At 49.3% G+C, this 69,658-nt stretch overlaps 16 non-coding genes across 16 annotated transcripts; all 16 read left to right on the forward strand.

The window, feature by feature from the left end:
• Positions 1-35,536: 35,536 nt before the first annotated feature.
• TRNAL-AAG (transfer RNA leucine (anticodon AAG)) lies at positions 35,537-35,619 on the forward strand. Its single transcript has one exon. It is a non-coding gene; the product is annotated as a tRNA-Leu (tRNA).
• Positions 35,620-36,028: 409 nt separating this feature from the next.
• TRNAL-CAG (transfer RNA leucine (anticodon CAG)) lies at positions 36,029-36,117 on the forward strand. The gene has a single exon. It is a non-coding gene; the product is annotated as a tRNA-Leu (tRNA).
• Positions 36,118-36,337: 220 nt separating this feature from the next.
• On the forward strand, positions 36,338-36,420 carry TRNAL-AAG (transfer RNA leucine (anticodon AAG)). Its single transcript has one exon. It is a non-coding gene; the product is annotated as a tRNA-Leu (tRNA).
• A 175-nt stretch (positions 36,421-36,595) lies between these two features.
• TRNAL-AAG (transfer RNA leucine (anticodon AAG)) lies at positions 36,596-36,678 on the forward strand. The gene has a single exon. It is a non-coding gene; the product is annotated as a tRNA-Leu (tRNA).
• A 463-nt stretch (positions 36,679-37,141) lies between these two features.
• TRNAL-CAG (transfer RNA leucine (anticodon CAG)) lies at positions 37,142-37,224 on the forward strand. Its single transcript has one exon. It is a non-coding gene; the product is annotated as a tRNA-Leu (tRNA).
• A 223-nt stretch (positions 37,225-37,447) lies between these two features.
• TRNAL-AAG (transfer RNA leucine (anticodon AAG)) lies at positions 37,448-37,530 on the forward strand. Its single transcript has one exon. It is a non-coding gene; the product is annotated as a tRNA-Leu (tRNA).
• A 175-nt stretch (positions 37,531-37,705) lies between these two features.
• TRNAL-AAG (transfer RNA leucine (anticodon AAG)) lies at positions 37,706-37,788 on the forward strand. Its single transcript has one exon. It is a non-coding gene; the product is annotated as a tRNA-Leu (tRNA).
• A 463-nt stretch (positions 37,789-38,251) lies between these two features.
• On the forward strand, positions 38,252-38,334 carry TRNAL-CAG (transfer RNA leucine (anticodon CAG)). The gene has a single exon. It is a non-coding gene; the product is annotated as a tRNA-Leu (tRNA).
• A 1,508-nt stretch (positions 38,335-39,842) lies between these two features.
• Positions 39,843-39,925, forward strand: TRNAL-CAG (transfer RNA leucine (anticodon CAG)). The gene has a single exon. It is a non-coding gene; the product is annotated as a tRNA-Leu (tRNA).
• A 480-nt stretch (positions 39,926-40,405) lies between these two features.
• TRNAL-CAG (transfer RNA leucine (anticodon CAG)) lies at positions 40,406-40,488 on the forward strand. The gene has a single exon. It is a non-coding gene; the product is annotated as a tRNA-Leu (tRNA).
• Positions 40,489-40,930: 442 nt separating this feature from the next.
• On the forward strand, positions 40,931-41,013 carry TRNAL-UAG (transfer RNA leucine (anticodon UAG)). The gene has a single exon. It is a non-coding gene; the product is annotated as a tRNA-Leu (tRNA).
• A 230-nt stretch (positions 41,014-41,243) lies between these two features.
• TRNAL-AAG (transfer RNA leucine (anticodon AAG)) lies at positions 41,244-41,326 on the forward strand. Its single transcript has one exon. It is a non-coding gene; the product is annotated as a tRNA-Leu (tRNA).
• Positions 41,327-42,759: 1,433 nt separating this feature from the next.
• On the forward strand, positions 42,760-42,842 carry TRNAL-CAG (transfer RNA leucine (anticodon CAG)). The gene has a single exon. It is a non-coding gene; the product is annotated as a tRNA-Leu (tRNA).
• Positions 42,843-44,502: 1,660 nt separating this feature from the next.
• Positions 44,503-44,585, forward strand: TRNAL-CAG (transfer RNA leucine (anticodon CAG)). Its single transcript has one exon. It is a non-coding gene; the product is annotated as a tRNA-Leu (tRNA).
• Positions 44,586-45,931: 1,346 nt separating this feature from the next.
• On the forward strand, positions 45,932-46,014 carry TRNAL-AAG (transfer RNA leucine (anticodon AAG)). The gene has a single exon. It is a non-coding gene; the product is annotated as a tRNA-Leu (tRNA).
• A 463-nt stretch (positions 46,015-46,477) lies between these two features.
• Positions 46,478-46,560, forward strand: TRNAL-AAG (transfer RNA leucine (anticodon AAG)). Its single transcript has one exon. It is a non-coding gene; the product is annotated as a tRNA-Leu (tRNA).
• Positions 46,561-69,658: the final 23,098 nt, after the last annotated feature.

The following is a 69,658-nucleotide window of genomic DNA, read 5'->3' on the forward strand; positions in this document are numbered from 1 at the left end:
AACTGTCCAAGGCACATGGCAGGTGTGACGTTACTGACATAACCTGTAACTGTATAGATCATTGGTGTAACCACTGTTATATATTTGCTACAAAGGTTGTCAGGTAGCTGTCTATGGAAAGGTTATGATTTGATGATTATGATTATGCTATCTGTATGGGTGTACCATTTTTGTAGTTGACGTTATGAATATTGGCTATGTACTTGTATATCAATGTGTTTTGATTCTAAGTAGCCTCAGTGAAGCATTTGATCAGCTTCTTGAGAAAGAACTATTCTCAGTAAGTGTCCAATCAAGAAACACTTAACTGACAATGGACTTTGGGAGATGCCAATCCACTTCTGAGCTTTCCTGGGAACGTTCAAACTAACATGTAAACAATGGTGTCTGTCTGTAAAGAACTGAGTCATACATGGACATGTGACTTGCCCATGTGACTCCAGGCTCCATCTTGCTGCTGTGATCTTCCATAGGGCAGAGAATGTAAAAGGCTGCTGCCTCTCCTCCATTTTGCCTTCAAACCTGCTTCTTACCTCTGGAGGGACTTTGCTACAAACTGAAGCTCTGAACAAAGGACTAAATGACCCATCCCAGCTGTGGATGTGTTCCAGAGACTTGATTTGTGCCTGCAGCTTATTCCATCACTGCTACAAGCCTGAACCAAGAACTTTGCCATTACTGTATGTAACTGATTCCATTTAACCAATTTTAGCTCTCATCTATCTTTCTTTTTATGAATAAACCTTTAGATTTTGGATTCTAAAGGACTGGCAACAATGTGATTTGTGGGTAAGATCTAACTTGTATATTGACCTGGGTCTGGGGCTTGGTCCTTTGGGATCAGGAGAATCTTTTTTCTTTTACTAGGGTTTTGGTTTTCATAACCATTTGTCCCCATAACAAGTGGCACTGGTTGTGATACTGGAAAACTGGAGTGTCTAAGAGAATTGCTTGTATGACTTCTGAATAGCCAGTGGGGTAAAATTGAAGTCTTCTCTCTTTAGCTGGTTTGGTTTGCCTTGGTGTGCAAAGGAACCTCAGCCTTGGGCTGTAACTGCCCTGCTCTAAGCAATTTGTTCTGAATTTGTCCCTTGGGCTGCCTGAAGTGTCCCACCAAAGGGAGGGAAAGGTCATTACAGCATGTCAGAGTTAAACTGTGTGGGCTGAAGAGTTTCCCTGATTGCAAATACTGGGGGTAAGATATTGGTTTTGTAACCTTTCTGTGCTAGGGGAAAAAAGCCAGGAGAGAGCCTTGAGAAGCAGTTGTGAGTATGACCGTGAAAGGAAGCAGATGGCAGTGCTTCTGGGGCACAGCACTTGCTGGAGTGGCAGACTTGGGGAATTTTGAGCCAGGAAACTGCCTGAAGTTCTTTGTTTCTACTGTGTTCAGGGGAACAGGAATTTGTATACACTTCTGTAAATAAACCAGATTACACTAAAAAATATCACGCAGCTCATATCATCAATTTCTTATCCTAATGGAAACAACCTGGTGAGGCCCTGAATACTGGCTAATTGCTCAGGCCATTGGGGGCAACACTGGTGTTTGGGGCAGGAGAGAGCTTCCAAAGAGAGACATTGTGAGCAGATATTCATGGTGACCCCAGTGGGAACAGATAATGAGGGTGCGCACAGAAATCAAAGCAAATCAATATCAAATTGGGATTTAACTGTGCCCAAAAGAAATGAAAACAAAAGCTGGAGATATCCCAGAAGGAACTAAAACAAGAGCTGGAGACATTTCAAAAGTATTGAAGTAATATCTGGAGGTTTCGTAGAAAGGACTAAGAAATTACCTGGAGTCAGAAATAGAAATTTTCTTGGAGTAGCAGCTAGAAAATCCCCAGTCTTGATGTAAGAAACCAAACTATAACCTAGAGAAGGAATTCAAAGTGTTGCAGACCACTGTGGACACATGGACACATTCCTCACATGGATGAGGAATCAGGCCAGTCAGAGAGCTTGGGTATTTTACAGTACTTTTCTACCCCATTTGTAACCAACAGAGGCCCAGAAAGGAGAAGTCAGTTTGTTCCAGCTCAAGTGATACAAAAGCCCTTCTCTCTGACAGAATAAATCCTTGTGAGTCTTATTTGCCCCAGTTGAATGTCATAGCCCAAATGAATGGTTGGAGAGACGAAGAGAGAGGGAGTTTTATGGCCACTAACTTGAGTGGCCAGCTCTGATGGTGCAGCAGAATTTACACTGGAAAACAGACTGTATTGTCTGTATTTGTTACAAGCTCTTGACAAGCAGTTTGGAGCCAGCCATCAGTCTGGTCAGGCACAGTTAAGGGCTAGAAGCGGGTGGGAAAGACCTCAGATGGGAGACCCAAGGAGATTTGTGTTCCTGGAATATCCAGGTACCAGTGAAGACTTCAGGACAAATTAATAATTGATTAGTTCATAAAAGCTCAGCTGAACTTCAGTTCGCAGCTGAAGATCAGATAAAGGAGACCTTTTAGATTCTGTGGAATTTGCCACAGACACTTTTAAGCAGTCCACCAGAAAAGAAAGTAGCCACTAATGGAGAAGACGGAAACTGATCACTAGATCTGTGTAATGTACACTGTGGAACAGAAATTCTAATTTGGTTCATGACATTTTTTTATGGGTTGAAAGCATTGTTAAATGTCGTTTGTAAAACAAGGGACATTGGCAATAAGGGAAAGATTAAGGAAAGCAGTTCTGCTAAATGCCAGTACTGAAAAAGTTGGGTAACAAAAATTATTGTTATACCTATGAATCTGGTGAGGACAGAGCATCACAAATGCCTAGTGAAAGTCCCAGTTTGACAAATGAGGGAACATCAGGCTGAAGAGCCAGAGCTTGAAGATATAAGAGTCAGGCAGGCCCCATAGTATTTGTTTAGATCTGGGCAGTTAAACAACAGTAAAAAGAATTTAACTACTGTATGTGTAATAGGAACCATGGAATTCACAGGAATGGTGAACATGGGCTCAAACGTAACAGTTATTAGAATCATAGAATATCAGGGTTGGAAGGGACCCCAGAAGGTCATCTAGTCCAACCCCCTGCTCAAAGCAGGACCAATTCCCAGTTAAATCATCCCAGCCAGGGCTTTGTCAAGCCTGACCTTAAAAACCTCTAAGGAAGGAGATTCTACCACCTCCCTAGGTAACGCATTCCAGTGTTTCACCACCCTCTTAGTGAAAAAGTTTTTCCTAATATCCAATCTAAACCTCCCCCACTGCAACTTGAGACCATTACTCCTCGTTCTGTCATCTGCTACCATTGAGAACAGTCTAGAGCCATCCTCTTTGGAACCCCCTTTCAGGTAGTTGAAAGCAGCTATCAAATCCCCCCTCATTCTTCTCTTCTGCAGGCTAAACAATCCCAGCTCCCTCAGCCTCTCCTCATAACTCATGTGTTCCAGTCCCCTAATCATTTTTGTTGCCCTTCGCTGGACTCTCTCCAATTTATCCACATCCTTCTTGAAGTGTGGGGCCCAAAACTGGACACAGTACTCCAGATGAGGCCTCACCAATGTCGAATAGAGGGGAACGATCACGTCCCTCGATCTGCTCGCTATGCCCCTACTTATACATCCCAAAATGCCATTGGCCTTCTGGGCAACAAGGGCACACTGCTGACTCATATCCAGCTTCTCGTCCACTGTCACCCCTAGGTCCTTTTCTGCAGAACTGCTGCCTAGCCATTCGGTCCCTAGTCTGTAGCTGTGCATTGGGTTCTTCCGTCCTAAGTGCAGGACCCTGCACTTATCCTTATTGAACCTCATCAGATTCCTTTTGGCCCAATCTTCCAATTGGTCTAGGTCCTTCTGTATCCTATCCCTCCCCTCCAGCGTATCTACCACTCCTCCCAGTTTAGTATCATCCGCAAATTTGCTGAGAGTGCAATCCACACCATCCTCCAGATCATTTATGAAGATATTGAATAAAACCGGCCCCAGGACCGACCCTTGGGGCACTCCACTTGATACCGGCTGCCAACTAGACATGGAGCCATTGATCACTACCCGTTGAGCCCGACAATTTAGCCAGCTTTCTACCCACCTTATAGTGCATTCATCCAGCCCATACTTCCTTAACTTGCTGACAAGAATACTATGGGAGACCGTGTCAAAAGCTTTGCTAAAGTCAAGAAACAATACATCCACTGCTTTCCCTTCATCCACAGAACCAGTAATCTCATCATAAAAGGCGATTAGATTAGTCAGGCATGACCTTCCCTTGGTGAATCCATGCTGGCTGTTCCTGATCACTTTCCTCTCATGCAAGTGCTTCAGGATTGATTCTTTGAGGACCTGCTCCATGATTTTTCCAGGGACTGAGGTGAGGCTGACTGGCCTGTAGTTCCCAGGATCTTCCTTCTTCCCTTTTTTAAAGATTGGCACTACATTAGCCTTTTTCCAGTCATCCGGGACTTCCCCGGTTCGCCACGAGTTTTCAAAGATAATGGCCAGTGGCTCTGCAATCACAGCCGCCAATTCCTTCAGCACTCTCGGATGCAACTCGTCCGGCCCCATGGACTTGTGCACGTCCAGCTTTTCTAAATAGTCCCTAACCGCCTCTATCTCCACAGAGGGCTGGCCATCTCTTCCGCATTTTGTGATGCCCAGCGCAGCAGTCTGGGAGCTGACCTTGTTAGTGAAAACAGAGGCAAAAAAAGCATTGAGTACATTAGCTTTTTCCACATCCTCTGTCACTAGGTTGCCTCCCTCATTCAGTAAGGGGCCCACACATTCCTTGGCTTTCTTCTTGTTGCCAACATACCTGAAGAAACCCTTCTTGTTACTCTTGACATCTCTGGCTAGCTGCAGCTCCAGGTGCGATTTGGCCCTCCTGATAACATTCCTACATGCCCGAGCAATATTTTTATACTCTTCCCTGGTCATATGTCCAACCTTCCACTTCTTGTAAGCTTCTTTTTTATGTTTAAGATCCGCTAGGATTTCACCATTAAGCCAAGTTGGTCGCCTGCCATATTTACTATTCTTTCGACTCATCGGGATGGTTTGTCCCTGTAACCTCCACAGGGATTCCTTGAAATACAGCCAGCTCTCCTGGACTCCTTTCCCCTTCAAGTTAGTCCCCCAGGGGATCCTGGCCACCCGTTCCCTGAGGGAGTCGAAGTCTGCTTTCCTGAAGTCCAGGGTCCGTATCCTGCTGCTTACCTTTGTTCCCTGCGTCAGGATCCTGAACTCAACCAACTCATGGTCACTGCCTCCCAGATTCCCATCCACTTTTGCTTTCCCCACTAATTCTACCCGGTTTGTGAGCAGCAGGTCAAGAAAAGCACCCCCCCCTAGTTGGCTCCTCTAGCACTTGCACCAGGAAATTGTCCCCTACGCTTTCCAAAAACTTCCTGGATTGTCTATGCACCGCTGTATTGCTCTCCCAGCAGATATCAGGAAAATTAAAGTCACCCATGAGAATCAGGGCATGCGATCTAGTAGCTTCCGTGAGCTGCCGGAAGAAAGCCTCATCCACCTCATCCCCCTGGTCCGGTGGTCTATAGCAGACTCCCACCACTACATCACTCTTGTTGCACACACTTCTAAACTTAATCCAGAGACACTCAGGTTTTTCTGCAGTTTCGTACCGGAGCTCTGAGCAGTCATACTGCTCCCTTACATACAGTGCTACTCCCCCACCTTTTCTGCCCTGCCTGTCCTTCCTGAACAGTTTATAACCATCCATGACAGTACTCCAGTCATATGAGTTATCCCACCAAGTCTCTGTTATTCCGATCACGTCATAGTTCCTTGACATCACCAGGACCTCCAGTTCTCCCTGCTTGTTTCCAAGGCTTTGTGCATTTGTATATAAGCACTTGAGATAACCTGTTGATCGCCCCTCATTGCCAGTATGAGGCAGGAGCCCTCCCCTCACAGACATTCCTGCCTGTGCTTCCTCCCGGTATCCCGCTTTCCCACTTACCTCAGGGCTTTGGTCTCCTTCCCCCGGTGAACCTAGTTTAAAGCCCTCCTCACTAGGTTAGCCAGCCTGCTGGCAAAGATGCTCTTCCCTCTCTTCGTAAGATGGAGCCCGTCTCCACCCAGCACTCCTCCTTCATGGAACACCATCCCATGGTCAAAGAAACCAAAGCCTTCTCTCCGACACCATCTGCGTAGCCATTCGTTGACTTCCACGATTCAACGCTCCCTACCTAGGCCTTTTCCTTCCACGGGGAGGATGGACGAGAACACCACTTGCGCCTCCAACTCCTTTATTCTTCTTCCTAGAGCCACATAGTCCGCAGTGATCCGCTCAAGGTCATTCTTGGCAGTATCATTGGTGCCCACGTGGAGAAGCAGGAAGGGGTAGCGATCCGAGGGCTTGATAAGTCTCGGCAGTCTCTCCGTCACATCACGAATCTTAGCCCCTGGCAAGCAGCAGACTTCTCGGTTTTCCCGGTCAGGGCGGCAGATAGATGACTCAGTCCCCCGGAGGACTCAGACATGCCAAAAAGGCTAGGAAATGGGGGATCCAAAACTCAGACCTGCCTGGTCTTAAATAAAGACCGGGACTGGGGAACAGGTACCTATCCAAAAGTGGGGAAAACTGGGTTTGAAAAGTTGGACTCTGGAATTAAGCAAGAAGAGTGGATTAGCTCATAATTTGTTTGGATTCAATTATGCCCAATACCTGAATAGAAATGCCAGCAAATTCAGGCTGTGGAAATTCCTTTTAAAGATGTGGTTCTGGTTTAACAAATTACTTGTATGTACATGGGTAGCAGGTATAATAGGCAAAGCCTTCCCTGGCGGTGCCGCTGACCCACCACCGGACAACTGGGCCGCGGTGACCCCCCCTTCCCCAAGACCCCCACCACCTCCTCCATTCCACCCCACCCATGAAGGTCCCCACTGTTCGCTGCACTGGGGGCGGGGGGTCTTCAGGGCAGGAGGAGCTGGCTCTTGGGGAGACTGCCAGCTCAGCCCGGCGCTTGGTGGGGCTGGCCTGACTCTGGCAGCGGTGGGGCTGGCTTGGCGCTTGGGGACCAACAGCTTGGTCTGGTGCTGGGGTGGGGGCTGGGTGAGGCACGCAGGCTGGGGCTCCTCTGGTCGGGGAGGCCCCTCAGGGCTTTTCCTTTTACAGGGCAGTTTCAGGGCTCCTGCATGCGGGGGTGCAGGGGCCATAGGCAGAAGGGGCAGGGCCCTCCCCAAAACGGGGTGCACCCAATGCCCATGTATATGTAGACAATTGATTTGCAGTGAACAAGTTGTCCTGCCACCATGGACCAGAAACAATAACAAAAGCTAACTGGTGTTTTAGCTTTCAAGCAAGGAAAAGATGGGGAGTGGTTGAAACCTGCTTTGAGACCCAGTGTCTCAGGGGAGCTTTCGTTTGTAACGTTTTTGTGATTTCTGTCTGTTCACTGAATGTTTCTAACAAACAGAAAATGGTAAAAGAAGGAATTTCAAGTGAAAAAAGGAAAACAGGCTGTGCAGAACTGGGCCTGTCTTCAGACACTCACAGATGTGCAGAGATTTGTGGGCTCTGCTGCTATTATAGAAAGTTTACTTGCGAGTTCACCAATATCAGGAAACATTGCATAGGCTGAGTGAAAAAGCAAAACTATTTCAGTGGTCGACAGTGTGTGATTTGGCATGTACAGAACTGAAAGGGATCCTTGTGACTGTTCCTCTCAGCCTGTTTGTGTTTCAAAACCTCTTTCATGTTGCACATGGATACTCGTGCTCACAGATTGGCAGTCGTATTGACACAAGAATAAAAGGACCATCTGAGAAAGTGCCAGGGAAACAGAATTTTAGTTTGGCTATGTCAGAGACTGAGTGCAGTTGTAGAAGCTCAGGCTGGAAGAATTGTGACATTTATGAATTCCCCATGAGGATAGAATGTGAGAAGTCTGTCGCAACTTACAACTCCACAGAAACTCTCCCAAAATGAAAAGGAGTACTTGTGGCACCTTAGAGACTAACCAATTTATTTGAGCATGAGCTTTCGTGAGCTACAGCTCACTTCATCAGATGCATGCCGTGCAGACTTTATATATACACAGAGAATATGAAAAAATACCTCCTCCCACCCCATTGTCCAGCTGGTAATAGCTTATCTAAACTGATCATCAGGTGGGCCATTTCCAGCACAAATCCAGGTTTTCTCACCCTCCACCCCCCCACACAAATTCACTCTCCTGCTGGTGATAGCCCATCCAAAGTGACAACTCTTTACACAATGTGCATGATAATAAAGTTGGGCCATTTCCTGCACAAATCCAGGTTCTCTCACCCCCTCACTCCCCTCCCAAAAACCACACACACAAACTCACTATCCTGCTGGTAATAGCTCATCCAAAGTGACCATTCTCCCTACAATGTGCATAATTAAGGTGGGCCATTTCCAGCACAAATCCAGGTTTTCTCACATCCCCCCCACCCCCATACACACACAAACTCACTCTCCTGCTGGTAATAGCTCATCCAAACTGACCACTCTCCAAGTTTAAATCCAAGTTAAACCAGAACATCTGGGGGGGGGGGTAGGAAAAAACAAGAGGAAATAGGCTACCTTGCATAATGACTTAGCCACTCCCAGTCTCTATTTAAGCCTAAATTAATAGTATCCAATTTGCAAATGAATTCCAATTCAGCAGTTTCTCGCTGGAGTCTGGATTTGAAGTTTTTTTGTTTTAAGATAGCGACCTTCATGTCTGTGATTGCGTGACCAGAGAGATTGAAGTGTTCTCCGACTGGTTTATGAATGTTATAATTCTTGACATCTGATTTGTGTCCATTTATTCTTTTACGTAGAGACTGTCCAGTTTGACCAATGTACATGGCAGAGGGGCATTGCTGGCACATGATGGCATATATCACATTGGTGGATGTGCAGGTATACGAGCCTCCGATAGTGTGGCTGATGTTATTAGGCCCTGTGATGGTGTCCCCTGAATAGATATGTGGGCACAATTGGCAGCGGGCTTTGTTGCAAGGATAAGTTCCTGGGTTAGTGGTTCTGTTGTGTGGTATGTGGTTGTTGGTGAGTATTTGCTTCAGGTTGCGGGGCTGTCTGTAGGCAAGGACTGGCCTGTCTCCCAAGATTTGTGAGAGTGTTGGGTCATCCTTTAGGATAGGTTGTAGATCCTTAATAATGCGTTGGAGGGGTTTTAGTTGGGGGCTGAAGGTGACGGCTAGTGGCGTTCTGTTATTTTCTTTGTTAGGCCTGTCCTGTAGTAGGTAACTTCTGGGAACTCTTCTGGCTCTATCAATCTGTTTCTTTACTTCTGCAGGTGGGTATTGTAGTTGTAAGAAAGCTTGACAGAGATCTTGTAGGTGTTTGTCCCCTTCTGAGGGGTTGGAGCAAATGCGGTTGTATCGCAGAGCTTGGCTGTAGACGATGGATCGTGTGGTGTGGTCAGGGTGAAAGCTGGAGGCATGCAGGTAGGAATAGCGGTCAGTAGGTTTCCGGTATAGGGTGGTGTTTATGTGACCATTGTTTATTAGCACTGTAGTGTCCAGGAAGTGGATCTCTTGTGTGGACTGGACCAGGCTGAGGTTGGTGGTGGGATGGAAATTGTTGAAATCATGGTGGAATTCCTCAAGGGCTTCTTTTCCATGGGTCCAGATGATGAAGATGTCATCAATATAGCACAAGTAGAGTAGGGGCTTTAGGGGACGAGAGCTGAGGAAGCGTTGTTCTAAATCAGCCATAAAAATGTTGGCATACTGTGGGGCCATGCGGGTACCCATAGCAGTGCCGCTGATCTGAAGGTATACATTGTCCCCAAATGTGAAATAGTTATGGGTAAGGAGAAAGTCACAAAGTTCAGCCACCAGGTTAGCCATGACATTATCGGGGATAGTGTTCCTGACGGCTTGTAGTCCATCTTTGTGTGGAATGTTGGTGTAGAGGGCTTCTACATCCATAGTGGCCAGGATGGTGTGATCAGGAAGATCACCGATGGATTGAAGTTTCCTCAGGAAGTCAGTGGTGTCTCGAAGGTAGCTGGGAGTGCTGGTAGCGTAGGGCCTGAGGAGGGAGTCTACATAGCCAGACAATCCTGCTGTCAGGGTGCCAATGCCTGAGATGATGGGGCGCCCAGGATTTCCAGGTTTATGGATCTTGGGTAGTAGATAGAATATCCCAGGTCGGGGTTCCAGGGGTGTCTCACGAAAGCTCATGCTCAAATAAATTGGTTAGTCTCTAAGGTGCCACAAGTACTCCTTTTCTTTTTGCGAATACAGACTAACACGGCTGTTACTCTGAAATCTCCCAAAATGCAGAGTCTCAGTCACGTAATCCATTTAATCTTGTTATTTGTAACCTGGAACTGCTTGTATCCATCTGCTTGTTAAACACTGGTCAGGGACTTAAGAAAAAACAGTTGATCTGAAACTCCCTTTCATGTTCAGAGTTGTTAGTTGAATTGCTGTGGTCACATAAGGCATGGCACCTCAACACAGTAGTAAGTTCTGATCACTTCATAATAGCGAGGAAAATAGCTTATCTTGCCACTTCCTGCAGTGTTTTGTTATTAAACTTTCACTAAAAGAACAGTGTTGTGGTTCTCTGAAGTGGTGTAGCATATCACACTGATTAGGATTTGCACACACAAGGTTGTTTTATATCTGACATCTCCACGGGATACGTGTGAATGATTTGCACAATATAATATTGAAGAACTTCAAGCACCTGCTCACTCTAGTGATCAATAGTAAAAATTGCAGGTTTCTCTGTATAGTGCAGTTATTACATTGCAGATGAAGCCAAATTTCTGCTCTGAATTACACCAGAGGGTATATGGAGTATTTTCACTGAAATCAGTGGAGTTTTCCCAGATTTACATTGATTACTGAAGCAGAATCTGTCTCAATGTCTTTAAATTTGGGAGACTATTGTGCTGGTCAAATGTATATGGTTAATGATTTTTCTATGCTTGAACACACACAAGCAGGGTAATTGGGCAGTGCTGGACAAGATGTCTGGCTGGGCTCCGCCCACCATGACAGAGCTCTGAGGGGCAGGAAGGAGGATAGGGGAAACACAGGGACATGCCCAGAGGCTGGAATCTCCTGGGATTCCCCAGGTTCTAGAGCCCAGACACAAAGAGCTAGCCAAACAACCCCATGGGCAGGGTGCAGGCTACGAAGGGCTGTGGGATGGGAGGAGGCAAGCAGCGGGTGGCAGAGTGTGGGTCTCCCCAACAGGCAGAATGTTACAGACCAAACACTTTTGGTCCAGCTCAGAGACAGAGCCAAAGGCCACTGAGAGCACCCCCAGCAAGGAGGAGGTATGCAGTATGGTGAGCATCTCCGCAGGTTATCGAAACTGGGGAAACTGAGGCAAGATCAGAGTGACTCTGGCCAAAATTCCATCCAATGCTGGGGAAACTGAGGCATGTCTCAGGGAGGCTGAAGCCAAGAATCCAGCTGAAATTGGGGAGCAAATTTAGGGAAACTGAGGCATGGGTCAGGGTTGCTGTGGCAAAGACTCCAGCCAAAATTGAGAAAACTGAGACAGAATCTGGGGTGGCTGGTGCATGATTGCATCTAATCTGTGAGGTAAAAATTGAGATGCATTTTGGGATGGCTGCAGCCAATATTCAATTAGAAATGGGGGATCAAAATTAGGGAAACAGTCACAGGTTGAGTTGGCTGCAACCAAACTTCCAGTGGATATTGAGAACCAAAATGGGGGAAACTGAGGCACAGCTCAGCATGGTTGCCTATAGAAACTGGAGACCAAATTTGGGAAAACTGAGGATTGCAGGGTTAGGTTCTGAGGAGTGTGCTGGCATGCTGTCTGCATTCCAGGCCCTGGCCTGTAAAATGGGGGTACCTATGAAAAAGGCAGAAAGGCTCTCTACTAAGCTGATCTGCCTTGGCATTGTTAGATGTGAGGGTTGGAGGAACTTCTGGGATTGGTTGTCGAGGCTAGAACAGCCAGGAAGTTGCAGTCCATTATTGCATTATTATCTTTGCATGCCGAGTGGTGGTCCTGGTGCAGGCACTTTGCACCTCACTGTCAAGTGCCGCCATGGGAATAGCAAAGTCCAGCCATTTTATGAGAGTTAATAAAGAGAGGAAAGCAGATTTGGGGGAGGCCCACCAACACCAAATCTGGACTCCAGGGGAGAACAGTCAATGGGCCCCCTAGAAAGGGATGGCTGAAGTTTACCACACTACTTTTTATTCTATTGATAACACATTAGAATCCACTAAATGTAAATTGTGATGTTGCTTGATGTAGTTAACTTTTTTTTCCAGTTACAGCAGCAGTATTAAACAAATGGTGAGCCTAAATATAAGATGTAGAATTTGTTATTTTGAATTAGATATTTAAATTAAGTAACTACATTATGGCAGGAAATTGGAGAGATTCCAGCGGGGGGCAACAAAAATGGTTAGGGGGCTGGGGCACATGACTTATGAGGAGAGGCTGAGGGAACTGGGCTTATTTAGTTTGCAGAAGGGAAGAATGAGGGGGGATGCAACTACCTGGTATGAAATTAATTCTTTATAAGCTATGAAGGATCGCATACGGTACATATGCTATGGAAGAGGAAGTTGAAATAAAACATACAACACAAATTTTCATTGCTAGGAAAAGCACTGGACTTTGTCTGATCTTGAGAGGAAAGGTCTTTTGTATGCATGTGCTGAATGTGGGGTTTTGTATCTTTGGACAGAGACCAATCCTATTTATAGTGATATACTGAACTGCCTGAAAACATCATAGCCAAAAATGCCTTCCTGAATATTGCTAGATATTTTTTTAAGATACAAATAAGTGAAGTGACAATGGCAGTCACTGAAGTGTGCGTGTGCATATGTGTGGTGCTGCACCTTTGCTGGCTGGTGCCCAGAGAGCTGCCGGCTGCACTGCTGGTCCCCAGGGAGCTTCTGAGTGCGCTCTTCCAGCACGGCCAGGGCTTCCACGTGCCAGCCCAGCAGCCTTTGCCACCACCGTTACTACCCCGTGTGCACAGGGCCGGCCTTCGGGAAAACGGCACCCTGGCTAAACTTGCATTTTGGTCCCCCTGGCCCCTGTGGGCATGGTGCCCCCCATTGTCTCTGGCCCCTGTGAGCTCCCCAGGCTCCCCGCCCTCCCTTTGCTTATTTGTAATGAGACCCAATGTTTGGCTTTCTATGCAACACACAACCCTTCGTGTGGAAAGACTGTGGTGTCATGGTCCATGCAACACTATCCTTTTCTGAGCAAGGACAAAATGGACTATTGTAGAATGGTCAGCTGACTATCTGCCTACGTATAGTAAATTACCCTTGCAACTCTGACTCTTATTTGGACAAATCGGATGTCATTCAAGCTGCATTTCTTTGTCAGCATGTCATAACAAAATTGAGTGCTGGTGGCGGGTTTGTGCTGTAAAAGGTGCATAGCACGCTTCTGATCCCACTTGTAAATGTGAACTGGGTGGCTGAGCTCAAAATAAGGGCCACACAGCCTTTCAGAGCTCACACTATAAAAAAAGAGCACCATGAGGAGAGTTGGAGGAAGGTTCTGTTTTGGCACATTTGGGGACTTTAATATCTTGGGAGGATGGAAGTATTTACGGTGAATTAGTGTTTGTGACCTATGATGATTCAAAGAAATGAGGACTGGTGATTAAAATGGTAAACATAGAGTTCAAAGTTGTTTACCTAAGAAATAAAATAAATGTGCAGTCCAAGTTCCATAAACCAAATAGGATTTGAATGAAGCAGTGTCTCATCCTGATAGTACAAGCATGTTACAGATCTTCAATATGCAAGTCGGATCTCTCCTTCAGCCCGGGACCACCTGCACTATACTATTTGTAATAGTACAAATATTTGTAAAGGTCATCCAGGTCAAGGCTCAAAACTTGTGGGCTAATATTGATACTACAGCTGCATCTGACTAGTTTAATTCAAACCCTTCAAGGATAACACTTTGAATTGGTAAACTGCAGCACAAGCCCTGCATATCTAACAGGATTGGCCCAATTTCAGTGGTGTTAATTACCTCCAGCACCTCTTAAAGTCAGTAGGAGTTGGGGGTGCTCAGCATCTCTGAAATGAGCCACTTTATAGCAAGTTTCTTTATATTCTTTGTCGAGAGTTTAGTGCTGGTGAAAGATGAGTGACTGATAACCCAGCAGAACGATCCTCTGTGTAGCCACCTAAAAGGAACAAGCAATGCAGTTGTCTGGCAACACTGGAAGAAAGACAGCAGGCAATGGATTGTGGTGTAATTGGGCTGCAACTTTATTCACTTAAAATATTTGGGACTACCCCAGAATAAATTGTACAGTGCATATCATCATAATTATTGCCACATACTTCCGTCCCTGGTCTAAGACAGCTCATTGTTGGGACCCCACTGTCCTCATCTTGTATGAGGTTAAAGGGAGTTATAAGAGTGGTACCAGATATAGGAGCCCCAAACCTTACTTCCCCTACTCCCTTAAAGGGGGGCTAGAAGAAAGAGGGGGTGGCTCCTTGCTGTGCCAAACATAGAAGCCCCAAATCTCCCTCCTCAGCTCTCTTAAGGGATGCCATCCTTGAAATCCTTTTCCATTCTTTTATCCAATAACCATATCCCTTCCATGCCACGTACCTGCACTGGACATCTGCCACAAGTTTCACATATGAAATTGCAATATTATAATTTAAACCCCTACCCCAGCCCATCAGGTCCCAGCCCAGCTGTTCAAAAAGTGAAAAAAATCCACCCTCACCTCAGCCAATCCAGCAGTGAGGAAAAAAATTCCTTCCCAGCCCCCAAGGAGAAAAGGGTGACTAGCATAATACCCACAGCAGATCATGAGGAAACCCAGTCCCTCCGCAAATTTCCTGGGTGGGTGGCTGGGTGCTGCCAGCCCAATACTGATAAAAGAGGGCTTCTCCAGGACACCTTAGTCCAACTGCTTCCTGCTCTTCCCAGTGCATCTCTATAAACTTCCCCCCTTCATCACCTGTTGTAAAGGAGACCTCTATAAGGGCAGGGACCCCTTTTCCTCCAGCCAGCTGAGCAGAACATCTTGAGCTGGGGTGACCACATTTTCTGGCTGCACCAGAAAAGCAGGAGGCAATGGATGAGGTTTCAATAAGTAGCAACTTTATTCACTTAAAATATCCGGGAGTCACACCCGAGCAATAAATTGTACAGTTCAGGTCATCATGATTTCCTTAATCATTTCCACATAATTTCCAACCAGTTCCCAGCCATACAGTTTGCTGGGAGTCCTTCACCCTTCCCTCCTATGAGGTTAAAAATGGCTATAAATTGTGTGTCTTGGAGCAGGGGGAGAAATCAGCTCTCTGTTGTACCAGACATAGGAGCCCTGAATCGCACTTCCTTAGGAAGGGCTAGAAAAAAAGGCAGGGGGTCAGCTCCTCACTTTACTAGACCCTCCTCCCCCTGCTTGCTTAAGGGATGCCGTCCTTAAAATTCTTCTTCAATCCCTTTTATCCAGTAACCATGTTCTTGCCATAGCCATGCATTAGGTATCTGCCACAAGGTGGCACAAGCAATTTAGCTTGGCTGACTCCCATCTCCCCTCCACTGTGTTCCTAGATATTTACTGATTCCTTCAGCCAAAAATATGTCTGCTTCCCTGTCAGATAGGTGTACCCCATCTTCCCTGAATAACTCAGGTGCCCAGTAAGAAATGTGCAGAAGAGGAATTTACCAAATCCTCTTGATTATGTATTTGTGATCAGGGCAGGGCACACTGAGATTGCTTAAATCAGGGCAAACAGCAAAGAATGGAGCAGACAATCCCCAAAGCTGGTGGTTATTCCACCATTAGATCCACCAAGCTAGCCACAAAACAGCTCCTATAATACCTTACTGGTTACACCGAAGCCAAAACCCAGCTCCCTTGAAAGCAACTCAGCCTTTGGGCTCTCCCCCAGATGGCCAAATCAAATATGAAAGTTCTACCAATCCCAAAGGATCAGACACATTACCTCCCAGGTTAATGAATATTTCAGATCTTATCCAAATACATGCTTACAGCAAATTCTTATTAATTAAACTAAAATTTTTTAAAAAGAAAAGAGAGTATTGGTTAGACGATCATTATACATACAGACACGAGTGCAGTTCTGAGATCAGTTTATTGTAGAGATGAGCAGCTTTGGTGTTGCAAAGAGTTCTTTCAGAATTAGTCCATAGATTATAGTCCAATGTTCATATCCAGGGTGATCCAGATGGGACTGGAAATCTCAGTCTTACGACTCATGCTTCCCCTGAATAAAGCTCAAGCAGATCTAAAGATGAAAAGATCAGGTCCCAAGAGTTTTTATACAGTTTTCTGGCAGACTATGATAGCATCTTTACAGCAGGGATTCCTTGGGCGAAGAATAGCAGCTTTGAAGAAGAACTGCCTATTGTGTATGCATACCCAAGTAACTAGTTGCATTCATCATCATCAGGTAATTATCCATTAAGCAGTTTATAGACTATTTACCAAGTCTTCCAAGTGAAATATAGATAATGACATTATCACACCCACATTTCATCTACATGTTAATATTTCCTTTTGATCTCTGAATCAATAGCTATAGTAATAGACAGGAATTTTCTGTTTACATGGCTAACATCTAACAAGATATAAGTAAACACATACACTGAGTATTACCTCTAATTCTCTAACAATACATGTTTGCATTTCAAAGCTCTAGTCCATTTAGCATGGTTATGTTAACTACTTCTAAGGAATAGCCCTAATTACCATTTACATACTTTTCTAACATGTCTCTAAAGGTTGAATTTGGGTCCCTGCTAGTTGCTTAACCCTTTCTGGCCCCACATCACAATATTAATTTAGCTATTTCCCTATTCACACCTCCTGATCATATTGACCCATGGAGGCTTCCCAGTCCCATGTCACACCCCAGGCTGCAACATCAGACCAAATAATTGTCATCCCAAGGAAAAATTATTGGATCTGCCCCAAATCCCTCCTAACTCTGATCATAAATTCAACCCATTATGCGTTCCTACACCATTTTCACCAAGGTGAACAATAATGCAGCTGGTACCCACTCCCAGATTACGAAAGAGCATTGTAACAGGGTTCACAACCCGCCTCTCTTCTTGGGGCCCACTTGCTCTTCCCAGTAAGGCTCAAGGAGGCTTCAGCATTGTGCAACACCCGTCTCTTTATTTACTTAAGGTTGTCCCACCACCAGTGTCCATCTATGTACAAGCTGTACAGGCAGTGTTGGCCTTCAGCTCTCTGAGTGACTTCTCCCTTGCTGGCCCCCTGCCTTCTGGCTCCCTTCCAGCCTTTATAGCCCTTGGCTTGTCAGGCCAGCAGGTGTTGCCAATCCTCAAACCGGCATCAGGCCTCTTCCATCAGCCCCAATCTGCTTCCCTTGATTGGAGCTGACCGGGCAGGGGATAAATAGGTGCTTCTGCACCAGTACCCTTCTACAAGTGTACAAGGGGCATCAGCTGGTCTCAGAGCATGGCTTTCTGTCCATGGCAGTTCATGATGGTCTCACCACATAGCACCAACTGTGAACCTCCAGAGTCACACCACTGCTCCCTTGGCCCATTTGCCCGGTTCTGAAATTGGACACAAAGGAAAATTAGCTCTGATTCTCTACCCAGGATCTCACATACATACGTCCTGTATACATTTGAATGCCATCGCCCAATTGCCTGAATTGCCCTAGCCCTGAGTCCTCATTGGCTGGTACAGCCCCGATCTGGAATGAATGGGAACAAAATTCATGCACCGGTAGCCTCCACTTTGTCAGTCCCTTTCTTAAAAGAGTAACAAACTGGTGTGTTGTGCAGGGCTTTCCGGCACCATGAATAAAGAAGCTGCCCTCCCCATGTGGTCTCATCACTATATAAATCCTCAATGCCCCTTCTGGGAAAATACCTGCCTCACCACCTTCCTGCTGCGTGGACTCATCTCAGCTCCCACCCCCCCTCCCGCCGAGCTGTTTCTGAGAGCCTGTGGGTCCAGATGTCCGATTGTCCGGCCCACTGTAAATCGCTCCACTGCAAAGCCCTTCCTGAAGTACACCGAGGTGACCCAGGCACTAGTTTGCTGATTCTAAAAGCTCCAAAAACCACGACCAGGAATGCTGTCTTTACCCGTGCTGCCTTCTGCATATGCCTTCTGCATATCTGGTTGAGAACTTGCCTCATTCCCCCTCAGGTGTCTAAACAGTGATGGGAGTTATTGCTACCAAAATGGGGAAGAATTCAAAGCATGCAATAAGCTTTACCTCTTTGTATCAAAGCTGAGGGCCATTCTGGGCCAAATCACCTGCCTGGGTAAGACATCCCAAAACCCATTGCTCCTGATGCAGTTGAATGAACCGTTAAACCTGCCTCTATCGTCCATTCCTCCCTCCAGAAAGCCATTCCATTAAAATGATTCAGAAACTGTTCCCACTCCCCCAAACAGGCCCGCCAACAGGGAGACAAAGACAGCAAATGCCCAGGAGCCTGGGCAATATAAAAGGGTGAGGGGGCCCCTGCTGCCGCCACCGCCATGGTGGCAGCCGGGAGCTCCGGGCCCTTTTAAATCACCCGCGTGAGCTGCAGCAGGCGCTGGTTCCTCTACACCCAGCCCAGCCCGTCCCCCGGCTCCTCTCGGCAAGCCGGCCACTTGGTGGAGCGAGGCTTGGTGGAAGGGGGAGGCTCGGTGGCAGGCCCGGGGGCTTCTGGCTGCCGCGCGCTGCGGACATCTGGGCTCCCCAGGTAGCGCGCGGCCCCTACCTCCTCCCTAGGCTCTCTGGCCCCTACCGGGCCTGGGGCAGCGCTGGTGGGAGGGTGCTGCTCATGCAGTTTCTCGCGCCCACCCTGGCCCCACCATTATTCGAATGCGGAGGCCGGGGAGCGTGGCGGGTCCCGGACCATGCTGGGCAGGAGGTGGCACTGCACCCAGTGGATACATACCCTGACCAGTGGGTGCTCCTTGCTCCAGGTAAGCCCCCTCGGCACAGGCCCCATGGAGCAACTGGAGTCCCTTTGTCCCATCCTCCCACCAGCACCCCTGGGGGAGACCCAGTGCCCCTGGGCCTGCCCCATCCCCCCATCAGCACCCTTGGGGGAGAGTGGACCTCCTGCATTTCCCCCTGTCCCATCCCCCCACCAGCACTCCTGGTCTAAGGAAGGATGTGTGTTGGGTCCAGTTCATGGGGTTCACTCTGGGGAGGGATACAGGTCAGGTCCAGTTTGGTCTAGGGAGGGATGTGGGTTGGATCCGACTTGGAGGATTAACCTGGTCATTTGGGGGGCACAGCTGGTCCTGATTCTAGTCTCTGTGTCTCTCTGTGCCTGCGGGGGAAGGACTAGAAAGACTAGTATAAATAATGACACTGTATATAAAATGTATTAAAGTTTTTTATATTTTTTATTTTTAAAATGTTGTAAACAGTTTTTAAATTTGTCCCAGTTTCATACAAAAAATAAATTCAAGCCCTGGTAGTTCATATGAGAAATGTGAAGGATGAGATAGTGTGATGGTTCCCTTTTTGTGGGAGGGGCACATGGCTGGTGCTTTGGCCAGCTTTGGCTTTTGTTAGCTGTTTTTACCCACACACTCTCTCTCTCACACACACAGTCTCCTCAACACACACACCAGGGCTTCCTACATCCAGATCACTTTCCCCAAGCTGGGCTGTGCTGTGGGACATCAGGAGCTGCTGATCGCTTGCCCTCTCCTTAAGCATCCCAGGCGGGGGCAGTGACCTGGATACAGGGAGCCCTGATGTTGCTCCTCGCTCCCCGCTCCCAGCCCCCTAGGGGCAGCAGTTTGGGGTGGGAGCGAGCAGCAATGCCAGTTCAGTTTGTGCATCCAGGTCAGTTTCCCCACGTGGGTGCAGGAGGGGGATGCAGGGACTAGTGGTGCAGGAGGAGGAGCAGGCCTCTAACATTCTGTGCCTATCATGATAGCTCTCATCTGTCTTCTGGACTCTTCCCAATGAGACTGAGGTTTAGTGACCTCCTGAGAAAATGTCTCGCTCTAACATGTTTGCTGTCTTTAAAACAAACTCTACATGAGAAGGCCTGATGAACTGACAGCCTATCACTGGTACAACGTGTTTACAGGCTGGTCCCCGACCTCTAAGGGCATATTGTCTATTGTGTTTCACCCGTTACTAGTTGTGTTAATATTGTCCTGTGTGTGCTTGCTAGGAATGTGTTGTATGTGCTGCTGGACAAAAAGAATGTTTGTTAAATTACAACCACAAGCTCAAATTGCCTCTCAGTTATATAAAATATGACCCACTCAAGAATTGTTTTTGAGGGGGTCAAAAGGGGGACATGTAGTAGTAGGATTTTATGTTTGTATTTTGTATAATGTAGCATGCATTAAATGTATTGATGTATGATTTAACCATATCCTGCCAGCCACCCTTTTTGAATAAGAGAAAGGAATGGCCTAATGGGCCATTGGTAGAGCGGCATCAGCCAGAATCTGTGTCTGGGCTGATTTCAAGGCAGTAACAGACCTTTTAGGGTCACCACTTTGTTGTAGGTTTAGCATTTTAAAATAAGTAAAAGAATGTAATGATTGTGGTTTTTTTATTTTCAACTTGATGTTTCTGTTCAAATGCTCTGTGTAAATCAATTCTGTTTTGTGTGTGAATGAGGAATGTGTGTGTTAAAAGATAAGTGTGAGGGCCATCACCGAACCAGATGTTCTAGGGAGGAACCGAGGACAGATGGAAGGGTGCCAGAAGATTACAACACACCCCTGTTGAAATGTCAGAAGAAGGCAGATTGACAACACTAAAGATGAGACAGGCACCTATCAATGGGGACAAGATAGCTGTGATCAAAACCAGCATGGGGTCACTCCCAGAGAGACCTGATGAAAGAACATGATAAAGGATGAGAAGGACAATTTAGGAAAACAAGCACTTGTCAAACAACAATTGATTACAGCATGACTGTGCAAAACTCATTGGTCCCAATGAAGGAAAATCACTATATAAACAGGGTGCCTTGCCATAAAACTTTGGGTTTGTCCTGTCAAGACTTCCCCGGAGTATCATGTCATGACTGACAGAACCCAGCTCCTACCTACCCGTGATCAACCTAGCTGGCCACTAGATTAATCCAGACTCAGGACTGGTGGGAGAGAGAGAGAGAGAGAATATATATATATGTGTGTGTGTGTGTGTGTGTGTGTGTGTGTGAGAGAGAGAGAGATTGAATGCATATGCTAATTGTTGTATCTTCAATAAACGCAGCATATTGCCTTTTCCCCTGAAAAAAAATCCCATGTGCTTCTTATAAGCATAACATCATAAGAGTAGAATTAGAGCACAGAAGAGACTGTAGTGTAATCAGTACACCGGGATGCATCTTATTAAAATGCTGAGCCTTTCAAGTACTGAGATGCAGTCTGAGCTTTTCTGACTGATGAACCTCACAGGAAACCATAACTTGAGTTGTGCCACTGCTTACAGCTAGCACAAAGTGGCAGCATAATCCACTGACTCAGTGGCTACACCTACATTTTCCTATAAAGCTGATCAGGAACTATACCCATAGCTAAAGTTATCTAGAACTTTCCATTATAAGCAAACAACCAGGGCTCAGATTCATACTGGAACTTGTCTTCTATCTTGTTCTCCAAAATCTCAGTCTCATTTAGGTTTCAGAGTAGCAGCCGTGTTAGTCTGTATCCGCAAAAAGAAAAGGAGTACTTGTGGCACCTTAGAGACGAACAATTTTATTTGAGCATAAGCTTTCGTGAGCTACAGCTCGCTTCATCGGATGCATTCAGTGGAAAATACTTCTTGTCAACTGCTGGAAATGGCCCACCTTGATTATCACTACAAAAAGTTTTCTCCGCCCCCCTCCCACCCCCACCCCCACCCTCACCCCCCCGCTCTCCTGCTGGTATTAGCTCATCTTAAGTGATCACTCTCCTTACAGTGTGTATGGTAACACCCATTGTTTCATGTTCTCTGTGTATATAAATCTCCCCACTGTATTTTCCACTGAATGCATCCAATGAAGTGAGCTGTAGCTCACGAAAGCTTATGCTCAAATAAATTGGTTAGTCTCTAAGGTGCCACAAGTACTCCTTTTCTTTTAGTCTTCATTTAGCAAACAAACAAACAAAACCCTCTAGCTGAGATATGAGTAACCAAATAGCTTCCTTAAAGTAAAATATTATTTATTTAGAGCAAAAGCATTGCAGAGAAAATATCCCAAGCACTAAACTAGCCTAAATGCAATGCCTTCCTTTCCCTAACTCTTACCATTCCCTGGATCTGGGAAGGCCCCTTTCCTAAATGCAGTTAGGAAAGCAGTGCAGTTTGTTCCTTCCCTCTTTGTTCTTCCCCCAGTCCCTATTAATGTACTGACACAGGAAAGCCTGCTAACCCAATACAGCATAACTTTGCCACATTGACCTGATCACAGTGCTAATAAAGTGGTTGCAGCTGCACTTCTGTTCACATACCCACAGCCCATCCTCCACCCCGACAATGTCGCCTCCTGCTGGGGCTTGGGTTCCCCTCAATGGTTTGTAAGTAGCCCCCTTGTGGTGGCAGTGGCTGTTTTTACTGGAGATCAGCTTAGTGCTTCACCAGCTCTCCTGTGGTGGACTATGAAGCTGAATGACACCGTACAGACACCGGGTGATGCTGTGCATATCAGATTTAAGGATCTCACAACAGCCATTCCTAGCAGTACATCGTAGGTAGGGCCTTACCAAATTCATGGCCATGAAAAAAGCTTCACAAACCATGAAATCTGGCTATTTTGGAGCAGGTTTGCGGTATTGCCACGCTTACTTTTGCACTGCCTTCAGAGCTGGGTGCCTGGCCAGCAGCCACCATTCTCTGACCACCCAGCTCTGAAAGCAGTGCAGCAGGAAGGGTGGCATCATATGGGGGCAGTTGTCACTTGGGGCAGGGGGAGCTGGGCTGGCCTTATACGTGGGTGACTTGCGTGACTGCCCAGGGTGCCGTGGTCAGGGGGCACTGTTGTCACCCCCACACACACAGGCAGCCCAAGGCCCCTTTAACCCACAAGCTCTGGGGAGGGGCAGGGCTGGGGGGGGGGTGCCCCGGCTGGGGACTCCTACCATGTACCAGGTTCCAGCTGCTAGTCCGGGCCAGGCTGAGGAGGGGTGGGACTTCCTCTTCTGCTGCACAGGCCACTTCCAGGGCCTGGTCAGATGCACCTCCACGAGCCGCACAGCAGTAATGGCAGCAATGCCATCCCATCCCATCCCATCCTCACTTCCGTGCTGCTTCTGGCTGAGGCTCTGCCTTCAGAGCGGGGCTCCCGGCCAGCAGCCGCCACTCTCCGGCTGCCCGGCTCTGAAGGCAGCGCTGCCAGAGGCAATATTACAACCCCCTCTCCCATGACCCCCGTGTGGGTCGGGACCTCCACGGTTACAACACCGTGACATTTCAGATTTAAATGTCTGAGGCCATGAAATTTAAGATTTTTAAAATCCTACGACCACGAAATTTATCAAAATGGACCGTGAATTTGGTAGGACCCAAATCCTAAGATCTTATGGAAGACACATCTCTGGTGTATCTCTGTGAGAATGGGGCTGTGTAGCTAGTCCAAACCTGGCACAAGCCTGACCGGCTAGTGGCAGTCCAGCAACCTACTGTGTACAAGGTGTACACAACACCTTCCACCACACCTGCCCGGGAAGCCAACTGAAGGGGGCTGTTGGCTCTTACTGAAACTAAGGCTATGTCTACACTAGAGAGTACAGCGGTACTGATGCAACTGCATCACTGTAAGATCATATAGCTGCTCTATGCCAATGGGAGAGACCTCTCCCCTCAACATAATTAATCAACTCCCAACATGCAGCGGCAGCTATGCTGGTGGGAGAAGCTCTCCTGTCGGCATTTCACTGTCCACACTGGCACTTAGGTCAGTATAACCTACCTTGCTCAGGGGGGTGATTTATTCACTCCCCTGTGTGACATAAGTTATACCAACATAAGTGGTAGCATAGACTGAGCCTTTGTGGTTTTTTTGGTTGTCCTTCTCCCAATACCAAGAGAAAGGGGAAGGGCCAAAGAGGAGTTCTGATGCTGGGAGTGATAGGTCAACAGGGCCAATCGGGAGAGGCCAGCACACTAAGGTTGATAGGGTGGGCAGGCCAATGAGGGAGCTGAGAGACTAGGGCCTGTCCTCTATGTGAGATGGGGCTGCCACAGCAGAGTAAGGTAGAGCCAGGGACAGAGCCACAGCTCAGAGCTGGGGGAGCCAGAGCAGCAGCCCAGAGCCGGGAGCTGAAACAGCAGAGACCAGCCATGTGTGTTGGATCAATCACCCATTGCTTTTTACATTGGCACATATGTGGTTAAAACCAATCTAATTAATTACAGGTGGTTCCAAAATCCACACTTCTATTCCTTTGGCTCTACGAGGTCCCAGAAGGGGCCATTTTCTTGTCATATTGAGCTGCATGTTAATAACCATTTTACCTTATGTACCATTTAACCACCCTCTTATCAAAACATCCTTTATCCCTGTTGTAAATTTCCTGAGAACCCAGGGCCTCCCAAGTGCAGGGCAAAAGATTTTCCCATTGCCCTCCTGGTGTCACTAACTTTAGTTTTGCTTCCCCAAAATCTTCTTGCCCAGCATATAGGAACAAAAGGGAGTGTTTCAGCCTAAAATGAATTGTCCCGCTTAGCCATGTCATTCCACAAGTGAATGCACTTGGGCTTACTACAACTAAATAGCAGGCTGTCTGTTCCCACCCAGCGATAACCGTCTTCTTCTGGGTAGACTTTTATTCCTCCAACTAATAAATTCACTCTCCCACCTCCCCCATGTATGCATAAGGATGGTGATGTTGCTGCCACAGTGCTAGAAATGCTGTAGTCACCAGTGTAAATCCTTTGCAATCTAAACCATGATACATTGCCAGTGCTTGCTCATTCCCACACTACTATTTACTTTGTCCAAGTCCATGCCTTTCAGTTTCAGTTTTATTGAAGTGGGATCATATCCATCCAAGGAGCCTAAAAGAGTGATTATTTCTCCTGGGATGGTGGGATCAGTGGTAATGTCGAGCATGTTGTTCACTTTATTTTCCACTGTCATCCACGGGAAGTCTCCCCAGCCTCGAATACAACAGGTTTTGGATTCACACCACCAAAGGAGGACGTCTGCTATCCAAATGCCAGCTAAAACAGCACACAGGACTGCATCGTCTCCAAAATCTTCCAGCATCCACGCAATTAGTAATCTGAAACACAAAGCAAAATAAAACTTTTGCCCTCCCTATATAGAAGGGCTATACATTAATATTTAAACTAAACTTATTAACTTGTACTCAGATATTGCTGGACCTGAGTTTCACCCCCTTCTCGGGAGTGGGTTCTTGAACAGCCCACTGTGCTCTGAGCACCCTCTTGGGCTTCAGCATGTGCAGTGATCTTAATTTGTTTGGAGTTGGTCAGGGCTATTCCCTGTCCAGCATTTCAGCTGTGAGGAGCCAAGCTCTACGATACAACTGCATTTGCTCCAACCCCTCAGACAGAGACAAACACCTACAAGATCTCTATCAAGCATTCTTACAACTACAGTGCCCACCTGCTGAAGTGAACAAACAGATTGACAGAGCCAGAAGAGTGCCCAGAAGTTACCTACTACAGGACAGGCCCAACGAAGAAAGTAACAGAACGCCACTAGCCGTCACCTTCAGCCCCCAACTAAAACCTCTCCTATGCATCATCAAAGATCTACAACCTATCCTGAAGGACAACCCATCACTCTCACAGATCTTGGGAGACAGGCCAGTCCTTGCTTACAGACAGCTCCCCAACCTGAAGCAAGTACTCACCAGCAACCACATACCACAAAACACAACCACTAACCCAGGAACTTATCCTTGCAACAAAGCCCGTTGCCAACTGTGTCCATATATCTATTCAGGGGACACCATCATAGGGCCTAATCACATCAGCCACACTATCAGAGGCTCATTCACCTGCGCATCTACCAATGTGATATATGCCATCATGTGCCAGCAATGCCTCTCTGCCATGTACATTGGCCAAACTGGACAGTCTCTACGTAAAATAATAAACAGACAAAAATCAGACGTCAAGAATTATAACATTCAAAAACCAGTCGGAGAACACTTCAATCTCTTTGGTCACTCGATTACAGACCTAAAAGTGGCAATTCTTCAACAAAAAAACTTCAGAAACAGACTCCAATGAGAGACTGCTGAATTGGAATTAATTTGCAAACTGGATACAATTAACTTAGGCTTGAATAAAGACTGGGAGTGGATGTGTCATTACACAAAGTAAAACTATTTCCCCTTGTTTATTTCCCCTCCTACTGTTCTTGTTAACTGCTGGAAATGGCCCATCTTGATTATCACTACAAAAGGTGTCCCTCCCCGCCCCCCGCTGGTAATAGCTCACCTTTCCTAATCACTCTTGTTACAGTGTGTATGGTAAAACCCATTGTTTCATATTCTCTGTGTATATAAAATCTCCCCACTGTATTTTCCACTGTATGCATCTGATGAAGTGAGCTGTCGCTCACGAAAGCTTATGCTCTAATGAATTTGTTAGTCTCTAAGGTGCCACAAGTACTCCTTTTCTTTTTACAGATGCAGACTAACACGGCTGCTACTCTGAAACATTTCAATGTGGTTTTCTTCCCCAATCAGATTTCTAGCTGATAAACAGTGGGACTTGCTTTCTCACAGGTCCTGCCTAGACTGGCCTTACAGCGTGGGCTCTCTCTTTAACCAGTTGGTACATAACCATATCCCCTCTCTGCCACTCCTGGGGATTCAACATTAGACCCATTCTCTGATCCATTTTTCAAACATTGGCTCCTAGGGCAACAGCAACCTGCCTATGAGTGCTAGCAACAACTTTTAACAGCTGTTGCATCCACTGGTCTGTAAGGACCTGTGGTTGCAGGTTATCAGGCAGTGTCCCATCTACCCACCATTGAAAAAATTGGAAAAACCCATTCCTTCCCCACCCATTAACACAGGACTAGACCTGTTTGGCATGGCTGATAAAGCAGTATTAGAAAGGCAGGTGAGTTCTGTCAAAAGCAGAGAAATTCTTGTTATACACTTTTCAATTTAGTGGTGGAATTTTAACACTGAATTCCTGGAAACCTGCCCAGGAGGGTTGGTAAATAGATAAATTGAACAGTAATAAGTCACCAGGACCAGATGGTATTCACCCAAGAGTTCTGAAGGAACTCAAATGTGAAATTGCTGAGCTAATAGCCGTGGTATGTAACCTAACATTTAAATCAGCTTCTGTGCCAGATGACTGGAGGATAGCTAATGTGACACCATTATTTTAAAAAAAAAAGACTCCAGAGGCGACCCTGGCAATTACAGGCCAATAAGCCTAACTTCAGTACTAGGCAAATTGGTTGAAACTATAATAAAGAACAGAATTATCAGGCACATGGATGCATACAATTTGTTGGGGAAGAGGCAACATGGTTTTTGTAAAAGGAAACCATGTCTCGCTAGAATTCTTTGAGGTGGGTTACCAAGCATGTGAACAAGGGAGATCCACTGGATATAGCGTACCTAGATTTTTCAGAAATCCTTTGACAAGGCCCTCACCAAAAGCTTTTAAGCAAAGTAAGCTATCATGGGATAAGAAGGAAGGTCCTTGCATGGATCAGTAAGTGGTTAAAAGATACGAGACAAAGGGTAAGAATAAATGTTCAGTTTTCAGAATGGAGAGAGGTAAATAGGGGTGTCCCACAGGGATCTGTACTGAGACCAGTCTTATTGAACATATTAACAAATGATCTAGAAAAAGGGGTAAACGGCGAAGTGCAAAATTTGCAGATGATACAAAACTACTCAAAATAATTAAGTCCAAAGGAGACTGTGAAGAGTTACAAAGGGATGTCACAAAACTGGGTGAGTGGGTAACAAAATGGCAGATGAAATTCAATGTTGATAAATGCAAAGTAATGCATAGTGGAAAACATAATCATAGAATCTCAGGGTTGGAAGGGACCTCAGGAGGTCATCTAGTCCAACCCCCTGCTCAAAGCAGGACCAATCCCCAATTAAATCATCCCAGCCAGGGCTTTGTCAAGCCTGACCTTAAAAACTTCTAAGGAAGGAGATTCTACCACCTCCCTAAGTAACACATTCCAGTGTTTCACCACCCTCCTAGTGAAAAAGTTTTTCCTAATATCCAACCTAAACCTCCCCCACTGCAACTTGAGACCATTACTCCTTGTCCTGTCATCTTCTACCACTGAGAATAGTCTAGAACCATCCTCTCTGGAACCACCTCTCAGGTAGTTGAAAGCAGCTATCAAATCCCCTCCCATTCTTCTCTTCTGCAGACTAAACAATCCCAGTTGCCTCAGCCTCTCCTCATAAGTCATGTGTTCCGGACCCCTAATCATTTTTGTTGCCCTTCGCTGGACTCTCTCCAATTTATCCACATCCTTCTTGTAGTGTGGGGCCCAAAACTGGACACAGTACTCCAGATTAGGCCTCACCAATGTCGAATAGAGGGGAATGATCACATCCCTCGATCTGCTCGCTATGCCCCTACTTATACATCTCAAAATGCCATTGGCCTTCTGGGCAACAAGGGCACACTGCTGACTCATATCCAGCTTCTCATCCACTGTCACTCCAGGTCCTTTTCCGCAGAACTGCTGCCTAGCCATTCGGTCCCTAGTCTGTAGCTGTGCATTGGGTTCTTCCGTCCAAAGTGCAGGACCCTGCACTTCTCCTTATTGAACCTCATCAGATTTCTTTTGGCCCAATCCTCCAATTTGTCTAGGTCCCTCTGTATCCTATCCCTGCCCTCCCGCATATCAACCACTCCTCCCAGTTTAGTATCATCCGCAACTAATATATAATCCCAACTATATATATAAAATGATGGGGTCTAAATTAACTGTTTGCGCTCAAAAAAGGCTCATTGCAGTCATTGTAGATAGTTCTCGTCTTAAAAACATCCACTCAATGTGCAGCAGCAGTCAAAAAAGCTAACAGTGTTGGGACTCATTAGAAAAGGGACAGATAATAAGACAGAAAATATTATACTGCCTCTCTGTAAATCCATGGTATGCCCACATCTTGAATACTGCCTGCAGATCTGGTCGCCCCATCTCAAAAAAGATATATTGGAATTGGAAAAGGTACAGAAAAGGGCAACAAACATGATTTGGGGTATCAAACAGCTTCCATATGAGGAGAGATTGATAAGACTGAGATTTTTCAGCTTGGAAAAGAGACGACTTGAGGGTGGTGGGGAGAGGAGAGATATGATAGATGTCTATAAAATCATGTATGATGTAGAGAAAATGGAAAAGGAAGTGCGATTTACTCCTTCTCATAACACAAGAACTAGGGGTCACCAAATGAAATTAATAGGCAGAAGGTTTAAAACAAACAAAAGGAAGTATTTCTTCACACAATGCACAGCCAACCTGTGGAACTCTTTGCCAGAGGATGTTGTGAAGGACAAGACTATATCAGGGTTCAAGAAAAAACTAGATAAATTCATGGAGGATAGGTCCATCAACAGCTATTAACCAGGATGGGCAGGGATGGTGTTCCTAGCCTTTGTTTGCCAGAAGCTGGGAATGGAAGTGAGGGGATGGATCACTTGATTACCGGTTCTGTTCATTCCCTCTGAAGCACCTCGCGTTGGCCACTGTTGGAATACTGGGCTAGATGGACCGTTGGTCTGATCCAGTATGGCCGTTCGTATGTAGGAGCCTCCTCCAGTATTTTACTGGAAGAAAGTCAGTTCATGTTAAGACTGATAGATTCTGCTTCAAACTGGATTCTTAAGCCATTGTAATTTGTCATTTTTGCCAATAGGTGGCACAACATACCTCGTGGTTTACTGTAAAATTGAGATGAACTCTTTCAACAGAAATGTCTAGAATAAAATGTTTTTTTATTAAACACCTGGCGTCTTAAGAAAAGGTTGACCTAGTTTTTGTTTTAATTCACATTCCAAATATCTGTGGCATGTATGTACTCCATAACACAACTGTATTTGAGCTTTATAATTTGTGTCACATTCCTTTACATGGAAAGCTTATGAAATATCAACCAGATGGGTTTCCTCGGTAATAGAAGGAGCAAAAAAAAAGTGAATCTGAGTGCTAAACATTTTGGGAATAGAGGGGAGAGAGCTCAGGGAGCTCTTACTTGGGCAATGTATTTGGACAATGACGATCATCAGTATTACTTATGTCACGCCTACAAAAGCAACACACATCAGGCAAATTAAATACCAAGAGTCATTAGTTACACACCAGTTTTCTAGTTTTCCTAAACACATAAAAATGAAATAATGGAGCAGCGCATACAACATAGCAGGCTACAGACCAAACCACATTGCTCTGCAATGAACCCATTAGCCTTATCTCTCTCTGTTCCCACACAGCCAGTATTCGTGGCCAAACAGATCAATTATATTGAAATACCCTTTCTTTTTCTGGGTGGCTTTTCATATTCCAGTTCCCCTGTCACTCACTAAAGCATAGGCAATAATTTTAAGAGCACAGGCCTAGGGACTGGCTGACCTGGTTCTACTCCTAACATACTCATTACATGACTGAAATCAAGTTTCTTAGCCCCTTCACACCTCAGTTTTCCTCTCTGAAACTTTATAAAGCACTTGGAGATCATGGGAAGAAAAGCCAGTTGTGATTCTTAGCACTGGGGTGTTCAAAGTTTGCCCAGCTGAAGGAAAACCATACCTAAATTGTATAAAATAGGCCAGCTCGCAGCAAGCTTAATTTTTACAATGGATGTGTAGCCTGGGGAGTATGCAAGCCCCATTAGATAATGCTCCATCTTCATCAGGACAGCCTGGCTGAAATATTCACTGGGAACTGTATGTTTTATGGGCTGCACTTCTGTACTAAAGATGCGGCAACTGCAGGCCACCTGGCAGACCTAAATTCCACCTAGGCCAGTAAGGGGTTCAGTCAGTGTCTGCCTTGTAACCCTGGGTGTCTTGTGGCTGTGCAACTTTGGTTCAGGACTCTGAACCCAACAGCTTAACAGCACCCAAAAGCCTGACCCTGGCTTTGCCCAACTTGGATACTCCTTGCAGGCTGATTTTAGAACACTTCCAGCTACTGATGAGCTGGAGCCAGTTCGCACCGGTTCACGTGAACCGGTTGTTAAATTTTGAAGCCGATTTAGAACCGGTTGTTAAAAGGGTGGGCAAACTTCGGCCTGCGAGCCACAACCGGCTCGCAGGACCATCCTGTCCGGCCAACCTGAGCTCTTGGCTGGGGAGGCTCCCCTGGCTGAGAATCCCTTTTTAATTTTTACTCACCAGGCGGCACTCCGGGTCTTCGGCGGCAGACCCTTCACTCGCTCTGGGTCTTCGGCGGCACTTCAGCAGCAGGTCCTTCAGTGCCGCTGAAGACCCGGAGCGAGTGAAGGACCTGCCACCAAGGTGCCACCGAAGACCCGGAGCAACTGAAGGAACCAGTTCTTCAGATTTTGGCAGCTCATCACTGCTTCCTACCCAGAATCTGCCCCCAAATCCTCCTGTCACTCTCACTGGACCATCACAACGAAGGTCTTAGGTACATTGCCTCTTCATTAGCGTGACATTCTAACCTACAAACTTTACTAAGCTTATCCAGCACTGATGATTTAAAACAAAAGAAAAACAAGTTCATTAACAAGAGATCACGGATTAAGTGATATCAAGTGTCACAGGGCACTTCTTCAGCTGTCCCATGAGCAGTGCTGCTTAGCCTGCTTTCATGATATCTCAGTTACCAACACACCCAGGCTGCTTCCCTTTCAGTACATGCACATGTATCATTCAGTTCCCCAGCAAAACAGAACATGACGCAGGTAAGCAGAAAACACAACCTCGTCATCTCCCCTAGAGCACTGCCCATGATTACTTGTTTCTCCCAAATATAGATACACCCAGTTACTGTGTCAATTGTGTCTAGCCCAATAATTACCACCACCCAGCTCTCTGTAATGCTCCAACAGAAAGTGGCTAAGTGATACCAGCTGGACTTGAAGCCTTTTTGGGGTGGCAGCAATGTCAGTGTGTGGGATGCTCCTGCTAGCATTCTTCTGTCAAATCAAGCAAAACAGATAAAAGATAGGGACGGGTTACAAGCAAATAGAAGTGAAAACATGCATCTAAAAGACTAAAACTTAATCTAGCATGATACAGTCTTTGTTCAAGATGGTTTCTCTCACCCACAGTCTCCTTTCCAGCTTTTTATTGGCCAGTCTGGGAAGGTTCCAACACAGAAATCAAATTGCTTTGTTTCTTGTCTCCTTGAAGTGAAGGATCATGTGTGGATTTGCTCTCCCTCTCTTTATAGTTCAATGAAACTTTGAGATGTCTTCTTCTGAAGGGTGCCCCCACATAAAGTTAATTGGTGCGTGATCAGTAAAGGTGCTATGAGGTCTGGGGAATTCCGTTGCATGCTGATTTCTCCCTCCATAATGATTGTTACAATGCTACTTATCTCTTCTTGCAGCAACCCCCGCTACAAACGGCTACAAACGAGTAGCCCATTGAATATGGGCCACACCCCTGGTTTGATATATCAGCCTCTTTGTCTGGAGAAAACTTGTTTATCAACTCCCTTTGACATGCCTGGCTTAAACACCTTTTAGTCACAGCCTTGAAAGCATAATATTAGTAAGTATCCACAATGTCACATACAGCATTGTTACATTTCTTTTGCAATTGTAACCCTTCTGCCAGGCCAAGTTGATAGCAGCAAGGGCCGGGTTCAGTACACAGGGGTTCCCTCTCATCAAAGCAAATGCAAAACTGGCTCGAGCCCCCACCCAGTGACCTGGGAAAATCTTACACACCCCCTGGGCGCCTCAAAGAGGCAATACTTCCCCTCTCGCAAGCACAGAGTCTCCGTGTAGCAGAGAATCTTTAATAACATGAGGTAAATGTCATCAGCATTAAATTGGGGAAACAACACAACTAGTGTTCATTAACCAAACCATGAGCAAAGACCCACCCCAGCAAATTGGGCCACATCCTTTCCCTCGGGTTCTTGAGTCCCAGAACCCAAATGTCTCTTGAGTCCAGCAATCCACAAATCACCCAAAGTCCAAAAAAGTCCAGCCCCAGAGTTCAAAAGTTCATCTGCATAGTGTTACTCCCCAGTCTGGCTAAAATGTGCTTGTGTGTGAGGGAAAGAGGTAAGGGGCACCTTACATGTCCTGAAACTGACTGCCCCACAGGGCTCCGCTCTGCACAGCTCGCCACCTCACAAACAGCTCTGCTCAGCTCACTTCGCCGCCTCATGAACGGCTCCGCTCTGCACAGCTCCATCTCGCCGTCTCACGAACACTCCGCCAGTCTATCCATGAACAGCACCACTGCACTCTAGATCTTCCGGCTCCCCACTACTTGACACAGTGCTCGGTGATTCCAGCTCATAGTAGTGGAAGCCTTAGTGCTGGTGCACCATAAGACCAAAGTGAATTCAGCACAGTACCTGTAGCAAGACTCCTAATAGACCCAAAATTAGCTCTGACATTCTACAGTGGAGAGAGACAGAGGTGCAACTGGTGTTTCAGGCCCTCACAAAGGGGCCCACACCACCAAGTACTAACACCTGCCTCAAGCCTCTCTCAATTAACAGAATTTTGGAACCCATGTCCCTTGCCTAGTGAGTGCTACTTAGTTGATGGTGAGTCCCTCCATCATAACAAAAGGCAAAGTACAGTTCCAAGCACAGTTCCCATAATCAAGGTAATAACAATTTATTCTTCCCGCCCCAATAACAGAGACACTGGGGATCCCACAACAGCCAAAGTGACCATTTGAGCAGTTATGGCCTCATTCTAGGCAGGGTGGTGTGCCTATGCAAATGAGATCAGCCCCTGAAGTTCTTTTTCACAACTTGCCACACCTCACCACCAGATGTCAGGGTGGAGCTCGTCCTGACTCTGCTTACACAATGATATTTTTGATCAGTGTCATTGTTTTTTAAATACCTCCCAAGGCATATTTTGCATGAAAACCATTGCAGTACTGTGTTGGATGTGAATACAGAGGTGCCTATGGTCACAGAGATATACCCAGATAATCCTGGCAAGTGACCAGGACCCACACTTTGAAAAGGAGACAAAAAAAAAATCCAAAGGCCACTACCAGTCTAACCTGGCACTGGGGGAAAATTCCTGCTCGACCCCACAGAGGGCACTCAGACACTGAGCACGTGAGCAAGAATCAGCCAGACAAATAGCTGAGATAGAAAGTCCTCGAAGCCACTGTAGAACACTAACCCATCCGTCCAATGTCCCGTCTCTAGCCATAGCCATCACTGATGCCTCAGTGGAAAGAGAGAACTACAAACCTCCAAGAACACATGGCGCGGGGTGGGTCAGATACCTGCCTGTAATTTGTGGGTGAGCAGCTGAAACCCTGAGGCATGAGTGTTTATGGCTGCTGAGCCCTGCCCCCCTGGCAGGACAAGCACCCCCATCATACAATCACATTCATACATGTGTCCAACTCATGTAAAACTAAGTCAGTTGTTTATCCCTACAACTCCAACCGGGAAGCTGTTCTGGGACCTCATTCCTCTGGTGATCGGAAACAGTCATCTAATAGATAGCTGCAATCCATATGTGGCCAGGTTACAGCCATGAGGCCCTAGGACATCACTGTATTTTTCTTTCAATACCTCTTCACCTTCCTTGATGCTTGCCCCTTAAAGAGAGTGAACATGTCCCCTCTCAGACTTGTGTATCCAAGACTGAACAAGCCAAACGCTACCAGAGTCCTCCTAGAGGAAAGGCCCTCCATTCTTCTAATTCTCTGGGACCCCCTCAGAGCACCTGTTCCAGTTTACATGCAGCTGTCTTGAGCACCACGGAGGAATGAACCCAATAGAGCATGGGGCAGGAAGGAACATGCTGTACAGCACTGAGAGGCAACACCCACAGGGCCACGGAGGCTGAGGACAGCCTTCCCCCACAACAGCAGCCCACGTGCATTCTCTCCCCACAGAAACTCCCTCTGAAACTCCCCTGTTTGCTGCTCCTGTTTGCCAGCTGAGGACTTTGCCAACCACATGGGAATATATACAACACTCCACAGATTAGCCCCACCCCATACATGTGGGGTAAGTGGAAAACATTCACACATATCACACTCCAAAGAAGATGAGCCAAACATTCACATCCACAACCGACACTCGAAAACACAGAATGGCTACTGCTGTCTACACTATATGAAACTCCATCACCTCACATAACAAGACAAAAGAAAAAGTTACAAATTCCTTCCACATATTAAGCCTTTTCAGCAGCTCTTTTCTGAAACCAAAGAAGGACGATGCCTGAGCATGCCTCTCTCTGCCAAAAGCAAGCAGAAGAATCTGCAGCAGGCCATCAGGTGCTGTGTTTATGCCGCAGTCTCCTCCAGAGACGTGGGCTCGAATCCCACTCCTGACAGCGGCGTGCCGGGCTTTTGTTCTATTGGGCCTTTCTTCAGTTCTTTTAGGGCGGGTGGGTGGTTGCTCTTGATCTCGTCAGAAAAGGAGTTCCCAAGTCCTCCCCTGGGGCCTCGGAGAAAAGGCTCCGACATGCTGGTCTGCGCCCTGTTGAAGCCGGTCAGGGTGGCCGAGCGGTCCAAGGCGCTGCGTTAAGGTTGCAGTCTCCCCTGGAGACGTGGGTTCGAATCCCACCCCTGACAGCCTCTTCTCTGCCTGTCGTGGCAGGAGGCATTCCCTGGCCGCTTCTTGGTGGAAGGGAGCCAAGGGCCCTTTTCTTGGTGCGAGGTTAGGGGCCGTGGGAGCAGGCAGCGACTTCCAGTGTGTCTGAGCGTTGGCCACTCTGCCAAAAGCTAGCAGAGGGACTTCTTGTAGGCCGACAGGGTGGCTGAGCGGTCTAAGGGGCTGCGTTAAGGTCGCAGTCTCCCTCGGAAACGTGGGTTTGAATCCTACTCCTGACAGCTTCATCTCTGCCTGCCGTGGCGGGAGGCGTTCCCTGGCCGACTCTTGGTGGGAGGGAGCTGAGGGCCCTTTTCTTGGTACTAGGTAAGGGGCCACGGGAGCGGGCCTCAACTTCCAGTGTGCCTGAGCTAGCAGACAGAGTTGCAGCAGGCTGTCAGTCTGGCTGAGTGGTCTAAGGCGCTGCGTTCAGGTCGCAGTCTCCCCTGGAGACGTGGGTTCAAATCCCACTCCTGACAGCTGCGTGTAAGGCTTTTGTTCTCTTTGAGCTTCCTTCGGTTCTTTTCAGGCAGGTGGGATGCTTCTGTTGATCTCGTCAGAGAAGGAGTTACCACGTCCTCTCCCTGGGCCTCGGAGAAAAGGCTCCGCCATGCTGGCCTGCGCCCTGTCGAAGCCAGAGGGAGACTCTGGTTGGCCTAGGGCCGCTGCCATCGCCACTAGTAGCGGGCAAGAGCGCTCCCGGTCAGGGTGGCCGAGCGGTCTAAGGCGCTGCGTTAAGGTCGCAGTCTCCCCCGGAGACGTGGGTTTGAATCCCACCCTTGACAGCCTCTTCTCTGCCTGTCGTGGCAGGAGGCATTCCCTGGCCGCCTCTTGGTTGGAGGGAGCCAAGGGTTCTTTTCTTGGTACTGGATAAGGGGCCGCGGGAGCAGGCACTGACTTCCAGTGTGCCTGAGCGTTGGCCGCTCTGCTGAAAGCTAGCAGAGGGACATCTGGTAGGCTGTCAGGGTGGCCGAGCGGTCTAAGGTGCTGCATTAAGGTTGCAGTCTCCCCTGGAGGCGTGGGTTCAAATCCCACTCCCGACAGCTGCGTGTCAGGCTTTTTTTCTCTTTGGGCTTCCTTCGGTTCTTTTCGGGCAGGTGGGCAGTTGCTGCTGATCTTGTCAGAGAAGGAGTTCCCACGTCCTCCCCCTGGGCCTCGGGGAAAAGGCACCGCCACACTGACCTGTGCCGTGTCAAAGCCAGAGATGGATTCTGGTGGGTACGGGGTCCCTGCAGCATGCCACCACCAGTCAGGTTGGCCGAGCGGTCCAAGGTGCTGTGTTAAGGTTGCAGTCTCCCCTGGAAACGTGGGTTTGAATCCTACTCCTGACAGCCTCTTCGCTGCCTGCCGTGGCGGGAGGCGATCCCTGGCCACCTCTTGGTGGGAGGGAGCTAAGGGCTCTTTTCTTGGTGCTAGGTAAGGGGCCGCAGGAGCAGGCAGTGACTTCCAGTGCGCCTGACCGTTGGCCGCTCTGCCGAAAGCTAGCAGAGGGACTTCTTACAGGCTGTCAGGGTGGCCGAGCGGTCTAAGGCGCTGCGTTCAGGTCGCAGTCTCCCCTGGAGACGTGGGTTCAAATCCCACTCCTGACAGCTGCGTGTAAGGCTTTTGTTCTCTTTGAGCTTCCTTCGGTTCTTTTCAGGCAGGTGGGATGCTTCTGTTGATCTCGTCAGAGAAGGAGTTACCACGTCCTCTCCCTGGGCCTCGGAGAAAAGGCTCCGCCATGCTGGCCTGCGCCCTGTCGAAGCCAGAGGGAGACTCTGGTTGGCCTAGGGCCGCTGCCATCGCCACTAGTAGCGGGCAAGAGCGCTCCCGGTCAGGGTGGCCGAGCGGTCTAAGGCGCTGCGTTAAGGTCGCAGTCTCCCCCGGAGACGTGGGTTTGAATCCCACCCTTGACAGCCTCTTCTCTGCCTGTCGTGGCAGGAGGCATTCCCTGGCCGCCTCTTGGTTGGAGGGAGCCAAGGGTTCTTTTCTTGGTACTGGATAAGGGGCCGCGGGAGCAGGCACTGACTTCCAGTGTGCCTGAGCGTTGGCCGCTCTGCTGAAAGCTAGCAGAGGGACATCTGGTAGGCTGTCAGGGTGGCCGAGCGGTCTAAGGTGCTGCATTAAGGTTGCAGTCTCCCCTGGAGGCGTGGGTTCAAATCCCACTCCCGACAGCTGCGTGTCAGGCTTTTTTTCTCTTTGGGCTTCCTTCGGTTCTTTTCGGGCAGGTGGGCAGTTGCTGCTGATCTTGTCAGAGAAGGAGTTCCCACGTCCTCCCCCTGGGCCTCGGGGAAAAGGCACCGCCACACTGACCTGTGCCGTGTCAAAGCCAGAGATGGACTCTGGTGGGTACGGGGTCCCTGCAGCATGCCACCACCAGTCAGGTTGGCCGAGCGGTCCAAGGTGCTGTGTTAAGGTTGCAGTCTCCCCTGGAAACGTGGGTTTGAATCCTACTCCTGACAGCCTCTTCGCTGCCTGCCGTGGCGGGAGGCGATCCCTGGCCACCTCTTGGTGGGAGGGAGCTAAGGGCTCTTTTCTTGGTGCTAGGTAAGGGGCCGCAGGAGCAGGCAGTGACTTCCAGTGCGCCTGACCGTTGGCCGCTCTGCCGAAAGCTAGCAGAGGGACTTCTTACAGGCTGTCAGGGTGGCCGAGCGGTCTAAGGCGCTGCGTTCAGGTCGCAGTCTCCCCTGGAAGCATGGGTTTGAATCCCACTCCTGACAGCGATGTGCCAGGCTTTTGTTCTCTTGAGGCTTACTTTCGTTCCTTTCGGGCGGGCGGGCGGCTTCTGTTGATCTCGTCAGAGAAGGAGTTCTCACGTCCTCCCCCGGGGCCTCGGAGAAAAGGTTCCGCCACGCTGGCCTGCGCCCTGTCGAAGACAGAGGGAGACTCTGGTGGGCCCGGGGCCCCTGCAATCACCGCTAGTGGCGGGCAAGAGAGAGCCAGCAGCACACCGCTCCTAGTCAGGGTGGCCGAGCAGTCCAAGGCGCTGCGTTAAGGTCGCAGTCTCCCCCGGAGAGGTGGGTTTGAATCCCACCCCTGAGAAGCCCTGAGTTTCCACCCCCTCGGAGGTGGGACACATGGAGGGAGAGTTCTGAGGTGTTTTTTCTCCCTGTGCCGCACGCGGGTGCTTTTTCTTCGACTCCCACTCAGAGGGGTCTCTCTCTGCTTGGTCAGGCTGGCCATGCTATCCAAGATGCTGCTTTTAGGCCACACTCTCCTCCGGAGACTTGGGTTCGAATCCCACTCCTGAGAGCAGCATGCTGAGCTTTTGTTCTCTTTAAGCTTCCTTCGGTTCTTTGTGGGCGGGCGACTTCTGTTGATCTCGTCAGAGATGGCGTTCCCACATCCTCCCCCGGGGCCTCGGGGAAAAGACGCTGCCACACTCGCCTGCGCCCTGTAGAAGCCAGAGAGGGACTCAGAGAGACCCGCTCCCGTGGCCACTTACCTAGTCCCAAGAAAAGGGCCCTCAGACTTTTGTTCTCTTGGGGCTTCCTTCGGTTCTTTGCGGGAGGGCGGCTTCTGTTGATCTCGTCAGAGAAGGAGTTCTCACATGTTCCCCAGGGGCCTCGGAGAAAAGGCTCCTCCACTCTGGCCTGAGCCCTGTCGAAGCCAGAGAGGGACTCTGGTGGGCCCGCGGCCCCTGCCACCGCTGCAAGAGAGCACTGGCAGCATGCCGCTCCCAGTGAGGGTGGCCAAGTGGTCCAAGGCGCTTCGTTAAGGTCGTAGTCTCCCATGGAGGCGTGGGTTTGAATCCCACTCCTGACAGCGGCATGTCGGGCTTTTGTTCTCTTGGGGTTTGCTTCGGGTTTTTTTGGACGGGCGGGCGGTTGCTGCTGATCTTGTCAGAGAAGGAGTTCCCACGTCCTCCCCGTGGGCCTCGGGGAAAAGGCACCGCTACGCTGGCCTGTGCCCTGTCAAAGCCAGAAAGGGACTCTGGTGGGTACAGGGGCCCTACAGCATGCCACCCCCAGTTAGGTTGGCCGAGCGGTCCAAGGTGCTGTGTTAAGGTCGCAGTCTCCCTTGGAAACGTGGGTTCCAATCCTACTCCTTATAGCCTCATCTCTGCCTGCCGTGGTGGGAGGCGTTCCCTGGCCGCCTCTTGGTGGGAGGGAGCTGAGGGCCCTTTTCTTGGTACTAGGTAGGGGGCCATGGGAGCGGGCCTCGACTTCCAGTGTGCCTGAGCGTTAGCAGCTCTGCTGACAGCTAGCGGAGAGGCTTCTTGAGGGCCGTCAGGGTGGCCGAGCGGTCTAAGGCGCTGCGTTCAGGTCGCAGTCTCCCCCGGAGACGTGGGTTCGAATCCCACTCCTGACAGCGGCATGCCTGGCTTTTGTTCTCTTGGGGCTTCCTTCGGTTCTTTGCTGGCGGCTTCTGTTGATCTCGTCAGAGAAGGAGTTCTCACATCCTCCCCCAGGGCCTCGGAGAAAAGGCTCCTCCGCTCTGGCCTTCGCCCTGTCGAAGCCAGAGAGGGACTCTGGTGGGCCTGGGGCCCCTGCAAGTGGCGGGCACGAGACTGCTGGCAGCACACCACTCCCGGTCAGGGTGGCTGAGCAGTCCAAGGCACTGCATTAAGGTCGCAGTCTCCCCCGGAGACGTGGGTTCGAATCCCACCCCTGACAGCCTCTTCTCTGCCTGTTGTGGCAGGAAGCGTTCCCTGGCCGCCTCTTGGTGGGAGGGAGCCAAGGGCTCTTTTCTTGGTGCTAGGTAAGGGGCCGGGGGAGTAGGCAACGACTTCCAGTGTGCCTGAGCATTGGCTGCTCTGCCGAAAGCTAGCAGAGGGACTTTTTGCAGGCCGTCAGGGTGGCCGAGAGGTCTAAGGCTCTGCGTTCAGGTCACAGTCTCCCCTGGAGGCGTGGGTTCGAATCCCACTCCTGACAGCAGCGTCTCAGGCTTTTGTTCTCTTGGGGCTTGCTTCAGTTTTTTTTCAGACGGGCGGGCGGTTGCTGCTGATCTTGTCAGAGAAGGAGTTTGCACGTTTTCCCCCAGGCGTCGGGGAAAAGGCACCACCATGCTGGCCTGTGCCCTGTCAAAGCCAGAGACGGATTCTGGTGGGTACGGGGGCCATGCAGCATGCCACCCCCAGTCAGATTGGCCGAGCGGTCCAAGGTGCTGTGTTAAGGTCGCAGTCTCCCTCGGAAAGGTGGGTTCGAATCCTACTCCTGACAGCCTCATCTCTGCCTGCCATGGCGGGAGGCGTTCCCTGGCTGCCTCTTGGTGGGAGGGAGCTGAGGGCCCTTTTCTTGGTACTAGGTAAGGGGCCACGGGAGCGGGCCTCGACTTCCAGTGTGCCTGAGCTAGCAGAGGGAGATGCAGCAGGCTGTCAGGGTGGCCGAGTGGTCTAAGGCGCTGCATTTAGGCTGCAGTCTCCCCTGGAGGCGTGGGTTCGAATCCCACTCCTGACAGCGGTGTGCCGGGCTTTTGTTCTCTTGAGGCTTCCTTTCGGGCGGGCGGGCGGCTTCTGTTGATCTCGTCAGAGAAGGAGTTCTCACATCCTCCCCCGGGGCTTCGGAGAAAAGGCTCCGCCACGCTGGCCTACGCCCTGTCGAAGACAGAGGGAGACTCTGGTGGGCCCGGGGCCCCTGCAATCACCGCTAGTGGTGGGCAAGAGAGCGCCAGCAGCACGCCGCTCCCAGTCAGGGTGGCCGAGTGGTCCAAGGCGCTGCATTAAGGTTGCAGTCTCCCCCGGAGACGTGGGTTCGAATCCCACCCCTGACAGCCTCTTCTCTGCCTGTCATGGCAGGAAGCGTTCCCTGGTCCCCTCTTGGTGGGATGGAGCCAAGGGCTGTTTTCTTGCTGCTAGGTAAGGGGCCGCGGGAGCAGGCAGCGACTTCCAGTGTGCTTGAGCATTGGCCGCTCTGCTGACAGGTAGCGGAGGGACTCCTTGCAGGCCTTCAGGGTGGCCGAGCGGTCTAAGGTGCTGCGTTCAGGTCATAGTCTACCCCAGAGGCATGGGTTTGAATCGAAGCCCTGAGTTTCCGCCCCCTCGGAGGTGGGACACATGGAGGGAGAGTTCTGAGGTGTTTTTTCTCCCTGTGCCGCACGCGGGTGCTTTTTCTTGACTCCCACTCAGAGGGGTCTCTCTCTGCTTGGTCAGGCTGGCCATGCTATCCAAGATGCTGCTTTTAGGCCACACTCTCCTCCGGAGACTTGGGTTCGAATCCCACTCCTGAGAGCAGCATGCTGAGCTTTTGTTCTCTTTAAGCTTCCTTCAGTTCTTTGTGGGCGGGCGATTTCTGTTGATCTCGTCAGAGATGGCGTTCCCACATCCTCCCCCGGGGCCTCGGGGAAAAGACGCTGCCACACTCGCCTGCGCCCTGTAGAAGCCAGAGAGGGACTCAGAGAGACCCGCTCCCGTGGCCCCTTACCTAGTACCAAGAAAAGGGCCCTCAGACTTTTGTTCTCTTGGGGCTTCCTTCGGTTCTTTGCGGGCGGGCGGCTTCTATTGATCTCGTCAGAGAAGGAGTTCTCACATGCTCCCCCGGGGCCTCGGAGAAAAGGCTCCTCCACTCTGGCCTGAGCCCTGTCGAAGCCAGAGAGGGACTCTGGTGGGCCCGCGGCCCCTGCCACCGCTGCAAGAGAGCGCTGGCAGCATGCCGCTCCCAGTGAGGGTGGCCGAGTGGTCCAAGGCGCTTCGTTAAGGTCGTAGTCTCCCATGGAGGCGTGGGTTTGAATCCCACTCCTGATTGCAGCATGTCAGGCTTTTGTTCTCTTGGGGTTTGCTTCGGGTTTTTTTGGACGGACGGGCGGTTGCTGCTGATCTTGTCAGAGAAGGAGTTCCCACGTCCTCCCCGTGGGCCTCGGGGAAAAGGCGCCACCACGCTGGCCTGTGCCCTGTCAAAGCCAGAGAGGTACTCTGGTGGGTACAGGGGCCCTACAGCATGCCACCCCCAGTTAGGTTGGCCGAGAGGTCCAAGGTGCTGCGTTAAGGTCGAAGTCTCCCTTGGAAACGTGGGTTCCAATCCTACTCCTGATAGCCTCATCTCTGCCTGCCATGGTGGGAGGCGTTCCCTGGCTGCCTCTTGGTGGGAGGGAGCTGAGGGCCCTTTTCTTGGTACTAGGTAGGGGGCCATGGGAGCGGGCCTCGACTTCCAGTGTGCCTGAGCGTTGGCCGCTCTGCTGACAGGTAGCGGAGAGGCTTCTTGAGGGCCGTCAGGGTGGCCGAGCGGTCTAAGGCACTGCGTTCAGGTCGCAGTCTCCCCTGGAGGCGTGGGTTCAAATCCCACTCCTGACAGCAGCGTGTTGGGCTTTTGTTCTCTTGGGGCTTCCTTCGGTTCGTTGCGGGCGGCTGCTTTTAATCTCGTCAGAGAAGCAGTTCCCACGTCCCCCCCCCGGCCCTCAGAGAAAAGGCTCTGCCATGCTGGCCTGTGCCCTGTCGAAGCCAGAGATGGACTCTGGTGGGCGCAGTGCCCCTGCCACCGCCGCAAGTGGCGGGCAAGAGATCGCCGGCAGGACGCCGATCCTGGTCAGAATGGCCGAATGGTCCATGGCGCTGCATTAAGGTCGCAGTCTCCCCTGGAGGCATGGGTTCGAATCCCACCCCTGACAAGCCCTGAGTTTCCTTCTCCTCGGAAGTGGGGCACGTGGAGGGAGAGCCGTGGGCCGGTTTCTCTCCCTGTGCTGCACGTGCGTGCTTTTTCTTCTACTCCCCCCCAAAGGGGGCCCTCTCCGCTTCTCTGCCTGCTGTGGCGGGAGGCGTTCCCTGGCCGCCTTTTAGTGGGAGGGAGCTGAGGGCCCTTTTCTTGGTGCTAGGTAAGGGGCTGCGGAAGCGGGCAGCGACTTCCAGTGAGCCTGAGCATTGGCCACTCTGCTGACAGCTAGCGGAGGGACTCCTTGCAGGCCTTCAGGGTGGCCGAGCGGTCTAAGGTGCTGCGTTCAGGTCACAGTCTACCCCAGAGGCATGGGTTTGAATCGAAGCCCTGAGTTTCCGCCCCCTCGGAGGTGGGTCACATGGAGGGAGAGTTCTGGGGTGTTTTTTCTCCCTGTGCCGCACGCGGGTGCTTTTTCTTGACTCCCACTCAAAGGGGTCTCTCTCTGCTTGGTCAGGCTGGCCATGCTATCCAAGATGCTGCTTTTAGGCCACACTCTCCTCCGGAGACTTGGGTTCGAATCCCACTCCTGAGAGCAGCATGCTGAGCTTTTGTTCTCTTTAAGCTTCCTTCGGTTCTTTGCGGGAGGGCGATTTCTGTTGATCTCGTCAGAGATGGCGTTCCCACATCCTCCCCCGGGGCCTCGGGGAAAAGACGCTGCCACACTCGCCTGCGCCCTGTCGAAGCCAGAGAGGGACTCTGGTGGGCCCGCGGCCCCTGCCACCGCTGCAAGAGAGCGCTGGCAGCATGCCGCTCCCAGTGAGGGTGGCCGAGTGGTCCAAGGCGCTTCGTTAAGGTCGTAGTCTCCCATGGAGGCGTGGGTTTGAATCCCACTCCTGATAGCAGCATGTCAGGCTTTTGTTCTCTTGGGGTTTGCTTCGGGTTTTTTTGGACGGGCGGGCGGTTGCTGCTGATCTTGTCAGAGAAGGAGTTCCCACGTCCTCCCCGTGGGCCTCGGGGAAAAGGCGCCACCATGCTGGCCTGTGCCCTGTCAAAGCCAGAGAGGGACTCTGGTGGGTACAGGGGCCCTACAGCATGCCACCCCCAGTTAGGTTGGCCGAGAGGTCCAAGGTGCTGTGTTAAGGTCGCAGTCTCCCTTGGAAACGTGGGTTCCAATCCTACTCCTGATAGCCTCATCTCTGCCTGCCATGGCGGGAGGCGTTCCCTGGCTGCCTCTTGGTGGGAGGGAGCTGAGGGCCCTTTTCTTGGTACTAGGTAGGGGGCCATGGGAGCGGGCCTCGACTTCCAGTGTGCCTGAGCGTTGGCCGCTCTGCTGACAGGTAGCGGAGAGGCTTCTTGAGGGCCGTCAGGGTGGCCGAGCGGTCTAAGGCGCTGCGTTCAGGTCGCAGTCTCCCCTGGAGGCGTGGGTTCAAATCCCACTCCTGACAGCAGCGTGTTGGGCTTTTGTTCTCTTGGGGCTTCCTTCGGTTCGTTGCGGGCGGCTGCTTTTAATCTCGTCAGAGAAGCAGTTCCCACGTCCCCCCCCCCCGGCCCTCAGAGAAAAGGCTCTGCCATGCTGGCCTGTGCCCTGTCGAAGCCAGAGATGGACTCTGGTGGGCGCAGTGCCCCTGCCACCGCCGCAAGTGGCGGGCAAGAGATCGCCAGCAGGACGCCGATCCTGGTCAGAATGGCCGAATGGTCCATGGCGCTGCATTAAGGTCGCAGTCTCCCCTGGAGGCATGGGTTCGAATCCCACCCCTGACAAGCCCTGAGTTTCCTTCTCCTCGGAAGTGGGGCACGTGGAGGGAGAGCCGTGGGCCGGTTTCTCTCCCTGTGCTGCACGTGCGTGCTTTTTCTTCTACTCCCACCCAAAGGGGGCCCTCTCCACTTCTCTGCCTGCTGTGGCGGGAGGCGTTCCCTGGCCACCTTTTGGTGGGAGGGAGCTGAGGGCCCTTTTCTTGGTGCTAGGTAAGGGGCTGCGGAAGTGGGCAGCGACTTCCAGTGAGCCTGAGCATTGGCCACTCTGCTGACAGCTAGCAGAGGGACTTGCAGCAGGCCGTAAGGGTGAATGCGCGGTGTAAGGCGCTGCATTCAGGTCGCAGTCTCCCCCCGAGAGGTGGGTTTGAATCCTACTTCTGAGAAGCCCTGAGTTTCCACCCCCTCGGGAGTGGGGCACATGGAGGGAGAGTCCTGGGGCGTTTTTTCTCCCTGTCCCGCACGCAGGTGTTTTTTCTTCGACTCCCACTCAAAGGGGTCTCTCTCTGCTTGATCAGGCTGGCTGTGCTGTCCAAGGCACTGCTTTTAGGCCGCACTCTCCCCCGGAGGTGTGGGTTCAAATCCCACTCCTGACAGCAGCATGTCGGGCTTTTGTTCTCTTGGGGCTTCCTTTGGTTCATTGCAAGTTCCCACGTCCTCCCCCTGGGCCTCGGAGAAAAGGCTCCGCCATGCTGGCCTGCGCCCTGTCGAAGCCAGAGGGAGACTCTGGTTGGCCTGGGGCCGCTACCATCGCCACTAGTAGCGGGCAAGAGCGCTCCCGGTCAGGGTGGCTGAGCGATCCAAGGCGCTGCGTTAAGGTCGCAGCCTCCCCCGGAGACGTGGGTTTGAATCCCACCCTTGACAGCCTCTTCTCTGCCTGTCATGGCAGGAGGCATTCCCTGGCTGCCTCTTGGTTGGAGGGAGCCAAGGGTTCTTTTCTTGGTACTGGATAAGGGGCCGCGGGAGCAGGCAGCGACTTCCAGTGTGCCTGAGCGTAGGCCGCTCTGCTGAAAGCTAGCAGAGGGACATCTTGTAGGCTGTCAGGGTGGCTGAGCGGTCTAAGGTGCTGCATTAAGTTTGCAGTCTCCCCTGGAGGCGTGGGTTCAAATCCCACTTCTGACAGCTGCGTGTCAGGCTTTTTTTCTCTTTGGGCTTCCTTCGGTTCTTTTCGGGCGGGTGGGCAGTTGCTGCTGATCTTGTCAGAGAAGGAGTTCCCACGTCCTCCCCCTGAGCCTTGGGGAAAAGGCACCGCCACGCTCACCTGTGCCGTGTCAAAGCCAGAGATGGACTCTGGTGGGTACGGGGTCCCTGCAGCATGCCACCACCAGTCATTTTGGCCGAGCGGTCCAAGGTGCTGTGTTAAGGTTGCAGTCTCCCCTGGAAACGTGGGTTTGAATCCTACTCCTGATAGCCTCTTCTCTGCCTGCCGTGGCGGGAGGCGATCCCTGGCGACCTCTTGGTGGGAGGGAGCTAAGGGCTCTTTTCTTGGTGCTAGGTAAGGGGCCACGGGAGCAGGCAGCGACTTCCAGTGTGCTTGAGCGTTGGCCGCTATGCTGACAGGTAGCAGAGGGACTTTTTGCAGGCCGTCAGGGTGGCCGAGCAGTCTAAGGCGCTGCGTTAAGGTCGCAGTCTCCCCTGGAGGCGTGGGTTCGAATCCCACTCCTGACAGCAGTGTTTCAGGCTTTTGTTCTCTTGGGGCTTGCTTCGGTTTTTTTCGGACGGGCGGACGGTTGCTGCTGATCTTGTCAGAGAAGGAGTTCGCACGTCTTCCCCGTGGGCCTCGGGGAAAAGGCACCGCTACGCTGGCCTGTGCCCTGTCAAAGCCAGAGACGGATTCTGGTGGGTATGGGGGCCATGCAGCATGCCACCCCCAGTCAGATTGGCCGAGCGGTCCAAGATGCTGTGTTAAGGTCGCAGTCTCCCCTGGAAACATGGGTTTGAATCCTACTCGTGACAGCCTCACCTCTGCCTGCCATGGTGGGAGGCGTTCCCTGGCTGCCTCTTGGTGGGAGGGAGCTGAGGGCCCTTTTCTTGGTACTAGGTAGGGGGCCACTTGAGCGGGCCTCGACTTCCAGTGTGCCTGAGCGTTGGCCGCTCTGCTGACAGCTAGCAGAGAGACTTGCAGCAGGCTGTAAGGGTGAACGCGCAGTGTAAGGCGCTGCATTCAGGTTGCAGTCTCCCCCCGAGAGGTCGGTTTGAATCCCACCCGAGTAGCCCTGAGTTTCCGCCCCCTCGGGAGTGGGGCACATGGAGGGAGAGTCCTGGGGCGTTTTTTCTCCCTGTGGCGCACGCGGGTGCTTTTTCTTCGACTCCCACTCAAAGGGGTCTCTCTCGGCTTAGTCAGGCTGGCCGTGCTGTCGAAGGCGCTGCTTTTAGGCCGCACTCTCCTCCGGAGACGTGGGTTCGAATCCCACTCCTGACAACAGCATGCCGGGCTTTTGTTCTCTTGGGGCTTCCTTCGGTTCGTTTCGGGCGGGCAGCTTCTGTTGATCTCGTCAGAGATGGAGTTCCCACGTCCTCCCCCGAGGCCTCGGGGAAAAGTCTCTGCCACCCTCACCTGCATCCTGTAGAAGCCAGAGAGGGACTCAGGTGGGCGCGGGGCCCCTGCTGCTGCCGCAAGTGGCAGGCAAGAGAGCTGCGTTGTAAGGTGTAATGTGCGGTGTAAGGCGCTGCGTTCAGGTCACAGTCTCCCCCGGATGCGTGGGTTCGAATCCCACCCCTTACAGCCTCTTCTCTGCCTGCCGTGATGGGAGGCGTTCTCCGGCCCCCTCTTGGTGCTTGGTAAGGGGCCATGGGAGCGGGCCTCTACTTGCAGTGCGCCTGAGCGTTGGCCTCTCTGCCGACAGCTAGTGGAGGGACCTGCCCAAATCATTCTTCCTGGAACAGCGTCCCAATGTCAAGGAAGCCTAAGACCTCCTGGTGACAGAATTCTCGCAGCCAGTCATTGACCACCAGGCATTGACCAACCTCTGTCTCTGCTAAGTCTCAACCCTTGACTGGAATAATGAAGAGATCACCACCTGAGCTCTCAACTCCGTCACCCTTACTGCCAGACCCCTGTAGTCATTTCTGATCTGCCGAGGATCATACCTCGCTGTAGTATTAGTGCCCAGATGGGTGAGTTGCATGGCTAGTTGTCAGAGGGCCGGGTGATCCTCAAATATCCCTCCGTAATGTCTTGGATACTGGCCGCTGGCAAGCAGCATACAGCCTGGGATGCTATGTCAGGGCTCCACATGGGTGTCTCCATCCCTCTCAGAAGAGAGTCTCCAACCACCAGTACCCTACGGTTCCTCCTGGGAGTGGTGGCTGTGATCCTCCCAGCCTTGGGGTATGTGGCTTCTCCTCCTCCACCTTTGGGAGTGATTCCGCATGGCTCGTTGCCAGGGCAGCATAACAGTTCTCCATCACCACGGTGGGTGGGTGGGTTAGAGGTAGGGGTGGAGCACTGCCTGGTTCCAGAAGTAACCAGTAGCCAGTGTCGTCCCTGTGCCAGAGCCTTAATCTCTGCCCCCACGGACATGAAAGCAGTCGTCTCTAGCTGGGTATCATCCTCAGCCTTGGAATATATCCATACGAATACTATCAATGAATTCATCATGTGCACGTATGCTCCTCAGCCTAGCCACCTCCTGTCACTCTCCCACCTGCTTCCTGAGAGATTCCACCAGTAGGCACCTCTCACACTGGATGGTCCCCCGAGCCTGGGTTTCTGTGAGTGGGAAATGCAGGCCACAATCTCTTCAAATCCACACCAGGCTCTGGGTAGAGGCATCCATGGTTAGGTTCTCTGTCTGGATACTGGCGGAGGTAGAGGAGACAGGAGCTGTGTTGGCGCTGGTGATGAGGCACTTCCTAACCATAAGGCTTGTATTATGACTTCCTCTCTCAAACTCCCCTGTTTGCAAGCTCCCCTTGGTCACTTCGCCTCTGGGTTTTCAGCCGTACCCCCTCCATTAATCACACAATGGGTGTGTGCTCACAAGGCTGATTGAGGCTGATCAAGGAAACAAAGGCTTAAACTGTCCCCAACACACAATCCCAATTGAACCAATTTACCCTCTAACCAATGGCAGATTAATGATTTTGCTGCCCCTAGGCCCTGAAATAATCGCTGCCCCCCCATCCCCCAGCAGCTCTCGGCCCCCCAGCCACAGCTCACCTCCGCTCCAACTCCTCCCCTGAGGGCGCCGCCGGGTCCTGCTTCTCCCCGCTCCCTGCCAGTGCTTCGCAAAGGAGGAAACGCGGCGCGCTCAGGAGAGGAGGCAGGGCCGGGATGGGTATTTGGGGAAGGGGACCAATAGGGGCAGGGAGGGAGTCGGGAAGGGGTGGAGTTGGGGCAGGGCCAGGGGAGGAGGGCACGAACCAGCACCAGGAGAAGCAGCCTCTGGCTACTATTATAAATTTGCTGCCCCTGCAAATTTGCCGCCATAGGCCTAGGCCTTGTTGGCCTAGGCATTAATACGCTGCTGCCTGTAACTGAAATAACCTGAAAGAAAAAGAAAAAAACAAACAGCCAAACAAACTCACTTACCCCAAGGTTAGTACTTGCACCTTGTTTGTTCAGCAGGGGGATCTCCTTCGCCCACTCTCAAACTCCCCTGTTTGCGGTCCCCTGTTCGCTGGCTACATGCTATAATGCATCTGTATAAATGCATTCAGACTGCGACATTTCCTACCTTAGAGAAAAATTATTCTTTCAGATTTAATTTCCCAGATTTCGCTCTCCTTTCATGTGTGGATCGCCTTTCCCACTGGGAATGGGATATCCTGGTCATTCCACGCATGGAAGGAAAGCAGAATGTTGGGGTTCACAGTTACTGGATACTTAAAGGGGAATAGGTTGCCCTCAAGATACAAGATAATAAATTTATTCATTTCATTTTCTGGTTTACATCATGTGCTTCCAAGTTCATACGTGCAGACAGCTCCATCAACAATGTGATGTGGAGCATCCTAAACAGAAATTGTGATTGCAGGATGTTCACAGTAAACTTGAGATATGTGATGTGTAACACTCTCCAAATGATCCTAATAGCAATGGAAATGAGTTCCACTCAGCATGAACAGCAAGAGCTGCTAACTAAAGGTCTCTAAAGTGGGTCTGTTAAGAAAGAGTGAAATAGTAATTAATGAGATGTTGTACTTTTTTTTTTAACCTCATTAATGTGAAACAGCTGTTGCTTAACACTTATCTGCAGAAAACAGATGCCAGGAATAACAGATACTGCAACTAAGTATGGGTGACTAACTGTCATTGCTTTTATGGCAATACCCAATATGCCTTACAAAAAAAAAACACCTTCCATTTTTATGGAGCGTATAACCTAATTAGAGGCATAGCCGCAAGCAGCTAATCTTGTATTTTTGGAGATGGTAGCTGCCCTGCATCACACTGAGAAACAAAGAATATCTAATGAAGAATTTCCAGCAGAGACACAGTCCAGCCAAGGTAGCACGTCCCACGCAAACAGTAGCCAGGTGTTTAACATAAGTTTCTCTGTATTGTTATGCCCAGTGTAAATCCATGTGGCCTGAAGCTCATGGGGTAAGGAGCTCTCCGCTTCCATCTGTTGGTGAGCAGTGGGAAGAATGGCCACTCTGCTGCTTCACCTGTATAAGCCATTTATCCAGGACTCTAGATGGACAGAAGGGAAGGACCTCTCTGACCTCATCTATTGGTGAATAGGAGGAAGTATGGCTACAGAAAGAGTTTCATCGGTACAGGCTTTTGTAACAAAGCAGCCTCTGGCGGGACACAACTGAGAGTATCAATTCAGGATAAATTGCTTAGAACAGGGCAGTTACAGCCCAAAGCTGGAGTCCCTTTACTGTTAAGGCACACCAAACCAGCCAAACAGAGAGAACTTCAGTTTTGCTCCACTGGCTAACCAGAAGTCATACAAGCAATTCCCTCAGATACTCCAGTACCCTTGTATCAGCACGAACACCACTCCTTATGGGGATGAATGGTTACGAAAACCAATACCCCAGTAAAAGAAAAAAGATTTTCCTGATCTCAAAGGTCCAAGTCCCAGACCCAGGTCAATATACAAGTCAGATCTTAACCACAAATCATGCTGTTGCCAATCCTTTAGAATCTAACATCTAAAGGCTTATTCATAAAAAGAATGAAATATAGATGAAAGTTAAAACTGGTTAAATTGAATCAATTACATACAGTAATGGCAAAGTTTTTGGTTCAGGCTTGTAGCAGTGATGGAATAAACTGCAGGTTCAAATCAAATCTCTGGAGTACATCCACAGATTTGGATGGGTCATTCAGTTCATTGTTCAGCGCTTCAGTTTGTAGCAAAGGTAAAAAGCAAGATTGAAGACAAAATGAAGATGATGCAGCTGCCTTTTATAGTCCTTTTGCCATGTGGAAGGACCCTTTGTTCTTACTGTGGAAAATCACAGCAGCAAGGTGGAGTTTGGAGTCACCTGGGCAAGTCACATATCCATGCATGACTCAGTTCTTTACAGGTAGAGCAGCCATTGCTCACATGCTTCCCAGGGAGGCTACTCATATGTGGATTGGAGTCTCCTAAGGTCCATTGTCAGTTAAGTGTTTCTTGATTGGGCACTTAACCTGAAGAGTCCCTTCTCAATAAGATGGCCAAATGCTTCACTGGTGCTACTGAGAACCAAACACATTGAGATACAAGTATATAGCCAATATTCAGAACTTCAAATACAAAAATGATACACACATACAGACAGAATAATCATAACCAGCAAATTACAACTTTTTCATAGACACCTTACTTGACCTTCTTTGTACAAGATTTGGTGCAACTATAGGACCTTGGTTGCAACAGTGTTCTGTACGGTCACAGTTCACGTCAATAACATCACAGCTTTCTACCCAGAATTCTTCTGGTGACATTTTGGGAGCCACCATACCTCTACCTAAATGCAAGAATAAAGAAAAATAGGTCTTCAGCGAGAGTCCTTGATTTCAAAAGGGCAAACTTTAAAAAATCAAGGGAATTAGTTAGGGAAGTAGACTGGACTGAAGAACTCAAGGTTGAATGTGGAGCAGGCTTGGCATTACTTTAAGTCAAAGTTGCAGAAGCTAACTGAGAAGATAACTGATTTTTTTAGACAAAGGAAGTGCAGTAGATCTAATCTACCTGGATTTCAGTAAGACATTTGTATAGTTCCACGTGGGAAATTATTAGATAATTGGAGAAGATAGGGATTAATATGAGAATTGAAAGGAGGATAAGGAACTGGTTAAAGGGGAGACTACAACAGGTCATAATGAAAGGTGAACTGTGAGGCTGGAAAGAGGTTATCAGTGGAGTTTTCCTCAGGGATCAGTCTTGGGACCAATCTTGTTTAACTTTTTCTTTCATGACCGTGGCCCAAAAAGTTGGAGTGTGCTAATAAAATTTATGGATGACACAAAGTAGGGAGGTATTGCCAAAATGGAGGAGGAGCAGAATATCATATAAGAAGATCTGGAGGCCTTTGAAAACTGGAGTAATAGAAATGGGATGAAATTTAATAGTGTAAAGTGCAAGGTCATGGATTTAGGGACTATCAGCAAGAATTTTTACTGTAAGCTGGGGATTTATCAGTTGAAAGTGACAGAAGAGGAAAAAGACCTGGGTGTATCGGTTGAGCATAGGATGTCTATGAGTTGGAAATGTGATGTGGTCATGAAAAAGACTAATGCAATCCTAGGATGTATCAGACAAGGAATTTCCAGTAGAGATAGGGAAGCATTATTGCCATTATACAAGGCAAAAGTAAGAGCTCACATGGAATACTGTGTTCAATTCTGGTCTCCCATGTTTAAGAAAGATGAATTCAAATTGGAACAGGTTCAGAGAGGGTTATTAGGATGATCTGAGGAATGCAAAACCTACCTGATGAGAGGAGACTCAAGGATCTTGGCTTGTTTAGCCTAACCAAATGAAGGCTGAGGGGAGATTACTCTCTATAAATACATCAGAGGGATAAATACCAGAGAAGGAGAGGAATTATTTAAGTTAAGCGCCAATGTGGACACAAGAACAAAAGGATATAAACTGGCCATCAGCAAGTTTAGGCTCAAAATTAGGCAAAGGTTTCTAACCATCAGAAGAGTGAAGTTCCAAGCCTTCCAAGGGGAGTAGTGGGGGCAAAAAAACTAACTGCTTCACGACTGAGCTTGATAAGTTTATGGAGGGAATGGTATGGTAAGACTGCCTACAAAGACATGTGGCCCATCTGTGACTGCTAGTAGCAACTATCCCCGTTGGCTGGAGATGGGACATTAGATTGGGAGGGCTCTGAATTACTACAGACAGTTCTTTCCTAGGTGTCTGGCTGGGGGTCCTGCCAACATGCTCAGGGTCCAACTGATTGCCATATTTCTGACCAGGAAGAAATTTCCCCCTGGGTCAGATTGGCAGAGACCCTGAGGGGAGGGGAGGAGGGGTTCGCCTTCCTCTGCACCATGGGGCATGGGTCACTTGCTGATTTAAACTAGCGTAAATGGTGGGTTATCTGTAACTTGAAGTCTTAAAACCATGATTTCAGGACTTCAGTAACTCAGCCAGAGGTTATGTGTCTATTACAGAAGGAGGTGGGTGAGGTTCTGTGGTTTGCAATGTTCAAGTGGTCAGACTGATGGTCCCTTCTGGGCTTAAAGTCTATGAGTCTGTGAGCTCAGAATTGGTTGGCTAGTGGAACTGAACTCAGAGGGAGGAAAAAGTCTCCTTTGTGGTGAGAGCTACTCAAAGGCCCTGCATGCTAGTGCTTCTCCTATGCTGTTGGGGGGACTCTGTCAGCAGATGATGCGGAAACAGCTCTTTGACAGGGTGCAATGCAGAAAGGGCTCTTCATTGACGCCCATCGGGGTGGTGGCAGCAGCAGCCCCTCTTGCCCACCCACAAAATAAAGGTGAACTCATTGTAGCTGGTTAGGTTGTGGAGACAGGCGTAGGCAGCACTTCCCCAGGGGATTGGAGATGGGCCTGCTTGAGTGCGTCGCAGGACTCTGGGACTGTGCTGTCCACTGACACCAAACCAAGGGTGGGGTTTAGTGGCTGAAGAAGGGGAAATGATGTGGTAAAGAGACATTTACCTATTGGAAGTTCACACCAGCAGGAAGGGAACCAAGGTAATGGACTACGGCTAAAGCTACTGGGAGGCAGACGTGTTTTACTTAGTGTGTTCTCTTTTCACCCAGTAAAGCTTTCCTTGTTTTAGACACAAACTCAGGGCTTGTGAGTGGGGAAATATTGCCTAGTAAGGACACCCAGGAAGGTAGCTAGTGATCCCGAAGCTCTGGCTAGGGGATTGAGCCTGTGGTGATGGGTAGTTTTAAGAGAGACCCTGATCTATTTGAACTCAGCCCTTGTTGATGCCAACAATACCTCGGAGAAGGGTTACTACAGCATCGTGGATGGAAAATGCTTATTGGGCCCTTTCGAGTCCATCCCCAGTGGGCTCTTCAATCTGACAGAGAAAGGTATAACATGATTCAGTCGTAAGCAGGACAATAGTGGGACACCATCCTGACTTACACACTGCCCCGATGGAATTGTTTAACAAAAGGATCTGAGTCCCCACCCCAACTCCAAACCCATATGACTGCCTGACCTCAAGGATGCCTCTTCCTCTCTCTCATGTGGCAGAGTCCTCGTAACCCCAACAAGACTTGGCCCAGGATCCCTGGGAGGCTTGACCCCCAGTTTTGTCATGGTCACTTAGAACAGGGGCTAGGGCTTCCCCACTCTGGGGTGCTCTCTCCTCATTGTCTGCTTCCTTGACCCATGGATCATTACATTAAGTTCAAAGCAAATACAATTTATTAAGCAACAACAGTAAGAAAAATAAGGAAAAAATAGAAAAGGTTAAGGGAAACAACAAACCCCGCCCTGTGGGCACAGGGAAGCCAAAACAGCAGTCTCTGGGACGTAAGAAAAGTGGACAATCTGTTCCTCGCCTGTCCCAGGCCTCCTTCCCAGGCCCTGGCTGCACTGCAGTGATACCACAGGTCAGACACCTATTCTGGCGGTGGCCACGTGCCCTCAGGCTCCAGATGGCAGGACCCTTCTCCCCAGCATTGGCCCTCCATTTGCAGTCATCATGACTCCCTCTCAAATCCAACCTGCAAGACCTCTTGTCTGACGATGTCTCCTTACTCTTGGCCTTCTCTGCCTAAGGTCCCACCTCACTCTCGCCAACTGCTTACTGCATTCAGCTCCAGTGTTACTTGTGGCACAGCGGGCGTCCACTCCCCGGCTCTGGACCTATAGCTCCTCACTGTAGCGCAGCCCTGGCTCACCATTGGCATGGGAGGTCTGTGCGGTTTCATCTCCTGACTCTGGGCTGCTCTGATTCCAGCTTCCCAGCTCTGCCTCCAGCCCACGTCTGCCTGCTGGGCTTAGTGTTGCCAACTTGCTATCTGCAAAAAACAAAACACCCTTGCCCTGCCCCCGCCCTGCCCTTTCCCTGTGGCCCAGCCCCTGCCCTACCCCTTCTTCAAGGTCCCACCCCCCACTCATTCCATCCCCCGTCCCTCCTTTGCTCGCTCTTCCCCACCCTCACTCACTCGCTCATTTTCACGAGGCTGGGGCAGGAAGATGGAGTGTGGGAGGGGGTACGGGCTCTGGGCTGGGTGCTCCAGAGTGGGGCCAGAAATGGGGGGGGTTCAGGGTGCGGGCCGGGGTCTGGGCTGGGGCAGGGAGGTGGGGGTGCGGGAGGGGGTGAAGGCTCTGTGGTGGGGCTGGGGCTGAGAGATTTGGGGTGCAGGAGGGGGCTCTAGGCTGGGGCTGAGGGGTTCAGAGTGTGAGGGAGCTCAGGGCTGGGGTAGGGGGTTGGGGTGTGGGAGGGGGTGCAGACTCCAGGAGGGAGTTTGGGTGTGTGAGGGGGCTTAGGGCTGGGGCAGGGGGTTGGGGCACAGCAGGGGGTTCTGGGAGCAGACTCCAGCTCCTGGCCAATGGGAGCTGCGGAGGTGGCACTCAGGGGCAGTACACAGAGCCCTCTGGCCGCCTCAACCTCTGATTAGGAGTCATAGGGAAATGTTACCACTTCCAGGAGTCACGTAGGGAGCCTGCCAGCCCTGCTGTGCCGCAACCAGACTTTAAATGACCTGGTCAGAGATGCTGGCCAGAGCCGCCAGGATCCCTTTTTGACCAGATGTTCTGGTAGAAAACTGGACACCTGGCAACCCTAGCTGGGCTGCTTCTCTGGCCCCTCTGGTTCTGGCTGCTGCTGCTCTGCCTCCAGCTCAGCTCAGGCTCCTGCTCTCTCCTTAGCTCTGCCCTACTCTGGTTCCAGTTCACACACAGGATGAGACCCCGAGCTCCCGACTCCCACATTGGCCTGCCTGCCCTGTCTATTGGGCTTACCTAGAGCACTGGCCTCTCCCCATTGTCGCTGGGGACTGTCAGTCTCAGGGACCTCATTTCTCATCAGCCCTTCCCCTTTCTTTTTGTGTTGGGAGAGGGCCAACCGAAACCCCCACACTAAGTTTCAGTACAGGGTCAACAGTCGCCTTACACAACGGCTGGAGGTTGAAGCTAGACAAATTGAGATGGGAAATAAGGCATAAATTTTTCATGGTGACAATAATTAATCACTGGGATAATTTACCAAGGTGGATTTAAATCAAGAGCTGTGTTGACAGCTCTGCTCCAACTGGCCAGGTGTATGTGTTAGGGGAAATTAACCTAGTTAGCATATGTGACTCCATTTTTGGGTTTTCTGTCGGCCATTAACTAGAAGCGAGCACATCACATACCAAGGAAGGATCCTTCAAGGTGGACAGCTGGACAGTTTCAAGATAAGGGAAACAAAGGAGACAGGAACCAGCTGACATGTCTGAAACAGTTGCCACTTCAGGTGTTTTGCAGGGGGAAGGTGTCTGCAGGGGATTGGTGATAGATAAGGAGAAGGCCTGTTTATTGGTTTAGTCCCGTCCCCCCCCGAGGCACACAGGCAGGATGTTTTGCCAACAGTATATAATCTTTGTGTAACCTGTAATCGGGGTCCCGTTCTGCTTAACTGGGCGGTACCACGCTCGAGCGTAATAAACCTACAAACTTTAAGACACTCTGCAGTCTGTCTTTATTTGATTGCCTCAGCCTAGAAACGAACTGTACGTGTCCTAAAAGGAATAATTCGTAACAGTATGGAGTGTAGTGAAGTTAGCTCCATATTGCCAGTCCTCTCTGTGGGAAAAGTTTAACTATTGATTCCGCCGCCGCCGCCACCACATGCTGCTCTAGTCAGTGCTCACTGTGGCATCTGCTTCTGCTGCTCAACAGGTTCTTTCACACAGAGCAGAAAATTCCCAGATATGGAAACATGATCCTTGGACAGGATTCCTATCCTTAAACAGCACTTTTCATTTCCAGGTCAGAGCCCTTTCCCCTTCTTTGTAATTAACCTGAACATTACGACCCAATCAAAATCCATTATTTGTTCTATCAGGATGACCCCTCAATCAGGGTATATATGCTGAAGAATTCTTTGCACATTCGTGAGTGTAGTAATTATAGTAATCTGTTATCACATATACTCATCAAAACAAACAAATTGCAGCCAAAACAACAAAATGCAGTAGGTACATTTATGGGTAAACAACATTATAATTTATGTAAATGAGTCTGGCCAGGGCTGGCTTTTCCCCTTCTCCCCAATAGCAGGTGCAGAGAGCTCTGTCCCTCTAAATCTTCTAGGCCTGAGGCTTACATAATAAAATGCTAATTTCTCTGCTTGTAAAGCCAGCAGTCCTCCGTTCATGACAATATAGTCTGTAGGTACTAAACATCACACCTAGTTTTTGTATTTTACTTGTCATTATTATTTATTTTGAAATTCTTCTAATTAACATTGTTACTTTAGAGTCACAGTAAAAAATATTTACAAACGTATTTCCTTATTCTTCATATCTTTCTTCAATTGTACTGGGTCTTAGTTTGATTCTTTAAAGACAAATAATTTCAAAATAATCACAAGAGAAAAGTCCTGTATTTAAAAAGATATTTAAATTTATAAAGGTTATTATCTTAATCTTAATCTCATTACTTTAAAGGTGACTTATTTTTGGTAGGCTTAGCATTTAAATAGAGAAGTTAATTCCCTTTGACCTTTTTCTTATACTAACCCAAGATTACTGAAATTAGTTTTTGTTAAGAGTACTAGACAATTTGATCCAAATGACTAATTCACTATTAATCATTTATCCAACGAGCAGAGCCTCTTTTTCTGCTAGTGAAATATCCATGAGCAGATCAAAATTTACTCAATTTTTTTTTTGTTATTCAAAAATATTTGACTGTCATTTTTGGTCGACAGTTTAAGTCTGTGGATTGATCACAGTTTTCTGCAGCTGGTTAGCTGCGACTGGTCGAATAAATGACATGGATCAGAAGCTGCATATGCACATAAATCCATTTTTGTCTCTTTTCTGAAATAAAATAAATAAAATAAAATAATAATAATAATATATAAATAAATCAATAAATCCAAGCGTCCACAAGGGCTGCTACAATTTACACTTGTACTTTAGAGCTGTCAGAGTTGCAAGTAAGGGTTTGTCTATATATAGTATTCTCTCTGATTAACTGTCCCTGATTAATTCCATGGGGCAACACTCTTTTTCCAGATCAAGGGTTCCTAGTTCCTTAAAGTAAATTAAATTAACCAGGAACAAGGCACTTTTGTTCCAGACACATGGAGTTATTCAGGATTAGCTGCTGAGTTTTCATACCTTCCTCACACCCTACCTTAATCTGTGTTAACATTCAAGTGCAGACAAGATTAAAGTTGAAGAGTTCCAGATAAAGACCTCCTAAATCTACGGTATGTATTAGGGTTGTCAACCCTCTAGGATTGCCCTGGAGGCTCCAGAAATTAAAGATTAATCTATAAGTAAAGATTATGTCATGTGATGAAACCTCCAGGTAAGTGTCCAACTAACGTTGGCAACCCTAGTATGCATCATAAATTCTCCTGGAGCACACACACATATCAATCCAACAATTATGGTCCAAGGCTCAGGAAAGATTTGAATTCTCAATTCCCTGAAACCACATCAGAACATAACACAGTCCACACTGTTTCTGTACATAGCTTCTTAATATTTTCTTAAGATAGCTATTTGTATGTTGAGCCTTCCAATTTCTACATCTTACTGCTTCTCTCCATTCACATGTCCTGGATGCTTTATGTCCTTTGTACATAAATGAAAGGTTACTCGACTAGTGAAGCTGACTGACTGCTGGACTGTCCTCTTTCACAGTTCATGGTGTGTTCTTACACTCCAAATGACATAAAATATACTCTCAAGTTTGGTTATACTTAAGTTTATAAAAAACCTTTCAACGGATACAGAGATAAATAACTAAAATCCCAAACATTTAAAAGTTCAGAGCTTTATGTGGATAGTTTATCCCAAATGGACAAATATGTCCATTACAAAGGCTTACTTTTTTTTTCTGTCCCAAAGCAAGACTTTTCTACAGCTACATCTGCTGACATTGAAAAGTACATCTTAGAACTAAGCTTCCAGCATTTCACAGTAATTCTGTTAAATAAATGAAACTTTAAACTCTTTATCTTTCTCAGGCTGATGAATATTCTCTCCATCTCATTTCTTTCTGTGAATATATCTGAATATATGTTAGAGCTGATCAAATAATTCATAACACTTCAATTACTTGCCAAATTTAGCTTCTTTCTTCTTGCAGAAAGCCCACAAGCAGATCCCAATGTCCCCAAATTTATTTGTTGTTCAGACTGATTTAACACATATTTTGTGTGAGCTTTTATACTCTTTTTTGACTGATCATGAATAATTTGCTGTAAATATTCGATATACATGTGGCAATTTGGTGAATCTGTCTTTGTGCTACTATGTACCACTGTCGAAAAAATGAGGTGAAAGGAAACTGTGTGGGAAGCTGTGGGGGCAGCGAGGGCAACGCCAGCCCTGCGCTGGAGGGAGCGCTAGGGAGAGCGGCTTGGGCTGGCCAGCTCGCCCCACGTACAGGGCCTACAGGGAGGCCTTGGGGGGCCCCGTGCGTGGGTGTGTGGCAGAGGGCTCAGACCACCAGCCCAGTGGGAGGGTGGCAGGGGGGGCTCAGAGGACCAACCCCATGCACAGAGGAGGAAAGGGAGCTCAGACCAGCCCCCATGTGGGGAGTGGGAGCTCTGGGGTGAAGGGGAGGTCACAGGTGGGTGGGTGCGGGGCTCAGGACAGCCCGGGGCGCCAGTGAGGAGTGGGACCTCAGGCTGGCCCCATGTAGACAGGAGGCAGGGAGGGCTCAGGTGGCCCCGCATGTAAGGGGGTGGCTGGGGGGCTGGGGCCAGGTGGGGTGTCCAGTTTTCCCTTGGGGAAAATATGGTCACCCTATAACGATCATATGTCCCTGGAGCAGAAAACTGTAAACCATAGAGCCCATGAGGGTAGGGCTCTGGAAAAGGGTGTGTGTAAGCTACTGGGGTGTCTTGGGAGGGTCTGCACTGCTCCTGGGGGCATAGCATAGCTGGACTGTGAAGGAGTAACAGACAGAATTTATGTCAGAGACGACATATACCTGTTGATAGTGGCGGGGGGTGGGGGTGGGCATACTGTAAAGGTTCTGGTGATATGCAGCGGAGTTTAGGGCAGGGCATATAAACCCTGGCTGAAATCTTGAGGGGAGGCTGTGACCCTGCATGCCTCCCCTCCCACACCCGCGTTGCCTCTGGTTTATGGCCAGCAAGTGTGCCAGAGAAGTCAAAGAAAGTGATAGTGTTGAAGCCAACACTGACTCAGGAAATTTAAAGCACTTAGGTCCAGCATGTTGAGAACTAACACCTGAGCCTGGTGAGGGAGCTCGGCCGAGGCTCAGACAACACAAATGGCAATGAAAATGTGTGATCCCCCTTTTGGCAGTGGCTTAATACCCATATGATGTGTGTACAGGAGATGGGTACCTCACAGTCTTTGGACAGTTCCAAAGTTTCTGTCGCCTGGGCTTGCTGGTAGGTGCCCGACTTCTCCTGCTGGTGTGCGAAAGAACACAGCTACTTGGCAGAGCTTCCAGTGAGAGAATAAGCTAACCACCCTAAGGCAGTGGCTACAGAACTCACAAATAACCGAAAGTCACCCAAACAAACAAACTGATAACAATCACTATAAGCTTTACATATGGATTTGAGTAAAGAGAAATGTACAGTCAGTAAAAATACTGAATAATTAAAATGATGGGAGATATTAATAATGATTTGTAATTACTAAAGGCTATGTGGGCAAGCACACTAGGTCAGGGGACCACACGCTCCCCAGTGTTCCTAACCAAAAGCGTCAGTCCCTCAGTTCTGTCCCCTCACGTCTCACGTCCCCAGGTGGTGCACATGGAGAGATGGTGGAGGCCTGTAAGGAGATGCTGTTAGACACACACTATTATCCTGGGACTTCACAGTGCAAATCTTGATGCTCCAGGTAGATGAACGTCCTGTTGCAAATGCAATGTGCCTTAATGGTACAAAATTAAACCCTAACTACCTCTCTGAAGATAACACAGGTACTCATTCAGATTCCTTTTCTGCCTAAGTGGTCAGAGAGACATGAGGGGTGGCTGGGGATGGGGTGGAGGTGGAGCTCAGGGGAGATCGTGGAGAGGTGTGGGGTACTGGGGGCCTTGGGGGAGGGGGAAGAGAGGAGTGGGCGGGGGCTCTCAGGGCAGAGCTGAGCAAGTGGCATGTGTGTGGAGCCTCAGGGGTTGTGGGGGCTGAGCAGGAGTGGGACATGAGGTGGAGTGGGTGGAGCACGGGTGCGGCCTTGGGGGGAGGAGGCCAGGCGGGGGCGAGTCTTGCGGTGGGGCAAGGGGCGGGGCTATGGTCCAGGCACCAGTCCCCTCCCACTTCTAGAGAGCTTCTGGTGCTCGCATCCAACCTCCCCAAATACAGGAGTCACACTCTGACCATGGCCCCGACCCCTGCTCTTCCTCTTCCCCCTGAGGCCCCGCCCCCTGGCCAGGCTGGAATCCGGAGGCTGATCAGCGCATTCCCCCCACTCGCCCCCCCATACCCAGAGCTGACTGAGCCACAGGCCCAAACCACTATCCCCCAACTCCCCACATGGGGCTGTCCCGAGCCCTGCCTCTGGCTCCCTCCCCCCAAAACCTGCAGCTCAACCCCCCACTCCCTTCACCCAAGCCCCTTTTTGTTAAAACTGGGCATTTGTTCTGTATTCTCGTGCCAACTGATGTAATAAGAGTCACTCATGGAGCCAGGGTAGCTGTGGGGAGACCCAGACCCCCCCCCCACACCTACCCTGGGCAGGGTACCGGGGTGCCTGAAATCAGCCCCCAGCCCATGTCCCTGCCCCCCAGGGCATTCCACACATGGCACGAGGAGGGTCCAGGACTCCCCACAGTGGCCTGGCTTCTGGCCAGGCCAGCAGTTGAGGCTTGGGGGAAGGGGAGGAGCAGGGGGCAGGGCCCCCTGGTGGAGGGTTGGGTGGGGGGGCCCAAATGTTCTTTATGCCCAGGGCCCCAATAAATCTTAATCCACTTCTGCAAGCAGGTCTCCGGAGCCAAAATCCTGGATCCGGGGTGGGCTGCTGCAGGGCCAGCAGGCGGCAGCAGGAAAGACTGGCTGTCTCCTCCTGTTGCTGGCAGGCTGGAGGAGCAGATTGTCCCCTCCGAGGGTTGACAAGTTTCTAATCACACAAAAGCGAACACCCTTACTCCACCCTCTATGCCGCCCCTTCCCCCAAGCCCCACCCTTGCCCCACCCTTTTTCTGAGGGCCTGCTGCTCACTCCATCCCCCTCCCTCTGTCACTCGCTCTCCCCCACCACCACCCACTTTCAGTGGGCTGGGGCAGGGGGTTGAGGGTTGGGAGGAGGGTGCAGGGTGCGGGCTCTGGGAGGGAGTTGGGGTGTGGGAGAGCGTTCAGGCTCCGGGCACTGCTGACCTCAGGCAGCTCCTGTAAGTGGCTGGCATGTCCAGCTCCTAGATACAGGGGCGACCAGGTGGCTGTGCGCTGGCCCTGGCTGCAGGCACCGCCCCTGCAGCTCCCACTGGGCGTGGTTCCCCCATGGCCACCCCTGCGGTTAGGAGTTGGACATGCTGGCCTTAGCCCTGGCCACGGCACCGCCAACCAGCCTTTTTAGTGGCTTAGTCAGTGGTGCTGACTAGGGCTGCCAGGGTCCCTTTTCGACCAGGCGTTCCGGGCAAAAACTGGACACCTGGAAACCTTATCCCTTCCTGAGGCTTTCCTGTAGGCTGAAGTTACCGAGAGGCTGGTTGCTGGGCCTGGCAGTGCTCTGTGGGCAGGCTGCAGGGAGACCTTCTTGCCCCTCTGCTCCCTGGCTGGTCTCGCCTCGTGCAGGGAAAGCCAGGCTACTCGTAGCCTCCCTCCTGCTTTCCCGGGTGGGGCTCTGCAAGGGGTCAGCAACTGCTTGCAGTGCTGCCTGGCTCTCTTCTGCCCTTTAATGACTGCTGAGAATTGCTGTTGTCTCCCCTCCTCCCATTGGATGAGGGTTGTCATGGTGACTGGGGGCTGCATCCTCCTCCCCTTCCCTCCTGCTGTCCAGGGAATCTGGGTCCTGGACCCCTCCCCGGGGAGCTCAGAACATGTGTCTTGGGGCACAGCCCTCTTGCTAAAGGGGGAGACCCTACACATGTATCTTTTCCCCCAGAGGTTTTGGCCTATAAATTTTGTAAATGCATGAAAACTATGTACAGCTTGTGTCAAGGCCTCTCAATCACCAGTTCACAAAGGGAATGGTTTATACCTCCCAGCTCATTTCAATCTCCCACTCCCCATTTATAGCTACAATAACTTTTGCTACTGTTAGCTTTCAATTGAATTCATTACCTGATTGCTGTCCTCTGTAAATAAATAATGATTGGTTGCCCCAGGGGTTAAGTGTAGGAGGTCTGGATACAGTGCTGTGAAAGCATCTGATGTGTGGAGAATTCAGACTGCAGACTGCACAGAGCTCCTTCTCCTTCAGTGACTCACTACCCAGATTGTCCTTTGGGCTGCTTTTGGTATAACTTTGCATCAGTTATCAATTCACCTCTCTACCTTGAACATCACTTTAAAGCCAAAGGCATTATTTATGCCCGATGTTCATGACAGATTTGAAATGGTGTCTCTCGCCTTACTTAGCAGGCCAGAAATTACAAATGGATTCTCCTCTGGCTTTTTGCTCCATGTAACATTATGAGTAAATGTTGTTACAGCCAAGAAATTTGTGTTCTATAAACTCCTAGATGGGACAGATTAAAACTCTATAAAGTGTAACTTACTGGCCGCATTACAGCACTTCATTTTTCTCAGCCGGCCTGTTTGGACGAATTTATTTGGTACGATGACTGCAAGACTAAATGATACTCTAACAATGGTTACACAAAAATGTGTAGGCTATGTTGATTTTGACACACATCACCAATGGTGAGAAGTGATGGGCTCTTGGGGCTAAATTTGCCATGGATGTGCACCTGCAACTCCAACTGACTGTGATGGCAACCAGGAACACAGATCAATGGCGGGATTTGGCCCTTGTTCTACAAGTTATCCCATTTTTTGTAAGCTCTAACACACATTAGGTACTATGCATTCTGCTTTGGGAACCCCTGCAATGCCTAGACACACAAGGATACGTTAAGAAAGACAGCTTTTTTTCTTTTCTTTTTCTTTCCTTTACTCTTCCTGGGTTCGAATAAACTTTTAACATTATTTAAAGGGTAATTTTATTGTGTAAATTTGATTGTTTTTTTTTAACTCAGTTTAGGGAAATTTATGATTATCATCACTGATTAGGGTGGTTTTCTGAGTCTGTTATAACCAATCAATCGCATTGCTTTGCATTCCATAGCCCATCCTTCAACCGAACATCAACCTTACGCATGTGAGTTGTCCTTGCTTATTGGCCCCAAAGGCACTTTTTGTATGAGTTAGAGTTTGCAAGCTCACGCTTTCAGATTACAAACTCCTTGGAGCATGACCCTTGCCACTTTACCTGCCTGTAAAGTACCCAGTCTGTTGCTGGTGCTACATACATAATAAATACATTTTTAATGGGCCATCCGTAAAAGAGCTTGGAGGATTTTCCTTGCTATATACTGTATCTGGATAGATAGGAATGCAGGCCCAATACAGTGTTAGAGCCCGATCCTTCAATACTCCAGGGAGCAGTCTCATTGATTTAAATAACACTTCTGGTAGCATCAAAGGTTCTTAATTTGTAAGCACAGAGAAGCTCTGCTAACATTTTTGGACTATTATTGGTCCAAACTATTAAACTGGCTCTGCATGAGCAGAGATGCTCTACGCTTTTACAAGCGCTTCAGAATGAACTCTTGTTAAACTGGTTCTACTCCAGAAGATGTGACCTTTCTAATAGCATATGAAAAAACCTTTGAGAATATCCGTTGAACCAGCAGAATGAGTGCATAATCTCAAGCAATGTTATGTACGCCAACAGGAAAGTAGATTAATGAATTGTTTTCATGCAGGCTCGACACCGGCTAGAGTGCAATAAGGATACAAACCAGTAATTTTGGAACGTTATTCTGACCTTTGTCGCCAGAGTACCGACTGATACTAACACCTACCTGTTATTTAGGGTAATGGGGAAAATAACAGCATTTCTGATGGCACTATGTAAGCTTCATACCCACATTTTAAACTACAGAGATGAAACAAGTTCTATTATACATTTATTTTTCCAAATTGTATTTTATTCAGGGGAAAATAAAGCAATAAACAATGTCATCGTGTGCTTTAGTAAGCGACTGGTCTGTGCTTGGAGAGGAATAAGCCTGAAGGCCAATTGAGCTGTTCCTGAAGTGCACCAATAGTCGGCCAATGAACACTCTGAAATAGCTTACTGCTGTTTGCTGTTTTGTTTGGCTTCTTCCACGTCTTCTATACACCTCACTTAAGTGACCAAGCTTCAGAAAAGATGCAAGAAAGGAGGAATGATGCTAATGAGCCAGGATTAGCTCTGTGAGGATACCCTATTGCATGCAGCTTGTAGAAGGTGGAGCCTGTACCTGAGCCACATCTAGCAAAGTTCAACATTAGCCTGGTTTTTGGTGTGGAATCATAGAATCATAGAATATCAGGGTTGGAAGGGACCTCTGGAGGTCATCTAGGCCAACCCCCTGCTCAAAGCAGGACCAATCCCCAACTAAATCATCCCAGCCAGGGCTTTGACAAAGCCTGACCTTAAAAATATCTAAGGAAGGAGATTCCATCACCTCCCTAGGTAACGCATTCCAGGGTTCCACCACCCTCCTAGTGAAAAAGTTTTTCCTAATTTCCATCCTAAACCTCCCCCACTGCAACTTGAGACCATTACTCCTTGTTCTGTCATCAGCTACCACTGAGAACAGTCTAGATCCATCCTCTTTGGATCCCCCCTTTCAGGTAGTTGAAAGCAGCTACCAAATCCCCCCTCATTCTTCTCTTCCGCAGACTAAACAATCCCAGTTCTCTCAGCCTCTCCTCATAAGTCATGTGTTCCAGTCCCCTAATCATTTTTGTTGCCCTCCGCTGGACTCTTTCCAATTTTTCCACATCCTTCTTGTAGTGTGGGGCCCAAAACTGGACACAGTACTCCAGATAAGGCCTCACCAATGTCAAATAGAGGGGAATGATCACGTCCCTCGATCTGCTGGCAATGCCCCTACCTATACATCCCCAAATGCCATTGGCCTTCTTGGCAACAAGGGCACACTGTTGACTCATATCCAGCTTCTCATCTACTGTAACACCTAGGTCCTTTTCTACAGAACTGCTGCCGAGCCATTCGGTCCCTAGTCTGTAGCGGTGCATGGGATTCTTCCGTCCTAAGTGCAGGACTCTGCACTTGTCCTTGTTGAACCTCATCAGATTCCTTTTGGCCCAATCCTCTAATTTGTCTAGGTCCCTCTGCATCCTATCCCTACCCTCCAGCATATCTACCTCTCCTCCCAGTTTAGTGTCATCTGCAAACTTGCTGAGGGTGCAATCCACACCATCCTCCAGATCATTTATGAAGATATTGAACAAAAACGGCCCCAGGACCGACTTTTGGGGCACTCCACTTGTTACCAGCTGCCAACTAGACATGGAGCCATTGATCACTACCCGTTGAGCCCGACAATCGAGCCAACTTTCTATCCATCTTATAGTCCATTCATCCAGCCCATACTTCTTTAACTTGCTGGCAAGAATACTGTGGGAGACTGTGTCAAAAGCTTTGCTAAAGTCAAGGAACAACACGTCCACTGCTTTCCCCTCATCCACAGAGCCAGTTATCTCGTCATAGAAGGCGATTAGATTAGTCAGGCATGACTTGCCCTTGGTGAATCCATGCTGACTATTTCTGATCACTTTCCTCTCCTCAAAGTGCTTCAGAATTGATTCCTTGAGGACCTGCTCCATGATTCTTCCAGGGACTGAGGTGAGGCTGACTGGCCTGTAGTTCCCAGGATCCTCCTTCTTCCCTTTTTTAAAGATGGGCACTACATTAGCCTTTTTCCAGTCGTCCGGGACTTCCCCAGATCACCATGAGTTTTCAAAGATAATGGCCAATGGCTCTGCAATCACATCCACCAACTCCTTTAGCACTCTCAGATGCAGCGCATCCGACCCCATGGACTTGTGCTTGTCCAGCTTTTCTAAATAGTCCCGAACCACTTCTTTCTCCACAGAGGGCTGGTCACCTCCTCCTCATGCTGTGCTGCCCAGTGCAGTAGTCTGGGAGCTGACCTTGTTCGTGAAGACAGAGGCAAAAAAAGCATTGAGTACATTAGCTTTTTCCACATACTCTGTCACTAGGTTGCCTCCCTCATTCAGTAAGGGGCCCACACTTTCCTTGACTTTCTTCTTGTTGCTAACATACCTGAAGAAACCCTTCTTGTTACTCTTAACATCTCTTGCTATCTGCAACTCCAGGTGTGATTTGGCCTTCCTGATTTCACTTCTGCATCCCCGAGCAGTATTTTTATACTCTTCCCTGGTCATTTGTCCAATCTTCCACTTCTTGTAAGCTTCTTTTTTGTGTTCAAGATCAGCAAGGATTTCACTGTTAAGCCAGGTTGGTCGCTTGCCATATTTACTATTCTTTCTACACATCGGGATGGTTTGTCCTGTAACCTCAATAAAGATTCTTTAAAATACAGCCAGCTCTCCTGGACTCCTTTCCCCCTCATGTTATTCTCCCAGGGGATCCTGCCCATCAGTTCCCTGAGGGAGTCAAAGTCTGCTTTTCTGAAGTCCAGGGTCCATATTCTGCTGCTCTCCTTTCTTCCCTGTGTCAGGATCCTGAACTCAACCATCTCATGGTCACTGCCTCCCAGGTTCCCATCCACTTTAGCTTCCCCTACTAATTCTTCCCGGTTAGTGAGCAGCAGGTCAAGAAGAGCTCTGCCCCTAGTTGGTTCCTCCAGCACTTGCACCAGGAAAATTGTCCCCTACCCTTTCCAAAAACTTCTTGTATTGTCTGTGCACCACTGTATTGCTCTCCCAGCAGATATCAGGGTGATTGAAGTCTCCCATGAGAACCAGGGCCTGTGATCTAGTAACTTCCGTGAGTTGCCGGAAGAAAGCCTCGTCCACTTCATCCCCCTGGTCCGGTGGTCTATAGCAGACTCCCACCACGACATCACCCTTGTTGCTCACACTTCTAAACTTAATCCAGAGACACTCAGGTTTTTCTGCAGTTTCATACTTGAGCACTGAGCAGTCGTATTGCTCCCTTATATATAGTGCAACTCCCCACCTTTTCTGCCCTGTCTGTCCTTCCTGAACAGCTTATATCCATCCATGACAGTACTCTAGTCATGTGAGTTATCCCACCAAATCTCTGTTATTCCAATCACATCATAATTCCTTAACAGTGCCAGGACTTCCAGTTCTCCCTGCTTGTTTCCCAGGCTTCTTGCATTTGTGTATAGGCACTTGAGATAACTTGCTGATTGTCCCTCTTTCTCTGTATGAGGCAGGAGCCCTGCCCTCTTGCATGCTCCTGCTTCCTCCCAGTATCCCACTTCCCCACTTACCTGAGGGCTTTGGTCTCCTTCCCCCAGTGAACCTAGTTTAAAGCCCTCCTCACTAGGTTAGCCAGCCTGCTTGCGAAGATGCTCTTCCCCCTCTTCGTTAGGTGGAGCCCGTCTCTGCCTAGCACTCTTCCTTCTTGGAACACCATCCCATGGTCAAAGAATCCAAAGCCTTTTCTCCGACACCACCTGCGAAGCCAATTGTTGACTTCCATGATTTGACGGTCTCTACCCAGGCCTTTTCCCTCCACGGGGAGGATGGACAAGAAGACCACTTGCACCTCAAACTCCTTTATCCTTCTTCCCAGAGCCACGTACATGCACGTACGTGGAGCAACAGTACATGCAATTAGCAACCATTTATCAGAAGCAAGCACAATTCCACCACCTTATCGATTATGACATGCACTGTTCTGTTCCTTTCAAACAAGTGGCATTAACAATTTATGAAAAGAAGGAGATGCATCCATATTTTACTTAATACCAAAACAACCTAGGCAATCCATTTATGCACACCAGAGACAATTCATTGCCAAGCTGCCTCAGGTTACGTACCCATAACCTATCAAGGTTGCATCACTGTGGCACAGTCTTAATCACAAACACAGTGAGTGTTCAAAGACAAGGGTATCTGTGTCCAAAAATAAATAAAAAGCTGATAAAGAAGAAAGGACTTGATTCTGAAGGGTGCTGAGTGCTTGCTCAGGAAAGTTCAGGATCAAGCCCAAAGTAAATTCCCAGCCAAAGAAATGTACACCATACAGTGGGCACT

The sequence above is a fragment of the Lepidochelys kempii genome, chromosome 3 (genome assembly GCF_965140285.1).
Source record: "Lepidochelys kempii isolate rLepKem1 chromosome 3, rLepKem1.hap1, whole genome shotgun sequence".
Taxonomy (NCBI): domain Eukaryota; kingdom Metazoa; phylum Chordata; order Testudines; family Cheloniidae; genus Lepidochelys; species Lepidochelys kempii.